The sequence below is a fragment of the Ranitomeya imitator genome, chromosome 10, assembly GCF_032444005.1.
Source record: "Ranitomeya imitator isolate aRanImi1 chromosome 10, aRanImi1.pri, whole genome shotgun sequence".
NCBI classification, from domain to species: domain Eukaryota; kingdom Metazoa; phylum Chordata; class Amphibia; order Anura; family Dendrobatidae; genus Ranitomeya; species Ranitomeya imitator.
Genome location: NC_091291.1, coordinates 22993009 through 23065097, shown reverse-complemented (window position 1 = coordinate 23065097; position 72089 = coordinate 22993009). Strand labels below are relative to the sequence as shown.

Here is a 72089-nt window from a genome sequence, read left to right as displayed (position 1 = left end):
TTCTTTATCTAAATAAAAAAAAACAATAAAATTACACATATTTAGTGTCGCCGCGTCCGTAACGACCCGACCTATAAAACTGTCCCACTAGTTAACCCCTTCAGTGAACACCATAAAAAAAGAGACAAAAAACAACGCTTTATTATCATACCGCCGAACAAAAAGTGGAATAACACGCGATCAAAAGGACAGATATAAATAACCATGGTACCGCTGAAAACGACATCTTGTCCCGCAAAAAACGAGCCACCATACAGCATCATCAGCAAAAAAATAAAAAAGTTATAGTCCTTTGAATAAAGCGATGCAAAAATAATTATTTTTTCTATAAAATAGTTTTAATCGTCTAAAAGCGCCAAAACATAAAAAAATGATATAAATGAGGTGTCACTGTAATCATACTGACCGGAAGAATAAAACTGCTTTATCAATTTTACCAAACGCGGAACGGTATAAACGCCTCCCCCAATAGAAATTCATGAATAGCTGTTTTTTGGTCATACTGCCTCACAAAAATCAGAATAAAAAGCGAACAAAAAATGTCACATGTTCGAAAATGTTACCAATAAAAACGTCAACTCGTCCCGCAAAAAACAAGACCTCACATGACTCTGTGGACTAAATATAGAAAAATTATAGCTCTCAAAATATGGTAACGCAAAAAAAATATTTTTTGCAATAAAAAGCGTCTTTCAGTGTGTAACGGCTGCCAATCATAAAAATCCGCTAAAAAACCCGCTATAAAAGTAAATCAGACCCCCCTTCATCACCCCCTTAGTTAGGGAAACATACATTTTTTTTAAAAAAATGTATTTATTTCCATTTTCCCATTAGGGCTAGGGTTAGGGTTAGGGCTAGGGTTAGGGCTAGGGTTAGGGCTAGGGTTAGGGTTAGGGCTAGAGTTAGGGTTGGGGCTAGGGTTAGGGCTAGGGTTAGAGTTAGGGCTAGGGTTATGGCTAGGGCTAGAGTTAGGGCTAGGGTTAGGGCTAGGGTTAGGGCTAGGGCTAGAGTTAGGGTTAGGGCTAGGGTTAGGGTTAGGGTTTGGATTACATTTACGGTTGGGATTAGGGTTAGGGGTGTGTCAGGGATAGGGGTGTGGTTAGGGTTATGGTTGGGATTAGGGTTAGGGGTGTGTTTGGGTTAGGGTTAGGGTTGGGGCTAAAGTTAGGGTTAGGGTTTAGATTACATTTACAGTTGGGAATAAGGTTGGCATTAGGGTTAGGGGTGTGTCAGGGTTAGAGGTGTGGTTAGGGTTACCGTTGGGATTAGGGTTAGGGGTGTGTTTGGATTAGGGTTTCAGTTATAATTGGGGGGTTTCCACTGTTTCGGCACATCAGGGGCTCTCCAAACACGACATGGTGTCCGATCTCAATTCCAGCGAATTCTGCGTTGAAAAATTAAAACAGTGCTCCTTCCCTTCCGAGCTCTCCCGTGTGCCCAAACAGGAGTTTACCCCAACATATGGGGTATCAGCGTACTCAGGACAAATTGGACAACAACTTTTGGGGTCCAATTTCTCTTGTTACCCATGGGAAAATAAAAATTTGGGGGGCTAAAAAAAACATTTTTGTAGGAAAAAATTATTTTATATTTTCAAGGCTCTGCATTATAAACTGTAGTGAAACACTTGGGGGTTCAAAGTTCTCACAACACATCTAGATAAGTTCCTTGGGGGGTCTAGTTTCCAATATGGGGTCACTTATGGGGGGTTTCTATTGTTTGGGTACATCAGGGGCTCTGCAAATGCAATGTGACGCCTGCAGACCATTCCATCTAAGTCTGCATTCCAAATGGCGCTCCTTTCCTTCCGAGCTCTGCCATGCGCCCAAACAGTGGTTCCCCCCACATATGGGGTATCAGCGCACTCAGGATAAATTTCACAACAACATATAGGGTCCACTTTCTCTTGTTACCCTCGGGAAAATACAAAACTGGGGGCTAAAAAATAATTTTTGTGGAAATTTTTTTTCATTTTCACGGCTCTGCGTCATAAACAGTAGTGAAACACTTGGGTGTTTAAAGCTCTCATAACACATCTAGATAAGTTCCTTAGGGGGTCTACTTTCCAAAATGGTGTCACTTGTGGGGGGTTTCAATGTTTAGGCACATCAGGGGCTCTCCAAACGCAACATGGCGTCCGATCTCAATTCAAGCAAATTTTGCATTGAAAAGTCAAATGGCACTCCTTCCCTTCCGAGCTGTGCCATGCGCCCAAACAGTGGTTTACCCCCACATATGGGGTATCAGCGTACTCAGGAGATATTGTACAACAACTTTTGGGGTCCATTTTCTCCTGTTACCCTTGGTAAAATAAAACAAATTGGAGCTGAATTAAATTTTTTGTGAAAAAAAAATTAAATGTTCTTTTTTTTTTTAAAAACATTCCAAAAATTCCTGTGAAACACCAGAAGGGTTAATAAACTTCTTGAATGTGGTTTTGAGCACCTTGAGGGGTGCAGTTTTTAGAATGGTGTCACACTTGGGTATTTTCTATCATATAGACCCCTCAAAGTGACTTCAAATGAGATGTGGTCCCTAAAAAAAAAACGGTGTTGTAAAAATGAGAAATTGCTGGTCAACTTTTAATCCTTATAACTCCCTAAGAAAAAAATATTTTAGTTCCAAAACTGTGCTGATGTAAAGTAGACATGTGGGAAATGTTACTTATTAAGTATTTTGTGTGACATATCTCTGTGATATAAGGGCATAAAATTTCAAAGTTGGAAAATTGCGAAAATTTTCAAAGTTTTCGTTTTTTTTCACAAATAAACGCAGGTAATGTCAAGGAAATTTTACCACTAAGTACAATATGTCACGAGAAAACAATGTCAGAATCGCCAAGATCCGTTGAAGCGTTCCAGAGTTATAACCTCATAAAGGGACAGTGGTCAGAGTTGTAAAATTTGGCTCCGGTCATTGACGTGCAAACCACCCTTGGGGCTTAAGGGGTTAAAGGGATATTCCAATTTCATAAAGTGATAGCACATTATAAGGTCGGACCCCCACCTTCTAGCAATCAATAACATTTCTTTATTTAATGGGAATTTACCCTTAAATTTCTATTGTAAAACACGACTTGTCCAAAACTTTATAAATAATCTGATGTTTCATTTACTCACATCAGTAATGAACGTCTCGGATGTTCACTTTTCTCATTTGATTTTGCATCTCTTAAATACTAGGAATTAAAAACAAAGCAGAAAAAAAAACCATAATGCATCTATCAACAGAGAAGGGGACCACGACTCGTAAATGTCCTTCTACAAATGTGTTGTGATCCAACTTTCCCAGAAAAAGATATAATAAAATGGAAACACTATAATATATCTTATGAGAGAAAAATGCTATTTCTCTACTTCTGAGCCACTTCTCTTCCCGCTTCTGGACTTATGAATCACACTGAAAAACTATAAAATCCATCCAGGACTCCCAACTTACTGAGGGGTCAGATTACCGCTTACTGGTAAAGAAGGAGGAAAGTAACCCAGAGGCAGAGAAAAGCACAACTGCCTTTCAGTAAGTGTTTTATCACAGCCAGAGCTGGATTCAAAGCTACACTGCTCAGTACTGTTGTATAATGTCATCCATGCTGCTGCTTTCTAGTAAATGTGATATCACACTCAGAGCTGGATTCGCAACTACACTGCTTGGTGTTTTTGTATAATGTCATCCACGTAGCTGCTTTCTAGCAAGTGTTTTATCAAAGCCAGAGCTGGATTCACAGCTACACTGCTCTGTACAGTTGTATAATATCATCCTTACTGCTTTCTAGTAAGTGCTTTATTACAGCCAGAGCAGGAATCACAGCTACACTGCTTAGTACTGTTGTAAAATGTCATCCATGCTGCTGCTTTCTAGTAAGTGTTTTATCAAAGCAAGATCTGGATTCACAGCTACACTGCTCGGTACTCTTGTATAATATTATTCATGCTGCTGCTTTCTAGTAAATGCTTTATCACAGCCAGAGCAGGATTCACAGCTACACTGCTCAGTATTGTTGTATAATGTCATCAATGCAGCTGCTTTCTAGTAAGTGTTTTATCAAAGCCAGAGCTGGATTCACAGCTACACTGCTCTGTACGGTTGTATCTCATCCATACTGCTGATTTCTACTAAGTGCTTTATCACAGCCAGAGCAGGATTCACAGCTTACACTGCTTAGTACTGTTGTAAAATGTCATTCATGCTGCTTCTTTCTAGGAAGTGTTTTAACACAGAGCTGGATTCACAGCTACACTGTTCGGTACTCTTGTTTAATATCACCCATGCTGCTGCTTTCTAGTAAATGCTTTATCACAGCCAGAGCTGGTTCACAGCTACACTGTTTGGTACTCTTGTATAATATCCATGTTGCTGCTATATAGTAAATGCTTAATCACAGCCAGAGCTGGATTCACAGCTACACTGCTCGATACTGATGTATAATGTCATCCATGCTGCTGCTTTCTAGTACGTGTTTTATCACAGGCAGAGCTGGAATCACAGCTACACTGTTCGGTACTCTTGTATATTGTCATCCATGCTGCTGCTTTCTAGTAAGTGTTTTATCACAGTCAGAGCTGGATTCATAAGTACACTGCTCAGTAGTGTTGTATAACATCCTCCATGCTGCTGCTAATTATGAACATGTGCTACATAGAAGAAGGATAGCAGGAATCATGTTTGTGTGTGCTGTGTATTGGAGACATCATAGCAGATGTAGCACCACCCAGTAGCTCAGAGACAACTGAAATGAGAAATAGAGGGGGAAATTGGTGAAAAATGCAGAATATAGTTTAAAAAATGGCCAGAAATAGTGTCATTCCTCATGGACCCACCACAATTTATTCTGAAAAGTTATGAGAAAGAACAGGTAGACGTGAAGAAAGCACTAAACGCATCTTACCTGTGATCAGAATACCGACTGTCAGACCAAGTATCAGAGCAATTTTAAAAATATTCAGATATTCAACAAGTTGATATTGAGTTACTCCGAACTCCGAAAGATCTAGAAAAATAAATGAATAAAAAATACAATGAAAAAGAAAGAGAATAAAAAAATGACAAGATGATAAAAAAGAAAACAATAAAAATAAACACGAAAAGAAGAAATAAGAACACGAAACGTTTAAAAAGAAAATTAAAAAAAGTGTAAAGAACCAAAGAATTCAGGTAATAAAAAATAAAGAGACTAAAATAGATTAACAAATGAAAAGTAGATACAAGAAAGAGAATATAACAAATATCAAGAATCCAAGAATGAAAGCAATAAAAAAGAATAAAACGAATAAATAAAAGTTAGAGACATTAAAAGAAAAAAACAAGGAAAAAAAAATGTGAGGGGTCAAAGAATCCAGACAATAACAAAATAAAGTCACTAAAGTAAATAAATTTAAAAAAAAAATATTTGATAAAGGAAACAAAAAATAACAACAGTCAAGAATCCAAGAATAAAAGCAATAAATAAATAGTCTAAGATAAATAAATAAAAAAATAGATAAGGTATATTAAAAAGAAAATAAAAGTGTTAAGAATCAAAATATCCAAGTAATAAAAAAATAAAGAGACTTAAAGAAAAAGGAAAATTAGATACAAGAATGCCAAGATAACAAACGCCAAGAATTCAAGAACAAAAGCTACACTGACTATAATAAAAAAAAGGAAAATTAGATACATTGCAAAAAAAATATCTGTCAACAATCCAAGAATAAAAAAATAAAGAGAATAAAAATAAATAAATAAAAACTAGATACATTAAACGATAATATAAAAAGTATGACGAATCAAAGAATAAAAGCAAGAAAAAATAAATAAAATAAATCAATAAAAAATTAAAAACATTAAATAGAAAACAACAAATGTCAAGAAACCAAGAATAAAGCAAAACAAACAGACTAAAATAAATACATAAAAACTATTTACAATGCAAAAAAAAATCGGTCAACAATCCAAGAACAAAAAAAAAAAAATAAAGAGACTAAAAATAAATAAAGACTATATAGTAAAAATGAGTATAAAAAATGTGGAGATTCAGGGAATAAAAGCAATAAAAAAACAATAAAGAAACTAAAATAAAGGGATACAAATAAGACACATAAATAAGAAAATATAAAATGTCAAGAATCCAAGAATAAAAAAATAGACAAAAATAAAATAAATAAAAACTATATATATATATGAGGAAGGATTTACTGCCATCTACAGGTAAAACACAGTTATTACATCCAGAAATCATGGGCTGTCCCAGAGGTTTGACCTTGACTCACCGTGAGAGTAGTTGGCATATAATGGTGCAGCAAGAGATATATGCTGGATAATGCAGGAAACCGTCAGCAAGTTGGTTCTAAAGGTTAAGGGTAAGACAAGGTGGCGAGTAGCTTGATAGTCACCATGTTCTGACTTCCATATTTCCAAAGGTCCAGGATCTGGAAAGTCGCGGTCATTGCTGCGCCAGATAACCGTGATCCCCGGAGGGTAGTAGCCGGAGGTTTGGCAGCTCAGGGCGAGGACATCTTGTGACCTGGTGGCCACTTTCAGGTAAATCTCTGGGTGTGAGGGATGAGCTGAGAATGGAAGGATGCCATGGATCAGATGACAATGGGGGAGAGTGGGAGTTGTAGTTACGGTGGGGCAGATGATGACGTACCGTACACCATGAGGCTGGTGCCGGACCCCTGCTCCTCCGCCTTCTCCCACAGGTGCACCTTGCAGAAGTAAATGCCGACATCTTCCCCGGTGACGTTACTGATGACCAGCGAGGCGTCGCCTTCACTCAGGAAAGTCTTCGGACGGGCGAGAGAGAAGCGGCGTCTCAGGGGGACGACCTGACTGCTGCTCGTGTTCCCCTCCAGTCCGGCTTTGTGCCAGGACACGGCCCCTTTACTATCAGATTGGAAAGAGAAGAAGCACCCGAGCCGGGCATGCTGCCCCCGAGAGACCACCAGAGATGGCGGAGACTGGCGCACTCTCAGGTCAGACGGCTCTGCGGTGAGAAATGTTGGGTTACCAGTTTTCACCAAAAACTTAGTGCAGTACATAAAAAGTGAACACGATTCACAGAGGAGAAAATGTTACTTCTCTCTGCTGCGACCACTGTCTGCTGCGACCGTCTGCTGTGACCACCCTCTGCTATGACCACCCTCTGTTGCGACCACTGTCTGCTGCGACCGTCTGCTGTGACCACCCTCTGCTATGACCACCCTCTGTTGCGACCACCGTCTGCTGCGACCGTCTGCTGTGACCACCCTCTGCTATGACCACCCTCTGTTGCGACCACCGTCTGCTGCGACCGTCTGCTGTGACCACCCTCTGCTATGACCACCCTCTGCTGTGACCACCGTCTGCTGCGATCACCCTCTGCGGTGACCATCTGCTGCGACCACCCTCTGCTGTGACCACCCTCTGCTGCGACCACCCTCTGCTGCGACCACCGTCTGCTGTGACCACCCTCTGCTGCGACAACCCTCTGCTGTGACCACCATCTGCTGTGACCACCCTCTGCTATGACCAACATCTGCTGCGACCACCGTCTGCTGCGATCACCCTCTGCCGTGACCATCTGCTGCGATCACCCTCTGCCGTGACCATCTGCTGCGATCACCCTCTGCTGTGACCACCGTCTGCTGCGATCACCCTCTGCTGTGACCACCATCTGCTGTGACCACCCTCTGCTATGACCAACATCTGCTGCGACCACCGTCTGCTGCGATCACCCTCTGCCGTGACCATCTGCTGCGATCACCCTCTGCCGTGACCATCTGCTGCGATCACCCTCTGCTGTGACCACCGTCTGCTGCGATCACCCTCTGTAGTGACCACCATCTGCTGCGACCATCTGCTGCTGCGACCACCATCTGCTGCTGGGCCCAGTATGCTGTGACCACCCTCTGCTGTGACCACCCTCTGCTGTGACCACCCTCTGCTGCAACCGCCCTCTGCTGTGACAATGGTCTACTGCGACCACACTCTGCTGCGAAAACCATCTGTTATGACCACCCTCTGCTGCAACCATCGTCTGCTGCAACCACCATCTGCTGTGACCACTGTCTGCTGCAACCGCCCTCTGCTGTGACCATTGTCTGCTGCGTCCACCCTCTGCTATGACCAGTGTTGGCTGCAACCACCGTCTGCTGCATCCATCCTCTGCTATGACCAATGTCTGCTGCGACCACTGACTTCTGTGACCACCTCTGCTGTGACCACCCTCTGCTGTGACCATGGTCTACTGCGACCACCCTCTGCTGCGACCACCATCTGTTATGAACGCCCTCTGCTGCAACCATTGTCTGCTGTAACCACCATCTGCTGTGACCACTGTCTGCTATGATCACCATCTGCTGCAACCGCCATCTGCTGCAACCATCATCTGCTGCAACCATCATCTGCTGCGACCACTGTCTGCTGTGACCACCGTCTGCTGTGACCATTGTCTGCTGCGTCCACCATCTGCTGTGACCACCCTCTGCTGTAACCGCCCTCTGCTGTAACCATTGTCTGCTGCAACCACCATCTGCTGCGACCACCGTCTGCTGCGACCACCGTCTGCTGCGACCACTGTCTGCTGTGACCACCGTCTGCTGTGACCATTGTCTGCTGCGTCCACCATCTGCTGTGACCACCCTCTGCTGTGACCACTCTCTGCTGTAACCGCCCTCTGCTGTGACCATTGTCTGCTGCAACCACCATCTGCTGCGACCACCGTCTGCTGCGACCACCGTCTGCTGCGACCACCGTCTGCTGCGACCACCGTCTGCTGTGACCATTGTCTGCTGCGTCCACCATCTGCTGTGACCACCCTCTGCTGTAACCGCCCTCTGCTGTGACCATTGTCTGCTGCAACCACCATCTGCTGCGACCACCGTCTGCTGCGACCACCGTCTGCTGTGACCACCCTCTGCTGCCACCACCATCTCCCTACCCTTCTGCACGGCAGGTTGCAATGATGCATCAGCAATGTCACTCTCTCAGGCGGCATCTAAGCCCTTTGCCCGTCATCACAATCTTCCTGTGAAAAACGGCCCGTGGCCATTTGTGCTACACATAGCAACGTTGCATCCCTGCTATGTATAGCCCCGGCGATCAGATGGTCGCAACATCAAGTTCCCTAAAAAGACTATTGAAAGAAGTAGAAATAAAAAAAAAGTTTTAAAAATATTTAAAAAAAATGTAAAAAAACACAAAAGTTCAAATCACCACTTTTTGCCCTATTAAATATAAAACAATATAAAATAAAATAATAATACACATATTTGATATCGCTGCATTCAGAAATGTCCGATCTATCAAAATATAAGATAAATTAATCTGATCAGTAAACGATGTAATGAGAAAGAAATCAAAGCACCAGAATTACGTTTTTTGGGTCGTCACAATATTGCAATAAAATGCAATAAAAGGCAATCAAAACATTGTATCTACCCAAAAATGGTATCAATAAAAGAGTCAGCTCGGGGTACAAAAAAATAAGCCGTCACACAGCGCCAGATCCCGAAAATAAGAACGTGACGGGTCTCAAAAAATAGCGACAAAAGTGAAAAAAAAATTTGACAAATTTCTAAAAAAATATTTTCACCAGATAAATAAACAGACAAAAACTGTACATGTTTGGTATCTGCGCGCTCGTACTGACCTGGAGAATCATATCGGCAGGTCAGTTTTACCATATAATGGACATAGTAGATAAAAAGCCCCAAAAAACATTGTGGAATTGCACTTTTTTTTGCAATTTCACCACACTTGCAATTTTATTCCTGTTTTCCAGTACATGATATGGTCAAATAAATGGTGTCGTTCAAAAGTCCAACTCATTCCGCAAAAAACAAGCCCTCATACGGTCATGGGGACGGAAAAATTAAAAAAGTTATGGCTCTGGGAAGAAGAGGAGGAAAAAAGAAAAATGAAAAATGACACGGGGGCCTCCGTGTGTGCGGACGTCACCATCGGACCCCCGTTCCTCACAGCACTCACCTGCTGGCAGCCACGGCACCAGGAGCAGGATCCGGATGGTGATCGGCGTCTGATCCATGATGCAAAATATTCTGTAAATGATCCATCAGCGGAAAAAAAAATTTTTTAAGGGGGAGGTGGGTGGGCTACCATCGCTAACAACGTCTACTGTGGTCTGCAACCTGCAGCTCCGTTCTGCTGACGCCGCCATTATCAGACCAAGACCCAATTTCCAAGACACCACAGGAGCTGAAGATTTATGTCAGGTTCTTACACAACCAAAAACCTGACGGGAAATGCAGACATTAAATGGTTAATAAGCTTCTAGCACTTGTGGCTTTGTGCACAGCGGCTCACCTGAACAAGCAACGCCGTCGTGTAAAGTATGGGGGGGGCGGTAAAAGCAGTCAGAATCAGGGAGGTGGGTTTTTGCATAAGATACCAATAGACAAACTGGCGTCAGTTATGCAGTGACCTTGGCGAGATCCCCGCTAGCACCGTGAGAAAAAGTCTCACCTCTGCACAGGCGAGGGATACTGTTATGTTTGTATTTTAGTTTTATTACAGGAGACGAGGGCTTCGCTGCAATTAGGTGTTTGGTGAGTATAACTGTGTTTGTTACTTTTAAATTAAAAAAAACGTGTTTAGTCTTATTCCTAATAAAGGACTTTATTCTGGCCGTGTCTTTATTTACCATGTAACTATAGGATTAGTAATGGATGGGTGTCTTATAGACCCCTCTCCATTAGTAATCCGCGGGCTTGATGTCACCTGACAATACAAAGGTGACAGCAACCCCACAAATATAAACCCCACTTGCCACCGGAAGAGCCGGGCAAAGCACCAGAATTGGCGCATCTAATAGTTGTGCCTTTTCTGGGCAGCTGCGGACTGCTATTTATAGGCTGGTGGGGGGACAATATTCACAGCCATATCAATATCCTGTCTCAATACCAGTCCCCAGCTGTCTGCTTTAGCTTGGCTGGTTGTCAAAAAATGAAAGGGTACCCAACGCCATTTTTTTTGTAATTATTTATTTACAGCGCAGGAGCCGGTAAATGAATACTCCCATCAGCCGCTCCTGCTCTCAGTTATTAGCAGCAGCAGCTGATGGGAGCAGTAGTCCCATTGAGTCGTCCACCAGGGGTACTCGGTACTGGGTCCGGTACTTAAGGGTATGTCACGGTGGCTGCGACCCGGTCCGTGGCTCTGGGGAAAGGTCTTTAAAGGGGATTTGAAATAAAGTTTGTGTTCATGACGCCACCTGTGGTATTCAGTCAGAGATGACTGACGCTGCTTAAAGGGGTCCTCTGGGGTGGTGTTATGGCAGCTATGATGGTATACCTTCCCACAGGTGACGTGTATCCCCAGGCCTCCCGGTGTGTAGATGGAGGATAGTGCTTGGTGCAGTAAAGAACGAGGACACAGTCTCTTTACCTGGTTTACTGATGGTAGCAGGCAGCCACAGTCCAGGGCACCAGATCACAGGGCAGGCAGGGTCCGGCCGGCTTGGAAGCGAATCCAGAGACCCTTTACCAGCAGGCGTTAGAAGCCTTCCTCTAGTGCGGTGTTGTTATAGTCCCTTACTGCCTATGGCTTCTGATAAGGTCCTCACAGTTCTTCTCTGTCCCCCATATAGGATAGGACACAAACCCCATATGACCGGTGACTCGAGCTTTTTTACAGGGTCTGTATCATGACACGGGCTTTATGTGCCACTGTGTCTCCTGGGTATTAGGGCGAACAGGTTACGTGTAGTCCAGCTGTCCTGCCGGTTTCTGCTGTGCCTCCTAGAGTCCGACACAACCTCGGTCTTCCGACTACCGGTATCTGCGCTGGGCCAGGGAGGTAGCCCAACGCTGCTATTCTCCCCTGGTGTCTCACTCCTGTGCTTCGCTCTCCTGCACGCTCACTAACACTGTTCTTCTTTCTCAATTCTCTTTCCCCAGGAGCTGCAGCACCTCTGACTATACGGCCCCTCAGTCCTTCCGACACTCACTGTCTGACTGCCCTCTTCTCTGTCTTCCTGACAGACTACTCACTCACTTACTTCCCTTCCAGCCAGAATATATATCTAGGGGAGTTCCCCAGAAAACCGGGTTCAGAGCTCCCCCTTCTGGCCTGGAGTGTGAACGTGTTGTGCGTATGTGATCACCTGGTGAAAGAGATCCTTCCTCGCTTCCAAGCGTGACATCACTCTCCCCGTGAGGAAAGCAATGCCACCGTGACGACCAGGACCCTGGGGTGCTACACCATCAGCTGACACCAGCGACTGGAGGTAAACTTTATACCTCCCATCACAGCTGCGGACTCGCTGGCTGTCTGACCGGCGGTGATCAGAAGCGACATCTACCAGGGTGAAGTCCGTATTCGGTGTCAATGCCGGAACAGTAGGTGCTCGGTAAAGACGCCGAATTTTTTGGGGGCCATTTTGGTCAAACATGAATATTCATGAGGTGAGATGTCCATTGAAGTTATCTCCACCCACCTATAAGGTCACATGACCCATGTGTCCGCTTATTGGCTGAAAATGTTACCATACCAACGTTACTTAGTTTCTGGCCCCGCCCCTTCCACAACTGACAGGATCGTTTCCATGGAGCCAGGAGGCGGAGTTAATTTCTTCTGGGCCCCAGCTTGGTGTTTTGGGGGTCCCTGTAATCTTTGTGCCTGTAACCAGAGGCTGAGACATTATGCAGCCAAAGCCGACCCCAAATCTCAGCCCTCAGGACCCCAGTAAGTACAGGGAGGGGGCGGGGACAGTTAGATTTGGGGATTTAAGGGGCGGAGTTACAATAACTGTCAGCCAGAAGGTCGGGAATCGGAAAACGGCAACATTGAGGTTTTTTTAGTTTTTTCAACTAAAATATAATAAAAAATACCCAAGTTTGGTATCGCCGTAATCGTAATGACATGGAGAATTACGTTTTCCCATCACTGTTACTGCAGGATGAACGCCACGAAAAGAAAATAAGAAAATTTGTGGCAGAATCGTGTTTTCTCACCATTTCACCGTACTTGGGAGGTTTTCTCCCGTTTTTAGGCACACTATGCGGTCAAATAAATGTCGCCGCTCACAATAAATTTTCCTTAATTTTATTTCTTTTAAATAATGATAAAGAAAAGAAAAGAAAAAGATCAGGGTGATACAAGACAGGCACTAGGACCCGGCAGAGCGCAGGCCCTGCGCCGCTCACCCACGGCCATCACGTGGTAATGACATGTCACATGACGCTGTGCTGACAGCTTCTAGCCCCGCCCCTGCCCATAAAAGCTGATCTGGGCGGAGCCGATACGTTCTTTGTTCAAACTCGTGCGCGCTCCCGCCTATTGGGCGCTGCACGTGGACGCGCCTCAGTCGATTTTCTTCTTTTTCCACATAGACTTTTTTTTTTTTTTTTTTAAATCAGTCGACCACTGCTAAATACGCTACGCTGGAAAACGTAAAATTTGCATCCGTCAGTGAAAGTAGAGAAGACAATCTTGCAGCGTCTTTTCTGCTGCGCATCATTAATAAAACAGAATAAATACCGCAGGATAAAATACCGCAGTCTATAACAGACTGTTCTCTACACATCAAATGGCACACGCCCGACCACTGCTAAATATCAGTAAAACGGAAAGAGAAACACTGTATTTTCGGTCATCTCGCCCGCCTGCCTCTGTGCCTGCGCTACAGTGTACGCTGAATGTCCTAGAACTTGGCGGTGTTTGCGTGTGTCGGGCCCGCCCGCTCTGATTTCGCTGTCTAGAGCTGAGAGTCGCTTTGTGTTTGTCGGGCCCGCCCGCGGTTGAGGCGCAGCTTGTTGTGTGCGGGGCCCGCCCGCTCGTGTCTCTGCCTTCCCGCTCCTGTGCGCTGCGGCTGAGGGACCCGCCCGCTGCTGCTGCTGCTGCTTCCCGTGTGCGCGTCGCTCCCGGCTGCTGCTGCTGTCGGTGCCGGTGTGAGCTGGGCCGCAGCCTGATCTCCCCGCCTCCCTTCTCCTCACGTGTCCCGGCGGCAGTGCAGGAGAGGCAGGGAAGGGAGCTCCTCACATGACCCGTGTGTTTGTCCCCGTGATCAGATCCGTCGGGCCTCCCGCCTCCTCCTCCCCGGGCCGCCCCGGGCCCCGGCCCCGCACAGCCTGACCCCGGGGGGGCCCTCTCCCTGCCCGAGCCCCGACACATGGACATGCTGGATCAGGGCCTCGACTCCTCCGCTGCCGCCAGGTGAGAAATCCAGTCCCAGGCTGCGGCCTACACCCGGAGGCCGAGGGTGGGGGAGGGGCGCGCTGAGTGCTGAGCCCCCTGACACCTCCGACTGCTGACACCCCTGACTGCAGAGCCCCCCGACTGCTGACACGCCTGACTGCAGAGCCCCCCGACTGCTGACACGCCTGACTGCAGAGCCCCCCGACTGCTGACACCCCTGACTGCAGAGCCCCCCGACTGCTGACACCCCTGACTGCAGAGCCCCCCGACTGCTGACACCTCCGACTGCAGAGCCCCCCGACTCCTGACACCCCTGACTGCAGAGCCCCCCGACTGCTGACACGCCTGACTGCAGAGCCCCCCGACTGCTGACACCCCTGACTGCAGAGCCCCCCGACTGCTGACACCCCTGACTGCAGAGCCCCCCGACTGCTGACACCTCCGACTGCAGAGCCCCCCGACTCCTGACACCCCTGACTGCAGAGCCCCCCGACTGCTGACACCCCTGACTGCAGAGCCCCCCGACTGCTGACACCCCTGACTGCAGAGCCCCCCGACTGCTGACACCTCCGACTGCAGAGCCCCCCGACTCCTGACACCCCTGACTGCAGAGCCCCCCGACTGCTGACACGCCTGACTGCAGAGCCCCCCGACTGCTGACACGCCTGACTGCAGAGCCCCCCGACTGCTGACACCCCTGACTGCAGAGCCCCCCGACTGCTGACACCCCTGACTGCAGAGCCCCCCGACTGCTGACACCTCCGACTGCAGAGCCCCCCGACTCCTGACACCCCTGACTGCAGAGCCCCCCGACTGCTGACACGCCTGACTGCAGAGCCCCCCGACTGCTGACACCCCTGACTGCAGAGCCCCCCGACTGCTGACACCCCTGACTGCAGAGCCCCCCGACTGCTGACACCTCCGACTGCAGAGCCCCCCGACTCCTGACACCCCTGACTGCAGAGCCCCCCGACTGCTGACACCCCTGACTGCAGAGCCCCCCGACTGCTGACACCCCTGACTGCAGAGCCCCCCGACTGCTGACACCTCCGACTGCAGAGCCCCCCGACTCCTGACACCCCTGACTGCAGAGCCCCCCGACTGCTGACACGCCTGACTGCAGAGCCCCCCGACTGCTGACACGCCTGACTGCAGAGCCCCCCGACTGCTGACACCCCTGACTGCAGAGCCCCCCGACTGCTGACACCCCTGACTGCAGAGCCCCCCGACTGCTGACACCTCCGACTGCAGAGCCCCCCGACTCCTGACACCCCTGACTGCAGAGCCCCCCGACTGCTGACACGCCTGACTGCAGAGCCCCCCGACTGCTGACACGCCTGACTGCAGAGCCCCCCGACTGCTGACACCCCTGACTGCAGAGCCCCCCGACTCCTGACACCCCTGACTGCAGAGCCCCCCGACTGCTGACACGCCTGACTGCAGAGCCCCCCGACTGCTGACACCCCTGACTGCAGAGCCCCCCGACTGCTGACACCCCTGACTGCAGAGCCCCCCGACTGCTGACACCCCTGACTGCAGAGCCCCCCGACTGCTGACACCCCTGACTGCAGAGCCCCCCGACTGCTGACACCCCTGACTGCAGAGCCCCCCGACTGCTGACACCCCTGACTGCAGAGCCCCCCGACTGCTGACACCTCTGACTGCAGAGCCCCCCGACTGCTGACACGCCTGACTGCAGAGCCCCCCGACTCCTGACACCCCTGACTGCAGAGCCCCCCGACTGCTGACACCCCTGACTGCAGAGCCCCCCGACTGCTGACACCCCTGACTGCAGAGCCCCCCGACTGCTGACACCTCCGACTGCAGAGCCCCCCGACTCCTGACACCCCTGACTGCAGAGCCCCCCGACTGCTGACACGCCTGACTGCAGAGCCCCCCGACTGCTGACACGCCTGACTGCAGAGCCCCCCGACTGCTGACACCCCTGACTGCAGAGCCCCCCGACTGCTGACACCCCTGACTGCAGAGCCCCCCGACTGCTGACACCTCCGACTGCAGAGCCCCCCGACTCCTGACACCCCTGACTGCAGAGCCCCCCGACTGCTGACACGCCTGACTGCAGAGCCCCCCGACTGCTGACACGCCTGACTGCAGAGCCCCCCGACTGCTGACACCCCTGACTGCAGAGCCCCCCGACTCCTGACACCCCTGACTGCAGAGCCCCCCGACTGCTGACACGCCTGACTGCAGAGCCCCCCGACTGCTGACACCCCTGACTGCAGAGCCCCCCGACTGCTGACACCCCTGACTGCAGAGCCCCCCGACTGCTGACACCCCTGACTGCAGAGCCCCCCGACTGCTGACACCCCTGACTGCAGAGCCCCCCGACTGCTGACACCCCTGACTGCAGAGCCCCCCGACTGCTGACACCCCTGACTGCAGAGCCCCCCGACTGCTGACACCTCTGACTGCAGAGCCCCCCGACTGCTGACACGCCTGACTGCAGAGCCCCCCGACTCCTGACACCCCTGACTGCAGAGCCCCCTGACACCCCTGACTGCAGAGCCCCCCGACTCCTGACACCTCCAACTGCAGAGCCCCCCGACTGCTGACACGCCTGACTGCAGAGCCCCCCGACTGCTGACACCCCTGACTGCAGAGCCCCCCAGCTCCTGACACCCCTGACTGCAGAGCCCCCCGACTGCTGACACCCCTGACTGCAGAGCCCCCCGACTCCTGACTCCCCTGACTGCGGAGCCCCCCGACTCCTGACACCCCTGACTGCGGAGCCCCCCGACTCCTGACACCCCTGACTGCGGAGCCCCCCGACTCCTGACACCCCTGACTGCGGAGCCCCCCGACTCCTGACACCCCTGACTGCGGAGCCCCCCGACTCCTGACACCCCTGACTGCGGAGCCCCCCGACTCCTGACACCCCTGACTGCGGAGCCCCCCGACTCCTGACACCCCTGACTGCGGAGCCCCCCGACACCCCCGACTGTGGAGCCCCCCCGACTCCCGACACCCTCGACTGTATCCCCTATATATATATATACTAGATTGTGGCCCGATTCTAACGCATCGGGTATTCTAGAATATGCATGTCCCCGTAGTATATGGACAATGATGATTCTAGAATTCGCGGCAGACTGTGTCCGTCGCTGATTGGTCGAGGCAACCGTTATGACATCATTGTCGCCATGGCAACCATTATGACCTTTACGTCGATACTGTGCCCGTCGCTGAATCAGAAACGTGAGATGTCTACGTCCTTTATGACATCATCGTCGCTGTGCCCGTTGCTGATTGGTCGAGGCCTGGCGGCCTCGACCAATCAGAGACGCGGGATTTCTACGTCGATGCTGTGCCGGTCTCTGATTGGTCGAGGCCAGGCGTCCTCGACCAATCAGAGACGCGGGATTTCCAGGACAGACAGACTGAAAAACCCTTAGACAATTATATATATAGATACCCCCTGCGCCCATCCCCTGTATATAATATATACCCCCTGCGCCCATCCCCTGTATATAATATATACCCCCTGCGCCCATCCCCTGTATATAATATATACCCCCTGCGCCCATCCCCTGTATATAATATACACCCCCTGCGCCCGTCCCCTGTATATAATATACACCCCCTGCGCCCGTCCCCTGTATATAATATACACCCCCTGCGCCCATGTCCTGTATATAATATATACCCCCTGCGCCCGTCCCCTGTATATAATATACACCCCCTGCGCCCATCCCCTGTATATAATATATACCCCCTGCGCCCGTCCCCTGTATATAATATATACCCCCTGCGCCCGTCCCCTGTATATAATATATACCCCCTGCGCCCATGTCCTGTATATAATATATACCCCCTGCGCCCATCCCCTGTATATAATATATACCCCCTGCGCCCATCCCCTGTATATAATATATACCCCCTGCGCCCGTCCCCTGTATATAATATATACCCCCTGCGCCCGTCCCCTGTATATAATATATACCCCCTGCGCCCGTCCCCTGTATATAATATATACCCCCTGCGCCCGTCCCCTGTATATAATATATACCCCCTGCGCCCGTCCCCTGTATATAATATATACCCCCTGCGCCCGTCCCCTGTATATAATATATACCCCCTGCGCCCGTCCCCTGTATATAATATATACCCCCTGCGCCCGTCCCCTGTATATAATATATACCCCCTGCGCCCGTCCCCTGTATATAATATATACCCCCTGCGCCCGTCCCCTGTATATAATATATACCCCCTGCGCCCGTCCCCTGTATATAATATATACCCCCTGCGCCCGTCCCCTGTATATAATATATACCCCCTGCGCCCGTCCCCTGTATATAATATATACCCCCTGCGCCCGTCCCCTGTATATAATATATACCCCCTGCGCCCGTCCCCTGTATATAATATATACCCCCTGCGCCCGTCCCCTGTATATAATATATACCCCCTGCGCCCGTCCCCTGTATATAATATATACCCCCTGCGCCCGTCCCCTGTATATAATATATACCCCCTGCGCCCGTCCCCTGTATATAATATATACCCCCTGCGCCCGTCCCCTGTATATAATATATACCCCCTGCGCCCGTCCCCTGTATATAATATATACCCCCTGCGCCCGTCCCCTGTATATAATATATACCCCCTGCGCCCGTCCCCTGTATATAATATATACCCCCTGCGCCCGTCCCCTGTATATAATATATACCCCCTGCGCCCGTCCCCTGTATATAATATATACCCCCTGCGCCCGTCCCCTGTATATAGTATATACCCCCTGCGCCCGTCCCCTGTATATAGTATATACCCCCTGCGCCCGTCCCCTGTATATAGTATATACCCCCTGCGCCCGTCCCCTGTATATAGTATATACCCCCTGCGCCCGTCCCCTGTATATAGTATATACCCCCTGCGCCCGTCCCCTGTATATAGTATATACCCCCTGCGCCCGTCCCCTGTATATAGTATATACCCCCTGCGCCCGTCCCCTGTATATAGTATATACCCCCTGCGCCCGTCCCCTGTATATAGTATATACCCCCTGCGCCCGTCCCCTGTATATAGTATATACCCCCTGCGCCCGTCCCCTGTATATAGTATATACCCCCTGCGCCCGTCCCCTGTATATAGTATATACCCCCTGCGCCCGTCCCCTGTATATAGTATATACCCCCTGCGCCCGTCCCCTGTATATAGTATATACCCCCTGCGCCCGTCCCCTGTATATAGTATATACCCCCTGCGCCCGTCCCCTGTATATAGTATATACCCCCTGCGCCCGTCCCCTGTATATAGTATATACCCCCTGCGCCCGTCCCCTGTATATAGTATATACCCCCTGCGCCCGTCCCCTGTATATAGTATATACCCCCTGCGCCCGTCCCCTGTATATAGTATATACCCCCTGCGCCCGTCCCCTGTATATAGTATATACCCCCTGCGCCCGTCCCCTGTATATAGTATATACCCCCTGCGCCCGTCCCCTGTATATAGTATATACCCCCTGCGCCCGTCCCCTGTATATAGTATATACCCCCTGCGCCCGTCCCCTGTATATAGTATATACCCCCTGCGCCCGTCCCCTGTATATAGTATATACCCCCTGCGCCCGTCCCCTGTATATAGTATATACCCCCTGCGCCCGTCCCCTGTATATAGTATATACCCCCTGCGCCCGTCCCCTGTATATAGTATATACCCCCTGCGCCCGTCCCCTGTATATAGTATATACCCCCTGCGCCCGTCCCCTGTATATAGTATATACCCCCTGCGCCCGTCCCCTGTATATAGTATATACCCCCTGCGCCCGTCCCCTGTATATAGTATATACCCCCTGCGCCCGTCCCCTGTATATAGTATATACCCCCTGCGCCCGTCCCCTGTATATAGTATATACCCCCTGCGCCCGTCCCCTGTATATAGTATATACCCCCTGCGCCCGTCCCCTGTATATAGTATATACCCCCTGCGCCCGTCCCCTGTATATAGTATATACCCCCTGCGCCCGTCCCCTGTATATAGTATATACCCCCTGCGCCCGTCCCCTGTATATAGTATATACCCCCTGCGCCCGTCCCCTGTATATAGTATATACCCCCTGCGCCCGTCCCCTGTATATAGTATATACCCCCTGCGCCCGTCCCCTGTATATAGTATATACCCCCTGCGCCCGTCCCCTGTATATAGTATATACCCCCTGCGCCCGTCCCCTGTATATAGTATATACCCCCTGCGCCCGTCCCCTGTATATAGTATATACCCCCTGCGCCCGTCCCCTGTATATAGTATATACCCCCTGCGCCCGTCCCCTGTATATAGTATATACCCCCTGCGCCCGTCCCCTGTATATAGTATATACCCCCTGCGCCCGTCCCCTGTATATAGTATATACCCCCCGCGCCAATGCATGTACTACGATTCCAATACAAATGTATGTGGGGCGAATGCGCTTCCATCTTACATAATGGGATAGGTTGTGCCGGCGCAGACTGGCCAGGACACGGCCTTGGAAAAGAGAACATTTCCGAAATCCTCCAGAATTAGAGGGTCACCCGGCGTGGCTCGGTCCTGCTCCGGGATGTAGTCCCATCGACATGGCCGACCGTGACCTGCGCTCGGCTGCAAACTATTCTCCCACGAGTTGTGCGGATCCGCCGGACGTGTGAGCCGAGCCGTGTGCTCTTAATTCTCACCACTCTTGAAAGTGTTAATCCGCTGCCAGAAGCCGATTATAATGCAAGAAGGGCGCCGCTTATTAATAGGAAGCCGCCAGCGGGCACAGCCGAGGAGTGAGACCACTGCAAAGTCTGCGGATGATGGGGTCTAGGGGGGACCCCCATCTGTCTGCCAAGGGTCCAGTAATAAATGTGGGAAAAGCATAAATGGCTCTGTACTGTTCTCACAATAGTTTGTTACAGTGTGTCAGTAAAGATAAAGACCTCACAATAGAGAATTGTAACAAAGGAAAGTCTGACAGCCGTCTGCTTGTTAGTTCTCTATTTGCTTCCACTCAGAGGCAGTAAAGCTGTCCCTCCGGGTGATCCGAAGAAGCCCCCTGCGCAAGGGACAGGGATACCCCTCTGGGTGATCCGAAGAAGCCCCTCCGCAAGGGACAGAGATACCCCTCCGGGTGATCCGAAGAAGCCCCTCCGCAAGGGACAGGGATACCCATCCGGGTGATCCGAAGAAGCCCCTCCGCAAGGGACAGGGATACCCCTCCGGGTGATCCGAAGAAGCCCCCTCTGCAAGGGACAGGGATACCCCTCCGGGTGATCCGAAGAATCCCCCTCCGCAAGGGACAGGGATACCCATCCGGGTGATCTGAAGAAGCCCCTCCACAAGGGACAGGGATACCCCTCCGGGTGATCCGAAGAAGCCCCCTCTGCAAGGGACAGGGATACCCCTCCGGGTGATCCGAAGAATCCCCCTCCGCAAGGGACAGGGATACCCATCCGGGTGATCTGAAGAAGCCCCTCCACAAGGGACAGGGATACCCCTCCGGGTGATCTGAAGAAGCCCCTCCACAAGGGACAGGGATACCCCTCCGGGTGATCCGAAGAAGCCCCTCCACAAGGGACAGGGATACCCATCCGGGTGATCCGAAGAAGCCCCTCCGCAAGGGACAGGGATACCCCTCCGGGTGATCCGAAGAAGCCCCTTCCGCAAGGGACAGGGATACCCCTCCGGGTGATCCGAAGAATCCCCCTCTGCAAGGGACAGGGATACCCCTCCGGGTGATCCGAAGAATCCCCCTCCGCAAGGGACAGGGATACCCATCCGGGTGATCTGAAGAAGCCCCTCCACAAGGGACAGGGATACCCCTCCGGGTGATCTGAAGAAGCCCCTCCACAAGGGACAGGGATACCCCTCCGGGTGATCCGAAGAAGCCCCTCCACAAGGGACAGGGATACCCATCCGGGTGATCCGAAGAAGCCCCTCCGCAAGGGACAGGGATACCCCTCCGGGTGATCCGAAGAAGCCCCTTCCGCAAGGGACAGGGATACCCCTCTGGGTGATCCGAAGAAGCCCCTCCGCAAGGTACAGGGATACCCCTCTGGGTGATCCGAAGAAGCCCCTCCGCAAGGTACAGGGATACCCCTCCGGGTGATCCGAAGAAGCCCCCTCCGCAAGGGACAGGGATACCCATCCGGGTGATCCGAAGAAGCCCCTCCACAAGGGACAGGGATATCCCTCCGGGTGATCCGAAGAAGCCTCCTCCACACCGGGCAGGGATACCCCTCCGGGTGATCCGAAGAAGCCCCTTCCGCAAGGGACAGGGATACCCCTCTGGGTGATCCGAAGAAGCCCCTTCCGCAAGGGACAGGGATACCCCTCTGGGTGATCCGAAGAAGCCCCTTCCGCAAGGGACAGGGATACCCCTCCGGGTGATCCAAAGAAGCCCCCTCCACAAGGGACAGGGATACCCCTCCGGGTGATCCGAAGAAGCCCCTTCCGCAAGGGACAGGGATACCCCTCCGGGTGATCCGCAGAAGCCCCCTTCGCACCGGGCAGGGATACCCCTCCGGGTGCAGTGCGGTTGGACGGCGGTTTTCTTCTCGTCAGGCTGTGCGCTGGCAGAGTAGCGAGGAGCCGCCGTGACAGGACGCAGGGCTTCTCCCTGGAGCTGAGTCATGGGATGTTTCACAACAAGACTGAGTGGCCAGAAAATATAGATATATTTTTTGTAAACAGCGCCCTCCGTTCTGTTATATTCGGGGAGAGGAGACCCTCCATAATCAGAGGGAGCTGAGCGTGCCCCTGTGGCACCACAACTCCCAGCAGGGCAGATCCTAGCAGATGTAGTCGCCCCAATATGTCACTGACTGGGTCTAACATAGGTGTCCAAATTTGAGCGCCAAATGGGAGCGAGGGTCCTGCCGGTAATCACTCACTAATCCGGGTTACCTGGTGCTGTCCTGCGCTGCGGCACCGTTGCAGTGTTTCGCTTTGATTTTCAGATAACTGCACATCATTCGGATCCTCACGTTACATTTTCTTTTGCAGTCACGACAAAGGACAGGAAGCGGACGAAGTGGTAGAGTTACAGGACGGTAAGTGCCCGATCGCCCGTCAGGTCATTTACCCAGCAGAAACTTGAATCTATTATGTAAATAGCTCTATTTAGACCTGATGAGGCCGTTGTACTTACCTTAAAAAATCAGCGCCCTGTTACGAAAATCGGCATTTCATCTTTTTTTAGCTGCTAAAAGTCGAGTTAAAAAAAAAATGAAATTCTCAGTTTCTTATCGGCTGTTCTGACACTGATCTTCAAAGTAAGTACACCAGTTTCCTCAGGTCTTCGATATCTGCATAATCGCGTATGAAGCTCTTTTAATTGGTTACATCAAAATGCAAACGATGTTCGTTACATTGTGCTGGCATCGGTATGTTTCCTGCAGATGACACAAGTGCCGACGAGCACACGGCGGTGGCCATCGCGGCGGTCCAGCAGGCGGCCTTCTCCGACGGGCACAACATCCAGTACCAGTTCCGCACAGAGAACAATGGAGGACAGGTACCGGTCCCGGCGACGCCTCTCCGCGCGGAGCGCTGCTTGCCCTGCACCGACGGAGCATGACGTGTCCTCTCTGTGTTCTCAGGTGACGTACAGAGTGGTCCAGGTGACGGACGGTCAGCTGGACGGACAGGGGGACACGACCGGAGCCGTGAGCGTCGTGTCAACCGCGGCCTTTGCTGGCGCCCAACAGGCTGTGGCCCAGGTGAGAGATGGAGATAAAAAGGGCAGTGAGTGCAGCTCTGGAGTATAATGCAGGATCAGTAATGTAATATATGTACACAGTGACTGCACCAGCAGAATAGTGAGTGCAGCTCTGGAGTATAATGCAGGATATTATACAGGATCAGTAATGTATGTACACAGTGACTGCACCAGCAGAATAGTGAGTGCAGCTCTGGAGTATAATACAGGATGTAACTCAGGATCAGTAATGTAATGTATGTACACAGTGACTGCACCAGCAGAATAGTGAGTGCAGCTCTGGAGTATAATACAGGAGGTAACTCAGGATCAGTAATGTATGTACACGGTGACTGCACCAGCAGAATAGTGAGTGCAGCTCTGGGGTATAATACAGGATGTAACTCAGGATCAGTAATGTAATGTATGTACACAGTGACTGCACCAGCAGAATAGTGAGTGCAGCTCTGGAGTATAATGCAGGATATTATACAGGATCAGTAATGTAATGTATGTACACAGTGACTGCACCAGCAGAATAGTGAGTGCAGCTCTGGAGTATAATACAGGATGTAACTCAGGATCAGTAATGTAATGTATGTACACAGTGACTGCACCAGCAGAATAGTGAGTGCAGCTCTGGAGTATAACACAGGATGTAACTCAGGATCAGTAATGTAATGTATGTACACAGTGACTGCACCAGCAGAATAGTGAGTGCAGCTCTGGGGTATAATATAGGATGTAACTCAGGATCAGTAATGTAATGTATGTACACAGTGACTGCACCAGCAGAATAGTGAGTGCAGCTCTGGAGTATAATACAGGATGTAACTTGGGATCAGTAATGTAATGTATGTACACAGTGACTGCACCAGCAGAATAGTGAGTGCAGCTCTGGAGTATAATACAGGATGTAACTCAGAATCAGTAATGTAATGTATGTACACAGTGACTACACCAGCAGAATAGTGAGTGCAGCTCTGGGGTATAATACAGGATATAACTCAGAATCAGTAATTTAATGTATGTACACAGTGACTGCACCAGCAGAATAGTGAGTGCAGCTCTGGGATATAATACAGGAGGTAACTCAGGATCAGTAATGCAATGTATGTACACAGTGACTGCACCAGCAGAATAGTGAGTGCAGCTCTAGGCTATAATACAGGATGTAACTCAGGATCAGTAATGTACTGTATATACACAGTGACTGCACCAGCAGAATAGTGAGTGCAGCTCTGGAGTATAATACAGGATGTAACCCAGGATCAGTAATGTAATGTATGTACACAGTGACTGCACCAGCAGAATAGTGAGTGCAGCTCTGGGGTATAATACAGGATGTAACTCAGAATCAGTAATGTATGTACACGGTGACTGCACCAGCAGAATAGTGAGTGCAGCTCTGGAGTATAATACAGGATGTAACTCAGGATCAGTAATGTAATGTATGTACACAGTGACTGCACCAGCAGAATAGTGAGTGCTGCTCTGGAGTATAATACATGATGTAACTCAGGATCAGTAATGTAATGTATGTACACAGTGAGTGCACCAACAGAATAGTGAGTGCAGCTCTGGGGTATAATACAGGATGTAACTCAGGATCAGTAATGTAATGTATGTACACAGTGACTGCACCAGCAGAATAGTGAGTGCAGCTCTGGAGTATAATGCAGGATATTATACAGGATCAGTAATGTAATGTATGTACACAGTGACTGCACCAGCAGAATAGTGAGTGCAGCTCTGGAGTATAATACAGGATGTAACTCAGGATCAGTAATGTAATGTATGTACACGGTGACTGCACCAGCAGAATAGTGAGTGCAGCTCTGGAGTATAATACAGGAGGTAACTCAGGATCAGTAATGTAATGTATGTACACGGTGACTGCACCAGCAGAATAGTGAGTGCAGCTCTGGGGTATAATACAGGATGTAACTCAGGATCAGTAATGTAATGTATGTACACAGTGACTGCACCAGCAGAATAGTGAATGCAGCTCTGGGGTATAATACAGGATGTAACTCAGGATCAGTAATGTAATGTATGTACACAGTGACTGCACCAGCAGAATAGTGAATGCAGCTCTGGGGTATAATACAGGATGTAACTCAGGATCATTAATGTAATGTATGTACACAGTGACTGCACCAGCAGAATAGTGAGTGCAGCTCTGGAGTATAATACAGGATGTAACTCAGGATCAGTAATGTAATGTATGTACACAGTGACTGCACCAGCAGAATAGTGAATGCAGCTCTGGGGTATAATACAGGATGTAACTCAGGATCATTAATGTAATGTATGTACACAGTGACTGCACCAGCAGAATAGTGAGTGCAGCTCTGGGGTATAATACAGGATGTAACTCAGGATCATTAATGTAATGTATGTACACAGTGACTGCACCAGCAGAATAGTGAGTGCAGCTCTGGGGTATAATACAGGATGTAACTCAGAATCAGTAATGTACTGTATGTACACAGTGACTGCACCAGCAGAATAGTGAGTGCAGCTCTGGGGTATAATACAGGATGTAACTCAGAATCAGTAATGTAATGTATGTACACAGTGACTGCACCAGCAGAATAGTGAGTGCAGCTCTGGGATATAATACAGGAGGTAACTCAGGATCAGTAATGCAATGTATGTACACAGTGACTGCACCAGCAGAATAGTGAGTGCAGCTCTGGAGTATAATACAGGATGTAACTCAGAATCAGTAATGTAATGTATGTACACAGTGACTACACCAGCAGAATAGTGAGTGCAGCTCTGGGGTATAATACAGGATATAACTCAGAATCAGTAATTTAATGTATGTACACAGTGACTGCACCAGCAGAATAGTGAGTGCAGCTCTGGGATATAATACAGGAGGTAACTCAGGATCAGTAATGCAATGTATGTACACAGTGACTGCACCAGCAGAATAGTGAGTGCAGCTCTAGGCTATAATACAGGATGTAACTCAGGATCAGTAATGTACTGTATATACACAGTGACTGCACCAGCAGAATAGTGAGTGCAGCTCTGGAGTATAATACAGGATGTAACCCAGGATCAGTAATGTAATGTATGTACACAGTGACTGCACCAGCAGAATAGTGAGTGCAGCTCTGGGGTATAATACAGGATGTAACTCAGAATCAGTAATGTATGTACACGGTGACTGCACCAGCAGAATAGTGAGTGCAGCTCTGGAGTATAATACAGGATGTAACTCAGGATCAGTAATGTAATGTATGTACACAGTGACTGCACCAGCAGAATAGTGAGTGCTGCTCTGGAGTATAATACATGATGTAACTCAGGATCAGTAATGTAATGTATGTACACAGTGAGTGCACCAACAGAATAGTGAGTGCAGCTCTGGGGTATAATACAGGATGTAACTCAGGATCAGTAATGTAATGTATGTACACAGTGACTGCACCAGCAGAATAGTGAGTGCAGCTCTGGAGTATAATGCAGGATATTATACAGGATCAGTAATGTAATGTATGTACACAGTGACTGCACCAGCAGAATAGTGAGTGCAGCTCTGGAGTATAATACAGGATGTAACTCAGGATCAGTAATGTAATGTATGTACACGGTGACTGCACCAGCAGAATAGTGAGTGCAGCTCTGGAGTATAATACAGGAGGTAACTCAGGATCAGTAATGTAATGTATGTACACGGTGACTGCACCAGCAGAATAGTGAGTGCAGCTCTGGGGTATAATACAGGATGTAACTCAGGATCAGTAATGTAATGTATGTACACAGTGACTGCACCAGCAGAATAGTGAATGCAGCTCTGGGGTATAATACAGGATGTAACTCAGGATCAGTAATGTATGTACACAGTGACTGCACCAGCAGAATAGTGAATGCAGCTCTGGGGTATAATACAGGATGTAACTCAGGATCATTAATGTAATGTATGTACACAGTGACTGCACCAGCAGAATAGTGAGTGCAGCTCTGGAGTATAATACAGGATGTAACTCAGGATCAGTAATGTAATGTATGTACACAGTGACTGCACCAGCAGAATAGTGAATGCAGCTCTGGGGTATAATACAGGATGTAACTCAGGATCATTAATGTAATGTATGTACACAGTGACTGCACCAGCAGAATAGTGAGTGCAGCTCTGGGGTATAATACAGGATGTAACTCAGGATCATTAATGTAATGTAAGTACACAGTGACTGCACCAGCAGAATAGTGAGTGCAGCTCTGGGGTATAATACAGGATGTAACTCAGAATCAGTAATGTACTGTATGTACACAGTGACTGCACCAGCAGAATAGTGAGTGCAGCTCTGGGGTATAATACAGGATGTAACTCAGAATCAGTAATGTAATGTATGTACACAGTGACTGCACCAGCAGAATAGTGAGTGCAGCTCTGGGATATAATACAGGAGGTAACTCAGGATCAGTAATGCAATGTATGTACACAGTGACTGCACCAGCAGAATAGTGAGTGCAGCTCTGGGCTATAATACAGGATGTAACTCAGGATCAGTAATGTACTGTATATACACAGTGACTGCACCAGCAGAATAGTGAGTGCAGCTCTGGAGTATAATACAGGATGTAACCCAGGATCAGTAATGTAATGTATGTACACAGTGACTGCACCAGCAGAATAGTGAGTGCAGCTCTGGGGTATAATACAGGATGTAACTCAGAATCAGTAATGTAATGTATGTACACGGTGACTGCACCAGCAGAATAGTGAGTGCAGCTCTGGAGTATAATACAGGATGTAACTCAGGATCAGTAATGTAATGTATGTACACAGTGACTGCACCAGCAGAATAGTGAATGCAGCTCTGGGGTATAATACAGGATGTAACTCAGGATCAGTAATGTAATGTATGTACACAGTGACTGCACCAGCAGAATAGTGAATGCAGCTCTGGGGTATAATACAGGATGTAACTCAGGATCATTAATGTAATGTATGTACACAGTGACTGCACCAGCAGAATAGTGAGTGCAGCTCTGGAGTATAATACAGGATGTAACTCAGGATCAGTAATGTAATGTATGTACACAGTGACTGCACCAGCAGAATAGTGAATGCAGCTCTGGGGTATAATACAGGATGTAACTCAGGATCATTAATGTAATGTATGTACACAGTGACTGCACCAGCAGAATAGTGAGTGCAGCTCTGGGGTATAATACAGGATGTAACTCAGGATCATTAATGTAATGTATGTACACAGTGACTGCACCAGCAGAATAGTGAGTGCAGCTCTGGGGTATAATACAGGATGTAACTCAGAATCAGTAATGTACTGTATGTACACAGTGACTGCACCAGCAGAATAGTGAGTGCAGCTCTGGGGTATAATACAGGATGTAACTCAGAATCAGTAATGTAATGTATGTACACAGTGACTGCACCAGCAGAATAGTGAGTGCAGCTCTGGGATATAATACAGGAGGTAACTCAGGATCAGTAATGCAATGTATGTACACAGTGACTGCACCAGCAGAATAGTGAGTGCAGCTCTGGGCTATAATACAGGATGTAACTCAGGATCAGTAATGTACTGTATATACACAGTGACTGCACCAGCAGAATAGTGAGTGCAGCTCTGGAGTATAATACAGGATGTAACCCAGGATCAGTAATGTAATGTATGTACACAGTGACTGCACCAGCAGAATAGTGAGTGCAGCTCTGGGGTATAATACAGGATGTAACTCAGAATCAGTAATGTAATGTATGTACACGGTGACTGCACCAGCAGAATAGTGAGTGCAGCTCTGGAGTATAATACAGGATGTAACTCAGGATCAGTAATGTAATGTATGTACACAGTGACTGCACCAGCAGAATAGTGAATGCAGCTCTGGGGTATAATACAGGATGTAACTCAGGATCATTAATGTAATGTATGTACACAGTGACTGCACCAGCAGAATAGTGAATGCAGCTCTGGGGTATAATACAGGATGTAACTCAGGATCATTAATGTAATGTATGTACACAGTGACTGCACCAGCAGAATAGTGAGTGCAGCTCTGGAGTATAATACAGGATGTAACTCAGGATCAGTAATGTAATGTATGTACACGGTGACTGCACTAGCAGAATAGTGAGTGCAGCTCTGGAGTATAATACAGGAGGTAACTCAGGATCAGTAATGTAATGTATGTACACGGTGACTGCACCAGCAGAATAGTGAGTGCAGCTCTGGGGTATAATATAGGATGTAACTCAGGATCAGTAATGTAATGTATGTACACAGTGACTGCACCAGCAGAATAGGGAGTGCAGCTCTGGGGTATAATACAGGATGTAACTCGGGATCAGTAATGTAATGTATGTACACAGTGACTGCACCAGCAGAATAGTGAGTGCAGCTCTGGGGTACAATACATGATGTAACTCAGGATCAGTAATGTAATGTATGTACACAGTGACTGCACCAGCAGAATAGTGAGTGCAGCTCTGGGGTATAATACATGATGTAACTCAGGATCAGTAATGTATGTACACAGTGACTGCACCAGCAGAATAGTGAGTGCAGCTCTGGGGTATAATACATGATGTAACTCAGGATCAGTAATGTAATGTATGTACACAGTGACTGCACCAGCAGAATAGTGAGTGCAGCTCTGGAGTATAATACATGATGTAACTCAGGATCAGTAATGTAATGTATGTACACAGTGAGTGCACCAACAGAATAGTGAGTGCAGCTCTGGGGTATAATACAGGATGTAACTCAGGATCAGTAATGTAATGTATGTACACAGTGACTGCACCAGCAGAATAGTGAGTGCAGCTCTGGAGTATAATGCAGGATATTATACAGGATCAGTAATGTAATGTATGTACACAGTGACTGCACCAGCAGAATAGTGAGTGCAGCTCTGGAGTATAATACAGGATGTAACTCAGGATCAGTAATGTAATGTATGTACACGGTGACTGCACTAGCAGAATAGTGAGTGCAGCTCTGGAGTATAATACAGGAGGTAACTCAGGATCAGTAATGTAATGTATGTACACGGTGACTGCACCAGCAGAATAGTGAGTGCAGCTCTGGGGTATAATATAGGATGTAACTCAGGATCAGTAATGTAATGTATGTACACAGTGACTGCACCAGCAGAATAGTGAATGCAGCTCTGGGGTATAATACAGGATGTAACTCAGGATCATTAATGTAATGTATGTACACAGTGACTGCACCAGCAGAATAGTGAGTGCAGCTCTGGGGTATAATACAGGATGTAACTCAGGATCAGTAATGTAATGTATGTACACAGTGACTGCACCAGCAGAATAGGGAGTGCAGCTCTGGGGTATAATACAGGATGTAACTCGGGATCAGTAATGTAATGTATGTACACAGTGACTGCACCAGCAGAATAGTGAGTGCAGCTCTGGGGTACAATACATGATGTAACTCAGGATCAGTAATGTAATGTATGTACACAGTGACTGCACCAGCAGAATAGTGAGTGCAGCTCTGGGGTATAATACATGATGTAACTCAGGATCAGTAATGTATGTACACAGTGACTGCACCAGCAGAATAGTGAGTGCAGCTCTGGGGTATAATACATGATGTAACTCAGGATCAGTAATGTAATGTATGTACACAGTGACTGCACCAGCAGAATAGTGAGTGCAGCTCTGGAGTATAATACAGGATGTAACTCAGGATCAGTAATGTAATGTATGTACACAGTGACTGCACCAGCAGAATAGTGAGTGCTGCTCTGGAGTATAATACATGATGTAACTCAGGATCAGTAATGTAATGTATGTACACAGTGACTGCACCAGCAGAATAGTGAGTGCAGCTCTGGGGTATAATACAGGATGTAACTCAGAATCAGTAATGTAATGTATGTACACAGTGACTGCACCAGCAGAATAGTGAGTGCAGCTCTGGGATATAATACAGGAGGTAACTCAGGATCAGTAATGCAATGTATGTACACAGTGACTGCACCAGCAGAATAGTGAGTGCAGCTCTGGGCTATAATACAGGATGTAACTCAGGATCAGTAATGTAATGTATGTACACAGTGACTGCACCAGCAGAATAGTGAGTGCAGCTCTGGGATATAATACAGGAGGTAACTCAGGATCAGTAATGCAATGTATGTACACAGTGACTGCACCAGCAGAATAGTGAGTGCAGCTCTGGGATATAATACAGGAGGTAACTCAGGATCAGTAATGCAATGTATGTACACAGTGACTGCACCAGCAGAATAGTGAGTGCAGCTCTAGGCTATAATACAGGATGTAACTCAGGATCAGTAATGTACTGTATATACACAGTGACTGCACCAGCAGAATAGTGAGTGCAGCTCTGGAGTATAATACAGGATGTAACCCAGGATCAGTAATGTAATGTATGTACACAGTGACTGCACCAGCAGAATAGTGAGTGCAGCTCTGGGGTATAATACAGGATGTAACTCAGAATCAGTAATGTATGTACACGGTGACTGCACCAGCAGAATAGTGAGTGCAGCTCTGGAGTATAATACAGGATGTAACTCAGGATCAGTAATGTAATGTATGTACACAGTGACTGCACCAGCAGAATAGTGAGTGCTGCTCTGGAGTATAATACATGATGTAACTCAGGATCAGTAATGTAATGTATGTACACAGTGAGTGCACCAACAGAATAGTGAGTGCAGCTCTGGGGTATAATACAGGATGTAACTCAGGATCAGTAATGTATGTACACAGTGACTGCACCAGCAGAATAGTGAGTGCAGCTCTGGAGTATAATGCAGGATATTATACAGGATCAGTAATGTAATGTATGTACACAGTGACTGCACCAGCAGAATAGTGAGTGCAGCTCTGGAGTATAATACAGGATGTAACTCAGGATCAGTAATGTAATGTATGTACACGGTGACTGCACCAGCAGAATAGTGAGTGCAGCTCTGGAGTATAATACAGGAGGTAACTCAGGATCAGTAATGTAATGTATGTACACGGTGACTGCACCAGCAGAATAGTGAGTGCAGCTCTGGGGTATAATACAGGATGTAACTCAGGATCAGTAATGTAATGTATGTACACAGTGACTGCACCAGCAGAATAGTGAATGCAGCTCTGGGGTATAATACAGGATGTAACTCAGGATCAGTAATGTATGTACACAGTGACTGCACCAGCAGAATAGTGAATGCAGCTCTGGGGTATAATACAGGATGTAACTCAGGATCATTAATGTAATGTATGTACACAGTGACTGCACCAGCAGAATAGTGAGTGCAGCTCTGGAGTATAATACAGGATGTAACTCAGGATCAGTAATGTAATGTATGTACACAGTGACTGCACCAGCAGAATAGTGAATGCAGCTCTGGGGTATAATACAGGATGTAACTCAGGATCATTAATGTAATGTATGTACACAGTGACTGCACCAGCAGAATAGTGAGTGCAGCTCTGGGGTATAATACAGGATGTAACTCAGGATCATTAATGTAATGTATGTACACAGTGACTGCACCAGCAGAATAGTGAGTGCAGCTCTGGGGTATAATACAGGATGTAACTCAGAATCAGTAATGTACTGTATGTACACAGTGACTGCACCAGCAGAATAGTGAGTGCAGCTCTGGGGTATAATACAGGATGTAACTCAGAATCAGTAATGTAATGTATGTACACAGTGACTGCACCAGCAGAATAGTGAGTGCAGCTCTGGGATATAATACAGGAGGTAACTCAGGATCAGTAATGCAATGTATGTACACAGTGACTGCACCAGCAGAATAGTGAGTGCAGCTCTGGGCTATAATTCAGGATGTAACTCAGGATCAGTAATGTACTGTATATACACAGTGACTGCACCAGCAGAATAGTGAGTGCAGCTCTGGAGTATAATACAGGGTGTAACCCAGGATCAGTAATGTAATGTATGTACACAGTGACTGCACCAGCAGAATAGTGAGTGCAGCTCTGGGGTATAATACAGGATGTAACTCAGAATCAGTAATGTAATGTATGTACACGGTGACTGCACCAGCAGAATAGTGAGTGCAGCTCTGGAGTATAATACAGGATGTAACTCAGGATCAGTAATGTAATGTATGTACACAGTGACTGCACCAGCAGAATAGTGAATGCAGCTCTGGGGTATAATACAGGATGTAACTCAGGATCAGTAATGTAATGTATGTACACAGTGACTGCACCAGCAGAATAGTGAATGCAGCTCTGGGGTATAATACAGGATGTAACTCAGGATCATTAATGTAATGTATGTACACAGTGACTGCACCAGCAGAATAGTGAGTGCAGCTCTGGAGTATAATACAGGATGTAACTCAGGATCAGTAATGTAATGTATGTACACAGTGACTGCACCAGCAGAATAGTGAATGCAGCTCTGGGGTATAATACAGGATGTAACTCAGGATCATTAATGTAATGTATGTACACAGTGACTGCACCAGCAGAATAGTGAGTGCAGCTCTGGGGTATAATACAGGATGTAACTCAGGATCATTAATGTAATGTATGTACACAGTGACTGCACCAGCAGAATAGTGAGTGCAGCTCTGGGGTATAATACAGGATGTAACTCAGAATCAGTAATGTACTGTATGTACACAGTGACTGCACCAGCAGAATAGTGAGTGCAGCTCTGGGGTATAATACAGGATGTAACTCAGAATCAGTAATGTAATGTATGTACACAGTGACTGCACCAGCAGAATAGTGAGTGCAGCTCTGGGATATAATACAGGAGGTAACTCAGGATCAGTAATGCAATGTATGTACACAGTGACTGCACCAGCAGAATAGTGAGTGCAGCTCTGGGCTATAATACAGGATGTAACTCAGGATCAGTAATGTACTGTATATACACAGTGACTGCACCAGCAGAATAGTGAGTGCAGCTCTGGAGTATAATACAGGATGTAACCCAGGATCAGTAATGTAATGTATGTACACAGTGACTGCACCAGCAGAATAGTGAGTGCAGCTCTGGAGTATAATGCAGGATATTATACAGGATCAGTAATGTAATGTATGTACACAGTGACTGCACCAGCAGAATAGTGAGTGCAGCTCTGGAGTATAATACAGGATGTAACTCAGGATCAGTAATGTAATGTATGTACACGGTGACTGCACTAGCAGAATAGTGAGTGCAGCTCTGGAGTATAATACAGGAGGTAACTCAGGATCAGTAATGTAATGTATGTACACGGTGACTGCACCAGCAGAATAGTGAGTGCAGCTCTGGGGTATAATACAGGATGTAACTCAGGATCAGTAATGTAATGTATGTACACAGTGACTGCACCAGCAGAATAGTGAATGCAGCTCTGGGGTATAATACAGGATGTAACTCAGGATCATTAATGTAATGTATGTACACAGTGACTGCACCAGCAGAATAGTGAGTGCAGCTCTGGGGTATAATACAGGATGTAACTCAGGATCAGTAATGTAATGTATGTACACAGTGACTGCACCAGCAGAATAGTGAGTACAGCTCTGGAGTATAATACAGGATGTAACTCAGGATCAGTAATGTAATGTATGTACACAGTGACTGCACCAGCAGAATAGTGAGTGCAGCTCTGGGGTACAATACATGATGTAACTCAGGATCAGTAATGTAATGTATGTACACAGTGACTGCACCAGCAGAATAGTGAGTGCAGCTCTGGGGTATAATACATGATGTAACTCAGGATCAGTAATGTATGTACACAGTGACTGCACCAGCAGAATAGTGAGTGCAGCTCTGGGGTATAATACATGATGTAACTCAGGATCAGTAATGTAATGTATGTACACAGTGACTGCACCAGCAGAATAGTGAGTGCAGCTCTGGAGTATAATACAGGATGTAACTCAGGATCAGTAATGTAATGTATGTACACAGTGACTGCACCAGCAGAATAGTGAGTGCTGCTCTGGAGTATAATACATGATGTAACTCAGGATCAGTAATGTAATGTATGTACACAGTGAGTGCACCAACAGAATAGTGAGTGCAGCTCTGGGGTATAATACAGGATGTAACTCAGGATCAGTAATGTAATGTATGTACACAATGACTGCACCAGCAGAATAGTGAGTGCAGCTCTGGGGTATAATACAGGATGTAACTCAGGATCAGTAATGTAATGTATGTACACAGTGACTGCACCAGCAGAATAGTGAGTGCAGCTCTGGAGTATAATGCAGCACCTTATTGTTGGTGTTTGGTGTGCTATAGTTTTACGCTTTCCATCGCTCCATAAGTCACAATGTGATAGTTTTCATATGTTCTGACTTTGGTCCCTGGTGTTGCAGGCGGTCATCCAGAACCCCTTCAGTAATGGCGGCAGTCCTTCTACAGACGCGGTCAGTGGCGAGGCTCGCTTTGCATACTTCCCCGCTTCCACTGTGGGCGACACAACGGCGGTGTCCGTTCAGACTACTGACCCTGCGCTGACACAAGCCGGTGGTAAGTGCCTTCCCCTTTATAATTGGTGGGGTCAGAGATGGGAGATTTGATGCCAAGTTCTGCGGCCATTCAGCACGTCCGTAATCTGTGAGCGCTAGGCATGGTGATCCGGGGGGCTGCTGATCGGGGGGCTGCTGATCTCCTCTCACTTGTCGCACCACAATGATGTCTTGGCCGCCTGGTTAGTCAGGAGAGGAGCCGAGGATGGCTGGATGTGAGCAGAGGTTCTCAGGTTCCCCTCCAGCTATTAAGTGACAGCAAGCAGAGCTCCTGAACCTGCTCGGGGTCTCATGCACATTGCAGAATTGACGTACCCCGCTACATACTGTAATAATCTGCTCCTTTCTATCCTCAGGACAGTTCTACGTCATGATGACCCCTCAAGATGTGATTCCTGCCGGTACACAGAGGACGATCGCTCCGCGCACGCACCCCTACTCTCCGTACGTATCAGGCCGCCACCTGCTGGATGATGGCGTCAGTGCACGTCCTACAGCTCAGACCCCACTGAATCTGGGGGACCCCAATATTTTATGTATCCTCCTCAGTTGGACTTTTTGCTTCCTTCACTATCTAGAAAAATGGATGGAAACAGAACTCCTCGGGACGAGCGGCGCCGAGCACAACACAACGAAGGTACGCGGGCGGCTCCGCAGACTCGGCACCGTTACTTGTTGTATTCGCATTTCCAATATTTTTCCCCTTTTTTCCTTGCAGTGGAGAGAAGAAGAAGAGACAAGATTAACAACTGGATCGTCCAGCTATCGAAAATCATTCCAGACTGCAACACGGAGAGCAGCAAAACCGGAGCAGTAAGAGCCGCACATTCACCTTTCTTCTGCCATTGTGGATTAAAGGGGCAAAACCCCCCCAGGGTCTGACCTGTGGGACCACCACAACCAGTCCTAAGAGTTAGGAGCCGCAGCAACAATTAAGAGCTGCAGTTTCTTCACTGATTTTATCTTGCATATCTGGGTATGAAGGGGCAGGAGTGCTGGGTCGGTGTCCTCACCCACCGGGGGGTTGGCAGCCCCTCGCTGTCTGGGGGTCGGCAGCCCCTCGCTCTTTGGGGGTTGGGCGCCCCTCGCTCTTTGGGGGTTGGGCGTCCCTCGCTCTTTGGGGGTCGGGCGCCCCTCGCCCTCTGGGGGTCGGGCACCCCTTGCCCTCTGGGGGTCAGGCGGCCCTCGCTTTCTGGGGGTCGGCAGCCCCTCGCTCTTTGGGGGTCGGGCGCCCCTCGCTCTTTGGGGGTCGGGCGCCCCTCGCTCTTTGGGGGTCAGGCGGCCCTCGCTCTCTGGGGGTCGGGCGCCCCTCGCCCTCTGGGGGTCGGGCGCCCCTCGCTCTTTGGGGGTCGGGCGCCCCTCGCCCTCTGGGGGTCAGGCGGCCCTCGCTCTCTGGGGGTCGGGCGCCCCTCGCCCTCTGGGGGTCGGGCGCCCCTCGCCCTCTGGGGGTCAGGCGGCCCTCGCTCTCTGGGGGTCGGCAGCCCCTCGCTCTTTGGGGGTCGGGCGCCCCTCGCTCTTTGGGGGTTGGGCGTCCCTCGCTCTTTGGGGGTCGGGCGCCCCTCGCCCTCTGGGGGTCGGGCGCCCCTTGCCCTCTGGGGGTCAGGCGGCCCTCGCTCTCTGGGGGTCGGCAGCCCCTCGCTCTTTGGGGGTCGGGCGCCCCTCGCTCTTTGGGGGTCGGGCGCCCCTCGCCCTCTGGGGGTCGGGCGCCCCTCGCTCTTTAGGGGTCGGGCGCCCCTCGCCCTCTGGGGGTCGGGCGCCCCTCGCCCTCTGGGGGTCGGGCGCCCCTCGCCCTCTGGGGGTTGGCGTCCCTCGCTCTCTGAGGGTCGGCAGCCCCTCGCCTTCTGGGGGTCTGTGCTCCTCGCTTTCCGGGGGTCGGCATCTCCTCCGTAAGGCTAGGTTCACATTGCGTTAATGGGTTAACGCTAACGGACAGCGTTGCATGGCGAAAAAGTCGCAATCAACGCCATGCAACGGGTCCATTAGCGCACCCATTGACAGCAATGTTATTTCTTCCTGTAGCGCATCGCTAGCGCGTGCCATTTTCGGCACGTACTAGCGATGTGCCGTTCTTTTGTGATGGCACATCACGCGTCCGAGGTCCGGTCCTCACTAGCGCAGATCGGGGATCTGCGCTAGCGGGGACAGCGAATGCGGCCCCAAAATGAACATTGCGTTAGCGCAATCCGCTAGCGTTATGCGCTTAACGGATTGCCCTAACGCAATGTGACCCTAGCCTTAGTAATGGCTGCTTAGAGGGGCGCTCCAGGCAGAAGTGATCGCTGCTTAGTGCCGGGCTGAGGGTGATGGAGAATGATAGAGTAAATCTAACAAAGCTGATTGTGACACTCGTGCTATGACAACCCTCATTATATTCAGATTTCCCGTTTTGCCTCTAGGGTGTAATAGATCCCTTGTTTTCCGGTTCACAGCAGAGTAAAGGCGGGATCCTGTCCAAAGCCTGCGACTACATCCGCGAGCTGCGGCAGACCAACCAGCGCATGCAGGAGACCTTCAAAGAAGCCGAGCGGCTGCAGATGGACAACGAGATGCTGCGCCAGCAGGTCTGTCCTACTCCGGCCTCCTACATATGTAAACGCCATTTTTAAGATGACAGCGGCAAAAGAAGCCGCGTCCCCCGTTACTACTGACCTCGGCATCTAAGAGGTTAAACGAGCCGGATCGGCGCGGCTCCTGCGGGCACAGTTCCACACCCCGCTCTGGCACGGCGCAGGAAGACTTGGCAGACGGATCTGCAATGTAAACGTCTCCGTCTTCTGTTTCCTTTACAGATAGAAGAGCAGAAGAACGAGAACACCCTCCTGCGGGCGCAGCTGGCGCAGCACGGCATCGAGGTGGTGGAAGAGGCGCCGAGGCAGTAGGTCGGGGCGCCCGCGCTCCTCGTGTGAAAGCAGCGAGTCAAAAAAAATGCCACGAGAAAAGAAAAAAAACTTGTGTATCAGCTTCCCCCCTCTCCCTTCGTTTTACCCTTTCTGCCCCGCGCACCTACCCCTGCCCCGAGACCCCAACTCCTCTTACAATAACCTTGTCAAAGATCTTTCTCCATCCTGGCGAACTGCGTGGCACAAAAAGCTGGCGGGCGAGGGGCTGACCGGAGAAGATCTACCCCCCCATCAACTTGGACTATGCTCACCTTGGAAAACGTCTTCACCGCCAGGGACTTGCATGGGGCTGACGGAAGGGGCTGCCCACGCGGCAGCGGGTCTTATTACATTTGCATTGCTCTTTATTTTTTTTTTTTATGATGAATCTATAAATATGAACATACGTAGACTTTTAGCAATGACGATAGACGGAGTCCTTGGTTTTTTTGTTTTTCTTTTTAATCCCCTCTGTGGTAATTGTCTGCACTGGATTTACACGTTGCAGCATTAAACCGAACACGGAGATTGGCACGTTGATATTCTATGCGGCCCTGGGAGGCGCCGTTCACACATGTTACCAACTGGCTTCATTCTGCACTCTCTGGCCTCTAAACAGTGATGGAGAGCTATGTACCAAGCTGTCCGCCCTTCGTATCCTGGCCACTAGATGGCGACAGAAAGCTATGTACCAAGCTGTCCGCCCTTCGCATCCTGGCCACTAGATGGCGACAGAAAGCTATGTACCAAGCTGTCCGCCCTTCGCATCCTGGCCACTAGATGGCGACAGAGAGCTATGTACCAAGCTGTCCGCCCTTCGTATCCTGGCCACTAGATGGCGACAGAGAGCTATTTACTGAGCAGCTTTTGGCATTCAATCTCACTTTACTGCACTGGTGTAAACAGTCACCGCTCACCTCCAGAGCTGCATTTATTATCTGACACATGATTTAGAAAGGCATGGCACAGGTTAGGGCTGCCAGTTTGTCAGAGATTCTTGCATCTTTTTTTTTGTTGCTAAGATCCCACCTGAAAATAAACATTTTATGTATATATTTCCTGACTAGTCAGTTGTACGGAACAGGAAAGGGGCGCTGTGCAAGGAAAGTCTGCGGTGCACTGAAAGCGTGTGCCACAGCGCTTCCCCTCCTCCATTGTTGCACAGCTTCTGCGATCTGGAACGCACCACGTTTCGTTTTATGGTTGGTCACGTGATAACAAGACGTCCCAAGAAAAACATTCTTTTTATTGTACTTTACCTCCTGTCATTTTTGGTGACTTTTATCGCTACCATTAATAAAAAGAAAAATCCTAACGTCGCCCCCTGCTCCACCGCTGAGACCGATCACGTGTCTGATTCGCTGCATCATATGGTGTCTACCAGGGGAAGAAGCAAAGAAAAATCCTAACGTCGCCCCCTGCTCCACCGCTGAGACCGATCGCGTGTCTGATCCGCTGCCTCATATGGTGTTCACCAGGGAGAGCAGCAAAGAAAAATCCTGGTGTAGCCCCCTGCCACACCACTGAGACCGATTACGTGTCTGATCCGCTGCATCATATGGTGTCTACCAGGGAGATCAGCAAAGAAAAATCCTAACGTCACCCCCTGCTTCACCGCTGAGACCGATCAGGTGTCTGATTCGCTGCATCATGTGGTGTTCACCAGGGAGAGCAGCAAAGAAAAATCCTAACGTCGCCCCCTGCTTCACCGCTGAGACCGATCACGTGTCTGATCCGCTGCATCATATGGTGTCCACCAGGGGAAGAAGCAAAGAAAAATCCTAACGTCGCCCCCTGCTCCACCGCTGAGACCGATCGCGTGTCTGATTCGCTGCATCATATGGTGTCTACCAGGGGAAGAAGCAAAGAAAAATCCTAACGTCGCCCCCTGCTTCACCGCTGAGACCAATCGCATGTCTGATTCGCTGCTTCATATGGTGTCCACCAGGGAGAGCAGCAAAGAAAAATCCTAACGTCGCGCACTGCTGAGACCCATCACGTGTTTGATCCGCTGCATCATATGGTGTCTACCAGGGGAAGAAGCAAAGAAAAATCCTGGCGTAACCCCTGCTGCACCACTGAGACCGATCACATGTCTCGTCTGCTGCGTCATATCGTGTCCACCAGGGGGAGCAGCAAAGAAAAATCCTAACGTCGCCCCCTGCTGCACCGCTGAAATTCCCATAATCTGATCATCCAGAATCAAAAAGTAAGGTGGAGTTGACGAGATAATTTCAGATTTCTGGACCTTGGTGCGTATATATATATATATATATATATATATATATATAAATTTTATTGTAAGAATATCTGATAATTCAGCACCAGATTATAGGAATTTCTTCTGCCCCATTTGCTGGATACAGTGAACGGGTTAACGGTCTGCAGCCGTCCGGCGCCGCTGTCGTATTTGCAATGTGTGAACTTGACCTCCGCGGCACCAGTCTGTCACAGAGGAGGGAACAACCACAGGGGTCTCGTGCTGTCACCCAAGTGCAGCCCCCGGTATGGTGTGGCAAGAGCTGTGACCCTGTGTCACAGGACTCGGCCCCCGATGGTTCGGGCTCCGGTGGCGATGTGATCATTTCCTAGGTGGGGTCATCTGGGTCGCAGCCCCCCCATCTGTAGTTTTCCTCTGGACTGTGTTTTCTGGAGGATTCAAGATGTAACCGCTGCAGCCAATCCACCCCCCCCCCCCCCCCCGTTTTTTTTGTTGACTTAATTTCTGTTTGCTAATGCTAGAGCCGAAGTCACATCTCTACAGCCTCCAGAGCTGAAATCTCCCAAGGTTCCCAGCTTGTTCTGTTAGTCTCGAAGGGGTTAGTTTTACATCATGTTTTTGTACTTCAGGAGATGAGTCTGTCAACCAGCTTGCTGACTGTTTCCACTGACAGAAATGTGTAGAAACCTCCCGTCTCCCCATGATCCCTACTTTATATCATATCTCCAGGGACTGGGACCCTCCAAGGCATAAACCAGAGGGTGAAATAAATATTGAACACATCACCAATTTTCTAAGTAAATCTATTTCTAAAGGTGCTATTCACATGAAATTCTCACCAGATGTCAGTAACAACCCATCCAATCCACACAGGCAAATAAACCATACATGTCCATAAATTATGTGTAATAATCAGAAATGACAGGCAAAGAGATGTCTGATTACCAAGGTGCCATACAGGAAGCATCTTATATGAGTTGTCTCAAGACCATTGCAACCTTATTGTTGTTAAACATGCTGATGGCATTGGTTACAGAAGAATTTCTAAACTACTGAAGGTTCCAGTGAGGACTGTTGGGGCCATAATCTGTAAGTGGAAAGAACATTTCACCATATAAATGCCATGACCAGGTCCTCACTTCAAGACAGAGGAGTGAAAAAAACTTACCAGAAGAGTTGTCCACGAGCCAAGTACCACCTGTGGAGAGCTACAGAAAGAGCTGGAATCTGCAGGTACAGTTGTTTCAAAGAAAACAGTAAGTAATGCATTCAACTCCCATGGTCTGTGTGCATGCTCACCACACAAGACCCCATGGTCTATACGCACGCTCACCACGCAAGACTCCATGGTCTATATGCACGCTCACCACGCAAGACTCCATGTCCTGTATGCACGCTCACCACGCAAGACTCCATGGTCTATATGCACGCTCACCACGCAAGACTCCATGGTCTATATGCACGCTCACCACACAAGACCCCATGATCTATATGCACGCTCACCACGCAAGACTCCATGGCCTGTATGCACGCTCCCGTGCAATACTCCATGTCCTGTATGCACGCTCACACGCAAGACTCCATGGCCTGTATGCACGCTCACCACGCAAGACTCCATGGCCTGTATGCACGCTCACCACACAAGACTCCATGGTCTATATGCACACTCACCACGCAAGACTCCATGGCCTGTATGCACACTCACCAGGCAAGACTCCATGGCTTGTATGCACGCTCACCACGCAAGACTCCATGGCCTGTATGCACGCTCACCACGCAAGACTCCATGGTCTATATGCACGCTCACCACGCAAGACTCCATGGCCTGTACGCACGCTCACTACGCAAGACTCCATTGCCTGTATGCACGCTCACCATGCATAACTCCATGTCCTGTATGCACGCTCCCACGCAAGACTCCATGGCCTGTACGCATGCTCACCATGCAAGACTCCATGGTCTGTAGGCACGCTCACCACGCAAGACTCGATTGCCTGTATGCACGCGCACCACACAAGACTCCATGGCCTGTATGCACACTCACCACGCAAGACTCCATGGCCTGTATGCACACTCACCAGGCAAGACTCCATGGCCTGTATGCACGCTCACCACGCAAAACTCCATGGCCTGTATGCACACTCACCAGGCAAGACTCCATGGCCTGTATGCACGCTCACCATGCAAGACTCCATGGCCTGTATGCACACTCACCACGCAAGACTCTATGGCCTGTACGCACGCTCACCACGCAAGACTCCATGTCCCGTATGCACGCTCACCACGCAAGACTCTATGGCCTGTACGCACGCTCACCACGCAAGACTCCATGACCTGTACGCACGCTCACCACGCAAGACTCTATGGCCTGTATGCACGCTCACCACGCAAGACTCCATGTCCTGTATGCACGCTCACCACGCAAGACTCCATGTCCTGTACGCACGCTCCTACGCAAGACTCCATGTCCTGTATGCACGCTCACCACGCAAGACTCCATGTCATGTATGCACACTCCCATGCAAGACTCCATGTCCTGTATGCACGCTCACCATGCAAGTTTCCATGTCCTGTATGCACGCTCACCAAAAAAGACTCCATGGCCTTTATGCACGCTCACCATGCAAGACTCCATGGCTTGTATGCACGCTCATACGCAAGACTCCATGGCCTGTATGCACACTCACCAGGCAAGACTCCATGGCATTTATGTACGCTCACCAAGCAAGACTCCATGTCCTGTATGCACGCTCACCATGCAAGACTCCATGGCCTTTATGCACGCTCCTACGCAAGACTCCATGTCCTGTATGCACGCTCACCATGCAAGACTCCATGTCCTGTATGCACGCTCCCACCCAAGATTCCATGGCCTGTACGCACGCTCACCACGCAAGACTCCATGTCCTGTATGCACGCTCCCACGCAAGACTCCATGTCTTGTATGCACGCTTACCACGAAAGACTCCATGGCCTGTATGCCCCCTCCTACGCAAGACTCCATGTCCTGTATGCACGCTCCTACGCAAGACTCCATGTCCTGTATGCACGCTCACCATGCAAGACTCCATGTCCTGTATGCACGCTCCCACCCAAGATTCCATGGCCTGTACGCACGCTCACCACGCAAGACTCCATGTCCTGTATGCACGCTCCCACGCAAGACTCCATGTCTTGTATGCACGCTTACCACGCAAGACTCCATGTCCTGTATGCCCCCTCCTACGCAAGACTCCATGTCCTGTATGCACGCTCACCACGCAAGACGCCATGTCCTGTGCGCACGCTCACCACGCAAGACTCCATGGCCTGTATGCACACTCCCATGCAAGACGCCATGTCCTGTACGCACGCTCACCACGCAAGACTCCATGACTTGTATGCACGCTCACCACAAAATACTCCATGTCCTGTATGCACACTCCCATGCAAGACGCCATGTCCTGTACGCACGCTCACCACGCAAGACTCCATGGCCTGTATGCACGCTCACCACGCAAGACTCCATGGCCTGTATGCACACTCCCATGCAAGACGCCATGTCCTGTACGCACGCTCACCATGCAAGAGTCCATGACTTGTATGCACGCTCACCATGCAAGACTCCATGGCCTGTATGCACGCTCACCACGAAAGACACCATGGCCTGCATGCACGGTCACCACGCAAGACTCCATGGCCTGTATGCACGCTCACCACGCAAGACTCCATGTCCTGTATGCACGCTCCTACGCAAGACTCCATGTCCTGTATGCACGCTCACCACGCAAGACTCCATGTCATGTATGCACACTCCCACGCAAGACTCCATGACTTGTATGCACGCTCACCACGAAAGACTCCATGACCTGTATGCACGCTCACCATGCAAGACTCCATGTCCTGTATGCACACTCCCATGCAAGACGTCATGTCCTGTATGCACGCTCACACGCAAGACTCCATGGCCTGTATGCACACTCACCAGGCAAGACTCCATGGCATTTATGTACGCTCACCAAGCAAGACTCCATGTCCTGTATGCACGCTTACCATGCAAGACTCCATGGCCTGTATGCACGCTTACCATGCAAGACTGCATGGCCTGTATGCACGCTTACCATGCAAGACTCCATGGCCTGTATGCACACTCACCAGGCAAGACTCCATGGCATTTATGTACGCTCACCAAGCAAGACTCCATGTCCTGTATGCACGCTTACCATGCAAGACTCCATGGCCTGTATGCACGCTTACCATGCAAGACTCCATGGCCTGTATGCACGCTTACCATGCAAGACTCCATGGCCTGTATGCACGCTTACCATGCAAGACTCCATGGCCTGTATGCACGCTCCTACGCAAGACTCCATGGCCTGTATGCACGCTCACCACGAAAGACACCATGGCCTGTACGCACGGTCACCACGCAAGACTCCATGTCCTGTATGCACGCTCCCACGCAAGACTCCATGGCCTGTATGCACGCTCACCACGAAAGACACCATGGCCTGTACGCACGGTCACCACGCAAGACTCCATGTCCTGTATGCACGCTCCCACGCAAGACTCCATGGCCTGTATGCACGCTCACCACGCAAGACTCCATGTCATGTATGCACACTCCCACGCAAGACTCCATGACTTGTATGCACGCTCACCACGAAAGACTCCATGACCTGTATGCACGCTCACCACGCAAGACTCCATGTCCTGTATGCACACTCCCATGCAAGACGCCATGTCCTGTACGCACGCTCACCACGCAAGACTCCATGGCCTGTATGCACGCTCACACGCAAGACTCCATGGCCTGTATGCACACTCACCAGGCAAGACTCCATGGCATTTATGTACGCTCACCAAGCAAGACTCCATGTCCTGTATGCACGCTTACCATGCAAGACTCCATGGCCTGTATGCACGCTCCTACGCAAGACTCCATGGCCTGTATGCACGCTCACCACGAAAGACACCATGGCCTGTACGCACGGTCACCACGCAAGACTCCATGTCCTGTATGCACGCTCCCACGCAAGACTCCATGGCCTGTATGCACGCTCACCACGCAAGACTCCATTGCTAAACAAAAAGCATGTCTGGAGTTTGCACAACAATATTCAGACAAGCCTGTGAAATACTGGGAGAATATACTCTTTGGATGCCATAATACACACCATGTGTTAGGCACCGGGATTCTACCACTGCACGGGGTAGATCCCAAGCCTTATCTGCCTCTCTGCATGTCACCCCAAAAACACCATACCAACAGTGACGTTTGGAGGTGGCAACATCATGGTGTGGGGCTGTTTTGCAGCATACGGCACTGGCAAAATTCATGTAATTGAAGGAAGGATGGAACAAATGCACCGAGACAATCTTGATATAAATCTGCTGCCATCTACCAGGATGATGAAGAGGAAACGAGGGTGGACATTTCAGCAAGACAATGATCCCAAACACACAGCCAAGGAAACTCTACATGGCCGAGCCGATCCCCGGACCTGAATCTAATAAAAAATGTATGTAAGGAATTAAAGCTCAGAGATCATAGAAGAAACCGATGGAATCTTCAGGATGTGAAGTGTGTGAGGAAGAATGGGCCAAAATCACAGCTGAGCAATGCCTGCGACTAGTTTCTCCATACAGGAAACATCTTGAAGCTTCATCACCAACAAAGGCTTTTGTTCAAAGTCTTAACTAAATTTCAGTAATGAGTTTGATACTTTTCCCAGTGTCATTTCTCATAATTTCACACAATTTCTGGACATCTACGGTGATTTCTCTGCCTGTGTGGATTGGACGGGTTGTTACCGACATCTGGTGACGTGTTCAATCCTTATTCCACCCGCTGTCTGTCATCATTGCCTCTTCTTAACGCTCTGCTGTGTTAGACGCTGCTGGCCCTTTAAGAAGAGGAGACGTCCAGATCCCCCGAATTACGTGTTTTGTACATATTTTCGTGTATTTGCCGCTTTGGCAGGAGCGCCCCGAGAACCGATGTCGGACATTGCAGGTGTCTGCGTGTTCCTGACGCCCCCCAGGGCCGACAGTGCAACAGCTGATGTTGTGTCACCCGCATCCTCCACCTTCTGTCACCAGTGGCCGAGGTCAGCGCCGCGCCTGCCGCCTCTGGCGCCCCTGGGTCTGGGTGCAGCCGACGCTCAGGAGCCGGGTCCATGTGGACTTCAGCCCAGGACAGGGAGTGAGGGGGGCGCCGAAGCCTGGAGTATCCACACAGCACCGCGTATCCGAGCAATGATGGGGCTGTAGTGCAGAGCGGCTCTCAGATATTACATAGGATTAGATACACGGCTGAGCAGTCAGTATCACACAGGATAGGATTGGATACACGGCTCAGCAGTCAGTATCACACAGGAGAGGATTAGATACACAGCTCAGCAGACAGTATCACACAGGAGAGGATTAGATACACAGCTCAGCAGACAGTATCACACAGGAGAGGATTAGATACACAGCTCAGCAGACAGTATCACACAGGAGAGGATTAGATACACAGCTCAGCAGACAGTATCACACAGGAGAGGATTAGATACACAGCTCAGCAGTCAGTATCACACAGGAGAGGATTAGATACACAGCTCAGCAGTCAGTATCACACAGGAGAGGATTAGATACACAGCTCAGCAGACAGTATCACACAGGAGAGGATTAGATACACAGCTCAGCAGACAGTATCACACAGGAGAGGATTAGATACACAGCTCAGCAGACAGTATCACACAGGAGAGGATTAGATACACAGCTCAGCAGACAGTATCACACAGGAGAGGATTAGATACACAGCTCAGCAGTCAGTATCACACAGGAGAGGATTAGATACACAGCTCAGCAGACAGTATCACACAGGAGAGGATTAGATACACAGCTCAGCAGTCAGTATCACACAGGAGAGGATTAGATACACAGCTCAGCAGTCAGTATCACACAGGAGAGGATTAGATACACGGCTCAGCAGACAGTATCACACAGGAGAGGATTAGATACACAGCTCAGCAGACAGTATCACACAGGAGAGGATTAGATACACAGCTCAGCAGACAGTATCACACAGGATAGGATTAGATACACGGCTCAGCAGACAGTATCACACAGGAGAGGATTAGATACACAGCTCAGCAGACAGTATCACACAGGAGAGGATTAGATACACGGCTCAGCAGACAGTATCATACAGGATAGGATTAGATACACAGCTCAGCAGACAGTATCACACAGGAGAGGATTAGATACACGGCTCAGCAGTCAGTATCACACAGGAGAGGATTAGATACACGGCTCAGCAGACAGTATCACACAGGATAGGATTAGATACACAGCTCAGCAGACAGTATCACACAGGAGAGGATTAGATACACGGCTCAGCAGTCAGTATCACACAGGAGAGGATTAGATACACAGCTCAGCAGACAGTATCACACAGGAGAGGATTAGATACACGGCTCAGCAGACAGTATCACACAGGAGAGGATTAGATACACGGCTCAGCAGATAGTATCACACAGGAGAGGATTAGATACACGGCTCAGCAGACAGTATCACACAGGAGAGGATTAGATACACAGCTCAGCAGACAGTATCACACAGGAGAGGATTAGATACACGGCTCAGCAGACAGTATCACACAGGAGAGGATTAGATACACGGCTCAGCAGACAGTATCACACAGGATAGGATTAGATACACGGCTCAGCAGTCAGTATCACACAGGAGAGGATTAGATACACAGCTCAGCAGTCAGTATCACACAGGAGAGGATTAGATACACGGCTCAGCAGACAGTATCACACAGGATAGGATTAGATACACGGCTCAGCAGTCAGTATCACACAGGAGAGGATTAGATACACAGCTCAGCAGTCAGTATCACACAGGAGAGGATTAGATACACGGCTCAGCAGTCAGTATCACACAGGATAGGATTAGATACACGGCTCAGCAGTCAGTATCACACAGGAGAGGATTAGATACACGGCTCAGCAGTCAGTATCACACAGGAGAGGATTAGATACACGGCTCAGCAGACAGTATCACACAGGATAGGATTAGATACACAGCTCAGCAGTCAGTATCACACAGGAGAGGATAAGATACACAGCTCAGCAGACAGTATCACACAGGAGAGGATTAGATACACAGCTCAGCAGTCAGTATCACACAGGAGAGGATTAGATACACAGCTCAGCAGACAGTATCACACAGGAGAGGATTAGATACACGGCTCAGCAGACAGTATCACACAGGAGAGGATTAGATACACAGCTCAGCAGACAGTATCACACAGGAGAGGATTAGATACACAGCTCAGCAGACAGTATCACACAGGAGAGGATTAGATACACGGCTCAGCAGACAGTATCACACAGTATAGGATTAGATACACGGCTCAGCAGACAGTATCACACAGGAGAGGATTAGATACACGGCTCAGCAGACAGTATCACACAGGATAGGATTAGATACACGGCTCAGCAGTCAGTATCACACAGGATAGGATTAGATACACGGCTCAGCAGACAGTATCACACAGGAGAGGATTAGATACACGGCTCAGCAGACAGTATCACACAGGATAGGATTAGATACACAGCTCAGCAGTCAGTATCACACAGGATAGGATTAGATACACGGCTCAGCAGACAGTATCACACAGGAGAGGATTAGATACACAGCTCAGCAGTCAGTATCACACAGGAGAGGATTAGATACACGGCTCAGCAGTCAGTATCACACAGGATAGGATTAGATACACGGCTCAGCAGACAGTATCACACAGGAGAGGATTAGATACACGGCTCAGCTGTCAGTATCACACAGGATAGGATTAGATACACGGCTCAGCAGTCAGTATCACACAGGATAGGATTAGATACACGGCTCAGCAGACAGTATCACACAGGAGAGGATTAGATACACAGCTCAGCAGACAGTATCACACAGGAGAGGATTAGATACACGGCTCAGCAGACAGTATCACACAGGAGAGGATTAGATACACGGCTCAGCAGTCAGTATCACACAGGATAGGATTAGATACACGGCTCAGCAGACAGTATCACACAGGAGAGGATTAGATACACGGCTCAGCAGTCAGTATCACACAGGAGAGGATTAGATACACAGCTCAGCAGTCAGTATCACACAGGAGAGGATTAGATACACGGCTCAGCAGTCAGTATCACACAGGATAGGATTAGATACACGGTTCAGCAGACAGTATCACACAGGATAGGATTAGATACACGGCTCAGCAGACAGTATCACACAGGAGAGGATTAGATACACGGCTCAGCAGTCAGTATCACACAGGATAGGATTAGATACACGGCTCAGCAGACAGTATCACATAGGAGAGGATTAGATACACGGCTCAGCAGTCAGTATCACACAGGATAGGATTAGATACACGGCTCAGCTGTCAGTATCACACAGGATAAGATTAGATACACAGCTCAGCAGACAGTATCACACAGGAGAGGATTAGATACACAGCTCAGCAGACAGTATCACCCAAGAGAGGATTAGATACACAGCTCAGCAGACAGTCACACAGGAGAGGATTAGATACACGGCTCAGCAGACAGTATCACACAGGAGAGGATTAGATACACGGCTCAGCAGACAGTCACACAGGAGAGGATTAGATACACGGCTCAGCAGACAGTATCACACAGGATAGGATTAGATACACGGCTCAGCAGTCAGTATCACACAGGATAGGATTAGATACACAGCTCAGCAGACAGTATCACCCAGGAGAGGATTAGATACACAGCTCAGCAGACAGTCACACAGGAGAGGATTAGATACACGGCTCAGCAGACAGTATCACACAGGAGAGGATTAGATACACGGCTCAGCAGTCAGTATCACACAGGATAGGATTAGATACACGGTTCAGCAGACAGTATCACACAGGATAGGATTAGATACACAGCTCAGCAGACAGTATCATACAGGATAGGATTAGATACACGGCTCAGCAGACAGTATCACACAGGAGAGGATTAGATACACAGCTCAGCAGTCACTATCACACAGGAGAGGATTAGATACATGGCTCAGCAGACAGTATCACACAGGAGAGGATTAGATACACGGCTCAGCAGTCACTATCACACAGGAGAGGATTAGATACACGGTTCAGCATTCAGTATCACACAGGAGAGGATTAGATACACAGCTCAGCAGTCAGTATCACACAGGATAGGATTAGATACACAGCTCAGCAGACAGTATCACACAGGATAGGATTAGATACACGGCTCGGCAGACAGTATCACACAGGAGAGGATTAGATACACAGCTCAGCAGTCACTATCACACAGGAGAGGATTAGATACACGGCTCAGCAGTCACTATCACACAGGAGAGGATTAGATACACGGCTCAGCAGTCAGTATCACACAGGAGAGGATTATATACACGGCTCAGCAGTCAGTATCACACGGGAGAGGATTAGATACACGGCTCAGCAGACAGTATCATACAGGATAGGATTAGATACACGGCTCAGCAGTCAGTATCACACAGGAGAGGATTAGATACACGGCTCAGCAGTCAGTATCACACAGGAGAGGATTAGATACACGGCTCAGCAGTCAGTATCACACGGGAGAGGATTAGATACACGGCTCAGCAGACAGTATCACACAGGAGAGGATTAGATACACGGCTCAGCAGACAGTATCACACAGGATAGGATTAGATACACGGCTCAGCAGACAGTATCACACAGGATAGGATTAGATAAACGGCTCAGCAGACAGTATCACACAGGAGAGGATTAGATACACGGCTCAGCAGACAGTATCACAAAGGAGAGGATTAGATACACGGCTCAGCAGACAGTATCACACAGGATAGGATTAGATACACAGCTCAGCAGTCAGTATCACACAGGAGAGGATTAGATACACGGCTCAGCAGACAGTATCACACAGGATAGGATTAGATACACGGCTCAGCAGACAGTATCACACAGGATAGGATTAGATACACAGCTCAGCAGTCAGTATCACACAGGAGAGGATTAGATACACGGCTCAGCAGACAGTATCACAAAGGAGAGGATTAGATACACGGCTCAGCAGACAGTATCACACAGGATAGGATTAGATACACGGCTCAGCAGACAGTATCACACAGGATAGGATTAGATACACAGCTCAGCAGTCAGTATCACACAGGAGAGGATTAGATACACGGCTCAGCAGACAGTATCACAAAGGAGAGGATTAGATACACGGCTCAGCAGACAGTATCACACAGGAGAGGATTAGATACACAGCTCAGCAGTCACTATCACACAGGAGAGGATTAGATACACGGCTCAGCAGTCAGTATCACACAGGAGAGGATTAGATACACGGCTCAGCAGTCAGTATCACACAGGAGAGGATTAGATACACGGCTCAGCAGTCAGTATCACACGGGAGAGGATTAGATACACGGCTTAGCAGACAGTATCACACAGGAGAGGATTAGATACACAGCTCAGCAGTCAGTATCACACAGGAGAGGATTAGATACACAGCTCAGCAGACAGTATCACACAGGATAGGATTAGATACACGGTTCAGCATTCAGTATCACACAGGAGAGGATTAGATACACTGTTCAGTATTCAGTATCACACAGGAGAGGATTAGATACACAGCTCAGCAGACAGTATCACACAGGATAGGATTAGATACATGGCTCAGCAGACAATATCACACAGGATAGGATTAGATACACGGCTCAGCAGACAGTATCACACAGGAGAGGATTAGATACACAGCTCAGCAGTCAGTATCACACAGGAGAGGATTAGATACACGGCTCAGCAGACAGTATCACAAAGGAGAGGATTAGATACACGGCTCAGCAGACAGTATCACACAGGAGAGGATTAGATACACAGCTCAGCAGTCACTATCACACAGGAGAGGATTAGATACACGGCTCAGCAGTCAGTATCACACAGGAGAGGATTAGATACACGGCTCAGCAGTCAGTATCACACAGGAGAGGATTAGATACACGGCTCAGCAGTCAGTATCACACGGGAGAGGATTAGATACACGGCTTAGCAGACAGTATCACACAGGAGAGGATTAGATACACAGCTCAGCAGTCAGTATCACACAGGAGAGGATTAGATACACAGCTCAGCAGACAGTATCACACAGGATAGGATTAGATACACGGTTCAGCATTCAGTATCACACAGGAGAGGATTAGATACACTGTTCAGTATTCAGTATCACACAGGAGAGGATTAGATACACAGCTCAGCAGACAGTATCACACAGGATAGGATTAGATACATGGCTCAGCAGACAATATCACACAGGATAGGATTAGATACACGGCTCAGCAGACAGTATCACACAGGAGAGGATTAGATACACGGATCAGCAGACAACATGACACGGGATAGGATTAGATACACAGCTCAGCAGTCAGCATCACACAGGATAGGATTAGATACACGGCTCAGCAGTCAGTATCACACAGGATAGGATTAGATACACGGCTCAGCAGAAAGGATAGAATTAGATACACAGCTCAGCAGATAGTATCACACAAAAGAGGATTATATACACGGCTCAGCAGACAGTAACACACAGGAGAGGATTAGATACACGGCTCAGCAGACAGTATCACACAGGATTGGATTAGATACACGGCTCAGCAGTCAGTATCACACAGGAGAGGATTATATACACAGCTCAGCAGACAGTATCACACAGAATAGGATTAGATACACGGCTCAGCAGACAGTATCACACAGGATTGTATTAGATACACGGCTCAGCAGTCAGTATCACACAGGAGAGGATTATATACACGGCTCAGCAGACAGTATCACACAGGATAGGATTAGATACACGGCTCAGCAGACAGTATCACACAGGATTGGATTAGATACACGGCTCAGCAGTCAGTATCACACAGGAGAGGATTAGATACACAGCTCAGCAGTCAGTATCACACAGGAGAGGATTAGATACACAGCTCAGCAGACAGTATCACATAGGAGAGGATTAGATACACGGCTCAGCAGACAGTATCACATAGGAGAGGATTAGATTCACAGCTCAGCAGTCAGTATCACACAGCCGTGTATCTAATCCTCCCCGTGTGATACTGTCTGCTGAGCCATGTATCTAATCCTATCCTGTGTGATACTGTCTGCTGAGCCGTGTATCTAATCCTATCCTATGTGATACTGTCTGCTGAGCCGTGTATCTAATCCAATCCTGTGTGATACTGTCTGCTGAGCCGTTTATCTAATCCTCTCCTGTGTGATACTGTCTGCTCAGCCGTGTATCTAATTCTATCCTGTGTGATACTGACTGCTGAGCCGTGTATCTAATCCTTCTCTGTGTGATATTGACTGCTGAGCTGTGTATCTAATCCTATCCTATGTGATACTGTCTGCTGAGCCGTGTATCTAATCCAATCCTGTGTGATACTGTCTGCTGAGCCGTGTATCTAATCCTATCCTGTGTGATACTGTCTGCTGAGCCGTGTATCTAATCCAATCCTGTGTGATACTGTCTGCTGAGCCATGTATCTAATCCTATCCTGTGTGATACTGTCTGCTGAGCCGTGTATCTAATCCTCTCTTGTGTGATACTGACTGCTGGGCTGTGTATCTAATCCTATCCGGTGTGATACTGTCTGCTGAGCCGTGTATCTAATCCTCTCCTGTGTGATACTGTCTGCTGAGCCGTGTATCTAATCCTCTCTTGTGTGATACTGACTGCTGGGCTGTGTATCTAATCCTATCCGGTGTGATACTGTCTGCTGAGCTGTGTATCTAATCCTCTCCTGTGTGATACTGTCTGCTGAGCTGTGTATCTAATCCTATCCTGTGTGATACTGACTGCTGAGCCGTGTATCTAATCCTATCCTGTGTGAGGCCAGCCTCACACGACCAGATAATTCCGGTACCGGAAAAATCGGTACTGGAATTATCCGTGTCCATGTGTCCGTGTGCTTACCGTGAACATCAGTGTGGCACACGTGCAGCAGCCGTCTGCCGCCCGTGTGCCGACTGAGGACCACACGGACCGTGCAGGAGACAGCGCTACAAGTAAGCGCTGTCCCCCCCACTGGTGCTGAAGCCGCCATTCATATCTTCTCTCCAGCAGCGTTCGCTAGAGAGAAGATATGAAAAATCCTTTTTTTTTTTTTTCGTGTTTAAAATAAAGATCCCTGTCCCCTCCCCCCTCCCACCCCCTGTGCGCCCGGCCGCTGTTAATAAAATACTCACCCGGCTCCCTCGCAGCGTCCTCTCCGCGCCGTACCTTCTCCTGTATGCGGTCACGTGGGGCCGCTTATTTCAGTGATGAATATGCGGCTCCACCCCTATTTTATTAACAGCGGCCGGGCGCACAGGTGGGAGGGGGGAGGGGACAGGGATCTTTATTTTAAACACGAAAAAAAAAAAAAAGGATATTTCATATCTTCTCTTTAGCGAACGCTGCTGGAGAGAAGATATGAATGGCGGCTTCAGCACCAGTGGGGGGGACAGCGCTTACTGTAGCGCTGTCTCCTGCACTGCACACGGACTGCACACGGACAGCGTCCGTGTACGGTATGTGTTTTACACGGACCCATTGACTTTAATGGGTCCGTGTAATCCGTGCGCTCCCACGATTACTGACATGTCTCCGTCTTTTGCACACGGACACACGGTCCGTGAAAACACGCTGACATGTGCAGAGACACATTGATTTCAATGTATCTACGTGAGACAGTGTCTCCGGTATGTGAGGAAACTGTCACCTCATGTACCGGAGCCACTGACGTGTGAAACCGGCCTGATAGTCTGCTGAGCCGTGTATCTAATCCTACCCTGTGTGATACTGTCTGCTGAGCCGTGTATCTAATCCTATCCTGTGTGATACTGACTGCTGAGCCGTGTATCTAATCCTATTCTGTGTGATACTGTCGGCTGAGCTGTGTATCTAATCTTCTCCTGTGTGATACTGTCTGCTGATCCGTGTATCTAATCCTCTCCTGTGTGATACTGTCTGCTGAGCCGTGTATCTAATCCTATCCTGTGTGATACTGACTGCTGAGCCGTGTATCTAATCCTCTCCTGTGTGATACTGTCTGCTGAGCCGTGTATCTAATCCAATCCTATGTGATACTGTTTGCTGAGCCGTGTATCTAATCCTCTCCTGTGTGATACTGACTGCTGAGCCGTGTATCTAATCCTCTCCTGTGTGATACTGACTGCTGAGCCGTGTATCTAATCCTCTCCTGTGTGATACTGACTGCTGAGCCGTGTATCTAATCCTCTCCTGTGTGATACTGTCTGCTGAGCTGTGTATCTAATCTTCTCCTGTGTGATACTGTCTGCTGATCCGTGTATCTAATCCTCTCCTGTGTGATACTGTCTGCTGATCCGTGTATCTAATCCTCTCCTGTGTGATACTGTCTGCTGAGCCGTGTATCTAATCCTATCCTGTGTGATACTGACTGCTGAGCCGTGTATCTAATCCAATCCTATGTGATACTGTTTGCTGAGCCGTGTATCTAATCCTCTCCTGTGTGATACTGTCTGCTGAGCCGTGTATCTAATTCTATCCTGTCTGATACTGTCTGCTGAGCCGTGTATCTAATCCTCTCCTGTGTGATACTGACTGCTGAGCTGTGTATCTAATCCTATCCTGTGTGATACATAGTAACATAGTAACATAGTTAGTAAGGCCGAAAAAAGACATTTGTCCATCCAGTTCAGCCTATATTCCATCATAATAAATTCCCAGATCTACGTCCTTCTACAGAACCTAATAATTGTATGATACAATATTGTTCTGCTCCAGGAAGACATCCAGGTCTCTCTTGAACCCCTCGACTGAGTTCGCCATCACCACCTCCTCAGGCAAGCAATTCCAGATTCTCACTGCCCTAACAGTAAAGAATCCTCTTCTATGTTGGTGGAAAAACCTTCTCTCCTCCAGACGCAAAGAATGCCCCCTTGTGCCCGTCACCTTCCTTGGTATAAACAGATCCTCAGCGAGATATTTGTATTGTCCCCTTATATACTTATACATGGTTATTAGATCGCCCCTCAGTCGTCTTTTTTCTAGACTAAATAATCCTAATTTCGCTAATCTATCTGGGTATTGTAGTTCTCCCATCCCCTTTATTAATTTTGTTGCCCTCCTTTGTACTCTCTCTAGTTCCATTATATCCTTCCTGAGCACCGGTGCCCAAAACTGGACACAGTACTCCATGTGCGGTCTAACTAGGGATTTGTACAGAGGCAGTATAATGCTCTCATCATGTGTATCCAGACCTCTTTTAATGCACCCCATGATCCTGTTTGCCTTGGCAGCTGCTGCCTGGCACTGGCTGCTCCAGGTAAGTTTATCATTAACTAGGATCCCCAAGTCCTTCTCCCTGTCAGATTTACCCAGTGGTTTCCCGTTCAGTGTGTAATGGTGATATTGATTCCCTCTTCCCATGTGTATAACCTTACATTTATCATTGTTAAACCTCATCTGCCACCTTTCAGCCCAAGTTTCCAACTTATCCAGATCCATCTGTAGCAGAATACTATCTTCTCTTGTATTAACTGCTTTACATAGTTTTGTATCATCTGCAAATATCGATATTTTACTGTGTAAACCTTCTACCAGATCATTAATGAATATGTTGAAGAGAACAGGTCCCAATACTGACCCCTGCGGTACCCCACTGGTCACAGCGACCCAGTTAGAGACTATACCATTTATAACCACCCTCTGCTTTCTATCACTAAGCCAGTTACTAACCCATTTACACACATTTTCTCCCAGACCAAGCATTCTCATTTTGTGTACCAACCTCTTGTGCGGCACGGTATCAAACGCTTTGGAAAAATCGAGATATACCACGTCCAATGACTCACCGTGGTCCAGTCTATAGCTTACCTCTTCATAAAAACTGATTAGATTGGTTTGACAGGAGCGATTTCTCATAAACCCATGCTGATATGGAGTTAAACAGTTATTCTCATTGAGATAATCCAGAATAACATCCCTCAGAAACCCTTCAAATATTTTACCAACAATAGAGGTTAGACTTACTGGCCTATAATTTCCAGGTTCACTTTTAGAGCCCTTTTTGAATATTGGCACCACATTTGCTATGCGCCAGTCCTGCGGAACAGACCCTGTCGCTATAGAGTCCCTAAAAATAAGAAATAATGGTTTATCTATTACATTACTTAGTTCTCTTAGTACTCGTGGGTGTATGCCATCCGGACCCGGAGATTTATCTATTTTAATCTTATTTAGCCGGTTTCGCACCTCTTCTTGGGTTAGGCCGCCGTCACACATGCGAGTTTTACGGACGTAAGAGCGCAGAATCTACGTCCGTAAAACTCGCAAAAAATACGGCACAATTATTCTCTATGCCCCTGCTCCTATCTGCCGTATTTTACTGATCAGTATTATACGGCTTTCTACGGCCGTACAAAATCGCAGCATGCTGCGTTTGTCACCGTACTGCGCAAGAAATACGCCAATGAAAGTCTATGGAAGCGTGAAAAATACGGATTACACACGGACAAGCAGTGTGACTTGCGAGAAATACGCAGCGCTGTTAGAGAGAAAAGCCGGTAATTCAGTGCGGTGTACAGTAAAATCACACTGACAGCTTACAGTAGAATAGGTAGAATAAATGTGTACACATAGAATAGGTATATATATATATATATATATATATATATATATATATATATGTCAGTGAGACACATATATGTATATATATTAAGCCAGGGAGCTTTCTAGGTAATTTCCCACGATCTATGAACAGCCAGCAGAGGGCGCCTCACCGCAAATGAAGCTAAATATAGCTCATTGATCTATATTTAGCCTCATTCCCCGGGGTTTTGCAGCGAGGAGCAGCATTGCATTAGCACAGCTCCTTGCTGCAAAATGTTTTAACCCCTTCAGAAGGATTTACATCGTTGGACGTTACAGATCTGCGGAGGGTAAGTATATTGTTGGTTTATTATGTTTTTTTACTCACAGAACGAGGGTCTTCAGTGACTGGATTGGGCGTTGAATAAAATACTCCAACAACCATTGTTTTTATTTCATTAAAATAATTTTAAAAAATGTGTTTGTGTTTTATTTAACCCTTTACTAGTATTGGATTAATAATGGATAGGTGTCATAATTGACGCCTCTCCATTATTAATTAGGCTTAATGTCACCTTACAATAGCAAGGTGGCATTAACCCTTCATTACCCCATATCCCACCGCTACACGGGAATGGGAAGAGAGTGGCCAAGTGCCAGAATAGGCGCATCTTACAGATGTGCCTGTTCTGGGGTGGCTGGGGGCAGATATTTTTAGCCAGGGGGGGGCCAATAACCGTGGACCCTCTCCAGGCTATTAATATCTGCCCTCAGTCACTGGCTTTACTACTCTGGCGGAGAAAATTGCGCAGGAGCCCACGCCAATTTTTTCCGCCATTTAACCCTTTATTTTAAGAGCTAGAACGGCCAAATTTTGCAGATACACACTACTGACATTAGTAGTGTGGAATCTGCAAAAAAAATGGAGAGAAGACATGGTTTACTGTATGTAAACCATGTCTCAAATCATGTCGGGTTTTAGGAAGGAGAAGGAAAAAGCCGGTAATTGAATTACCGGCTTTCAAGCTGTATAGCGCTGGAAAAAATATTAATATATATACATATATGTGTCTACTGACATATATATATATATATATATACCTATTCTATGTGTACACATTTATTCTACCTATTGGACTGTAAGCTGTCAGTGTGATTTTACTGTACACCGCACTGAATTGCCGGCTTTTCTCTCTAATATATGTGTCTACTGACATATATATATATATATATATATATATACATATATATATATATATATATATATATATATATAGACAGTATACATATATTTTCTTTTCTTTTTGGGACACATGGATCACTTCTATAGCGGTATGTTGGTTTTGCTAGCCTGCGAGAAAACCACGCAGTACGGATGCCATACAGATTACATACGGAGGATGCCATGCGCAAAAAACGCTGACACACCCTGCCTACGGAGGAGCTACGGACCACTTTTTTCGGGACTTTTCAGCGTATTACGGCCGTAATATACGGACCGTATTGTTTTACGCTGTGTGTGACGCCGGCCTTAGATTGGTGACCCTTAATATAGGGTTTTCATTGTTTCTTGGGATTTCACTGCTGAGCCGTGTATCTAATCCTATCCTGTGTGATACTGTCTGCTGCGCCGTGTATCTAATCCTCTCCTGTGTGATACTGTCTGCTGAGCCGTGTATCTAATCCTCTCCTGTGTGATACTGTCTGCTGAGCCGTGTATCTAATTCTATCCTGTGTGATACTGTCTGCTGAGCCGTGTATCTAATCCTCTCCTGTGTGATACTGTCTGCTGAGCCGTGTATCTAATTCTATCCTGTGTGATACTGTCTGCTGAGCCGTGTATCTAATCCTCTCCTGTGTGATACTGACTGCTGAGCCGTGTATCTAATCCTCTCCTGTGTGATACTGTCTGCTGAGCCGTGTATCTAATCCTATCCTGTCTGATACTGTCTGCTGAGCCGTGTATCTAATCCTCTCCTGTGTGATACTGACTGCTGAGCCGTGTATCTAATCCTCTCCTGTGTGATACTGTTTGCTGAGCCGTGAATCTAGTCCTCTCCTGTGTGATACTGACTGCTGAGCCGTGTATCTAATCCTCTCCTGTGTGATACTGTCTGCTGAGCTGTGTATCTAATCCTCTCCTGTGTGATACTGTCTGCTGAGCTGTGTATCTAATCCTCTCCTGTGTGATACTGTCTGCTGAGCCGTGTATCTAATTCTATCCTGTCTGATACTGTCTGCTGAGCCGTGTATCTAATCCTCTCCTGTGTGATACTGACTGCTGAGCCGTGTATCTAATCCTCTCCTGTGTGATACTGTCTGCTGAGCCGTGTATCTAATCCTATCCTGTCTGATACTGTCTGCTGAGCCGTGTATCTAATCCTCTCCTGTGTGATACTGACTGCTGAGCCGTGTATCTAATCCTCTCCTGTGTGATACTGTTTGCTGAGCCGTGAATCTAGTCCTCTCCTGTGTGATACTGACTGCTGAGCCGTGTATCTAATCCTCTCCTGTGTGATACTGTCTGCTGAGCTGTGTATCTAATCCTCTCCTGTGTGATACTGTCTGCTGAGCCGTGTATCTAATTCTATCCTGTCTGATACTGTCTGCTGAGCCGTGTATCTAATCCTCTCCTGTGTGATACTGACTGCTGAGCCGTGTATCTAATCCTCTCCTGTGTGATACTGACTGCTGAGCCGTGTATCTAATCCTCTCCTGTGTGATACTGACTGCTGAGCCGTGTATCTAATCCTCTCCTGTGTGATACTGACTGCTGAGCTGTGTATCTAATCCTCTCCTGTGTGATACTGTCTGCTGAGCCGTGTATCTAATCCTCTCCTGTGTGATACTGTCTGCTGAGCTGTGTATCTAATCCTCTCCTGTGTGATACTGACTGCTGAGCCGTGTATCTAATCCTCTCCTGTGTGATACTGACTGCTGAGCCGTGTATCTAATCCTCTCCTGTGTGATACTGACTGCTGAGCCGTGTATCTAATCCTCTCCTGTGTGATACTGTCTGCTGAGCTGTGTATCTAATCCTCTCCTGTGTGATACTGTCTGCTGAGCTGTGTATCTAATCCTCTCCTGTGTGATACTGTCTGCTGAGCCGTGTATCTAATTCTATCCTGTCTGATACTGTCTGCTGAGCCGTGTATCTAATCCTCTCCTGTGTGATACTGACTGCTGAGCCGTGTATCTAATCCTCTCCTGTGTGATACTGACTGCTGAGCCGTGTATCTAATCCTCTCCTGTGTGATACTGACTGCTGAGCCGTGTATCTAATCCTCTCCTGTGTGATACTGACTGCTGAGCTGTGTATCTAATCCTCTCCTGTGTGATACTGTCTGCTGAGCCGTGTATCTAATCCTCTCCTGTGTGATACTGTCTGGTGAGCTGTGTATCTAATCCTCTCCTGTGTGATACTGACTGCTGAGCCGTGTATCTAATCCTCTCCTGTGTGATACTGTCTGCTGAGCCGTGTATCTAATCCTCTCCTGTGTGATACTGACTGCTGAGCTGTGTATCTAATCCTCTCCTGTGTGATACTGACTGCTGAGCCGTGTATCTAATCCTCTCCTGTGTGATACTGACTGCTGAGCTGTGTATCTAATCCTCTCCTGTGTGATACTGTCTGCTGAGCCGTGTATCTATTCCTATCCTGTGTGATACTGACTGCTGAGCTGTGTATCCAATCCTCTCCTGTGTGATACTGACTGCTGAGCCGTGTATCTAATCCTATCCTGTGTGATACTGTCTGCTGATCCGTGTATCTAATCCTCTCCTGTGTGATACTGTCTGCTGAGCTGTGTATCCAATCCTCTCCTGTGTGATACTGTCTGCTGAGCCGTGTATCTATTCCTATCCTGTGTGATACTGACTGCTGAGCTGTGTATCCAATCCTCTCCTGTGTGATACTGTCTGCTGAGCTGTGTATCTAATCCTCTCCTGTGTGATACTAACTGCTGAGCTGTGTATCTAATCCTATCCGGTGTGATACTGACTGCTGAGCTGTGTATCCAATCCTCTCCTGTGTGATACTGACTGCTGAGCCGTGTATCTAATCCTATCCTGTGTGATACTGTCTGCTGATCCGTGTATCTAATCCTCTCCTGTGTGATACTGTCTGCTGAGCTGTGTATCCAATCCTCTCCTGTGTGATACTGTCTGCTGAGCCGTGTATCTATTCCTATCCTGTGTGATACTGACTGCTGAGCTGTGTATCCAATCCTCTCCTGTGTGATACTGTCTGCTGAGCTGTGTATCTAATCCTCTCCTGTGTGATACTAACTGCTGAGCTGTGTATCTAATCCTCTCCTGTGTGATACCATCTGCTGAGCTGTGTATCCAATCCTCTCCTGTGTGATACTGTCTGCTGAGCTGTGTATCTAATCCTCTCCTGTGTGATACTAACTGCTGAGCTGTGTATCTAATCCTATCCTGTGTGATACTGACTGCTGAGCTGTGTATCCAATCCTATCCTGTGTGATACTGACTGCTGAGCTGTGTATCCAATCCTCTCCTGTGTGATACTAACTGCTGAGCTGTGTATCTAATCCTATCCTGTGTGATACTGACTGCTGAGCTGTGTATCCAATCCTATCCTGTGTGATACTGACTGCTGAGCTGTGTATCCAATCCTCTCCTGTGTGATACTAACTGCTGAGCTGTGTATCTATTCCTATCCTGTGTGATACTGTCTGCTGATCCGTGTATCTAATCCTCTCCTGTGTGATACTGTCTGCTGATCCGTGTATCTAATCCTGTCCTGTGTGATACTGTCTGCTGAGCCGTGTATCTAATCCTCTCCTGTGTGATACTGTCTGCTGAGCTGTGTATCCAATCCTCTCCTGTGTGATACTGACTGCTGAGCCGTGAGGATTAGATACACGGTTCAGCAGTCAGTATCACACAGGGGAGGATTAGATACACGGCTCAGCAGACTGCTAGATAGGACTTAGGTACAATGACCTAACATACAGTATTATACATGAGAGAATTAGATACATGGTAGGCTTAGATATGATCGCATAGATACAGCAGCTTATCAAACTGTGTCTTACATGATTGGCTGAGAAACACTATGTAAGGATACAGTATCACACATGATAAGCTTAGATACTGCAGCACAGTTTTGCATGTAATAGGCTTAGATACAGTAGCTTGGCACTGAATGTCACCAGATAGGCTTAGATACATGATGTGCTTACATACAGCTAGGCAGGTACAGCAGCTCAGCAGGCTGTATCACACCTGGCAGGCTTGGATACACAGCTCAGCCGCACGCTCTTGTAGATGATTCGAATGTTGGCATTTTTCCAGTATTGTGCTATCCTGGTTCTGGTATAAAAAGGGGCACAATGGCCAATCAGAAGGGGAGCGTCATGTGACCCTCCGCGCAGGCTTCCTCGCTCCCGCAGGGTCCGCACGCCCGGACCCCGAGTTCCCACATCGCCCTCTCGTCTAGACAATAATCTTCATCCGCTGAACCAAACAAATCTTACACATTTTCAATTTATTCTTTTTTTATTTTTAATTTTTTTTTTTTTACATTTTTTCTCTTTTTTTCCGTTTTTTTGCAACGTTTTTATTATTTGTCCCCAAAATTCTTAATTTTCTGTCAAAAACGATACGAAAAAAAAAAATGACAACATAGAAGTGTGAGATAAGGACGGAGAGACTCTGAGGCCAGGGATTACTGGCCGGGTGACCTTGTGTACGAGCTGCGGGCGGGCTGGGCGCTGCCCATAAATACGGATCTGCCCGCTCGCCTGCAGAGCGCACGACGCCATCATCTCCGGACACACAGAACATGAAGACCCTCGCTGTCTGCCTCATCCTCGTCCTCTCCCTGCTCGTCCACCGGGGGCTCGGCGCCTCCATCGTTGGGGTGAGTCCGTTCGGAATCATTAAATACATTATCGGAAAATTGCTTAAAGAGCAATTCCCTGTCATCCTTGTGCAAGATAGCCCCCAAAATATGGTCCCCCATCATCCGTGTGGATGGAGGTACCGGTAAATGCCGTTATTCACTGACAGCAAGCATCGCTGTTTACATGCATCCATGCCGGTAAGGTCAGGCTGACAGGTGCAGGGCGCGTCACAGCGGGTAGGAGCTTTGTCGCTGAGTGAGCAGGATCAGGAGTGAGGATTGTCAACCTTCGGATGGGTCAGAAGACTAATCCTGAATAATATATAGAGGATCTGAAAATGCTCTAAATCTACTGAGAATTTGGCTAATTTTTGGACACATTTCTCTTTTTTTTTTTTGGGGGGGGGGGTTATTTTTAGACCTGAAGTTTTCCGCACTGTGGCGCATTTCAAGCCAGTCCCTTTTTCAGCAAAACACAAACCCTTTTCTATCAATCTGCACCCACCCCGTGTAGCGTAGGTCACAAAAATAGTGTCTAAAAATTATCACTCTAGAATTCTGGCACGCTTTAAATGGTATATCTACCCCAATATTTTCAATCACAGACAGCAAGCAGAGGGTTTAAAAAAAAAAAAAAATATATATATATATATATATATATATATGTATATATTAGGATCTGTTTACACCTGCGCTGGGGGCTCAGATTGTGTGACATTTCAGAAAGTGTCTAAAAATTATCACTCAAAAACACTGGCACGCTTTAAATAGTAAATCTGCCCCAATATTTTCAATCGCTGACAGCAAGCGGAGGGTTTAAAACAAAAAATTATATATATATATATATATATATGTATATTATGATCTGTTTACACCTGCACTGGAGGCTCAGATTGTGTGACATTTCAAAAAGTGTCTAAAAATTATCAATCTGGAATTCTGCCACACTTTAAACAGTAAATCTGCCCCAATATTTTTATTTTTAATCACTGACAGCAAGCAGAGGTTTTTTTTTTTTTTAAATTATATATATATATATTAGGATCTGTTTGCTCCTGCACTGGAGGCTCAGATTGTGTGACATTTCAAAACAGTGTCTAAAAATTATCAATCTAGACTTCTGACACACTAAATCTGCCCCAGTATTTTCAATCACTGACAGCAAGCAGAGGGTTTTTAAAAAAAAAAATATATATATATATATGTATATATATTCGCCATCCCCCTGTCATTACGTGAGCTCTTCACCCAGGTCAGGATTTAAAGGGAACATTCCCAATAATGATATCTTTATTTATATGTTATCTGTTCCTGGGAAAGCCTCATTGTCACCCAGCTTTCCAAAGGTCCTGAATGGCAGCTCTGGGTCAGAGAGGAGGGATCATGTTACGTCCCCTCAGAGCAGACTCAAGGCATACCCCATTGTATCTGCTTATTGTGCACGGTCCCTTTAAGAAGCTCTCATTGTAATGTATCATGTTAAACAAAGGAAACAATGTATCAAGTTCTCTGTTATTTGTTACTTTGTCTGTTAATTAAAGTGACAGTCTCCATAAATACCCCCGAGCCTCCGCTCGGCTCTTTCCCCTTGTAAGCAACGTTTCATATTTGTGTTTTCCGGAGAACGTATTTCCAGCTGACTCCATGTCGGATTCCTCGGAGAAGCGGAATAATTACTCCTGGAAATGTTGTCATTAGCTGCTGGTAATGTCCCAGCATTCATCTGAGCAGAAGTAATATCTGCCCAAATAGTAACTTACAAGTGCATCCCTTAAAGGGGTTTTTCAGGTGATTTAAAGGGGTTTTCAGAGACTTTAAATAGTTACGCCCATCTTCCTAAAAGGGCGTCGTTGGACTTTTTGCAATTTACTGCTTATTAAAATACGCAGCCGTTCTCGAGATATTAGCAATTTTCCATTGTTGCCTAGGAAACCGACCACCACTGGTAACTATAAAAACGGCGACAGCTAATCATCTGCATTGTCTATATTTACAGCGCAATGAAGTGGCGGATTCTGCGGAGCATCACATGGAGGAGCCGCGTCTGGAGGTGAGCGCGTAGATACGTTTCTTCTAGGAAAGGAAATAAAAGGGAAGGTTACAAGACAGGCGCCAGGTGCGTGCTTAAAGGGACGTGTCATTTCAACGGTTTCTTCTCGTTACAGGGGGCTCGTCATAGAACAAAGCGTTATTCCCACCTCTCCTTCTGTTATTACTGCTGCGACTGCTGTAAAATGAACGGCTGCGGACTCTGCTGCGTGACCTAAAGTCCTCGAAACGCTTCACGTTGGAGCATGGCCAGAAAACAACCAACCGACCTCAATTACCTTAAATTCTATAATTTCTAGGAATATTTGGAGGGTAAAAAAACATAACATTTTATTTTTCAGCATAAAAAAAAAAAACTCCATTAAGCTCTATGGACCATTTAAAGGGGTCATTGCCCGTGTTCTGTAGATGGAACAATGATGTACATTTCTCCTTGCTGATTGCAATAATCTGCTTCTTGTGTACGAACAATATTTCCTTCCAGAGTTATCACATTTTTAAGATAAAATATATTTTATTGTTTATGAGATGCTCCCTCCGGTGGTGAAAAAGAGAACTGCAAGCTGAAAAAAAAAATGACTAAAATGTTAACAGAAAAAAAGCTCTTCGACGTGGTCCCTTTAAGAAAAAAAAGAGCTTTAATTTTGGCGATTTATAACAGATTAACAATAAGCGAAATGTAAAATGTCAGATGGATTCTGTTATCATTGTTTATCATGCAAACATTTTAGCACATTTTAATAATATTATTCAGTTTGATTTTTTTTATTCTGAAAATTAAAATTTCATTTTTTTTTAATACTTTTAATTTTTTTTATTATTATAATTTTTACCCCTTTTTAAACCAGACTCCTGCTCAGCCCCACAGCCAACACCCATGAGGAGCAGAGTGATATTTCGGCATTGATCCTTCTTACCCTTCCTGCTGCCTCCTCTCCACCCTCCTCCTTCCCTCCCTGTATTTATATCTGCTGTAATATAAGCTGTTTTACCAATACTATATTTTTGTACATATTTTTTTTTTTTCATTTTTATCTAATATTTTTATTGTACTGTAAACCACATTTATAGACTGATTTTTTTTTCCCTAATTAAATGGATTGCTTACGATTACAAGATCATGGCTGCTTTTATTTTTCAAAAAATAGCGCCTCTCCTGTCTATTTGTTGTGTCTGATACTGTAACTCGGCTCTATTCACTTGAATGGGAGAGAGCTGCAATACTTCATACAACCTCAGAGTGGTGCTGTATTTAGTTTTTCTACTTTCTGGCGCCACCTTGTGGCAGCTGAAGGAACTGCCCTATCACAATAAATGGGATTATTATTATTATTATTATTATTATTATTATTATTATTATTGTTATACATTTTTATAGCACCATTTATTCCATGGCGCTTTACATGTGAACGGAGCAAATAATACATTTTTTTTGCAATTTCTAACCAAAAATCCACAGTAGAATCATCTTTTCATGTGTTTAATTATGGCTTTTAGGTGGAATACTTCTGTATGCAAGACAATATGGATGCACGATTTTGCCATTTCTACGTCAGTATCAGACTTTATTCCAGCAGTAAGGTTTTTTTCTGATCTCACTCCCTATTTGCTCACATTCACTGTATTAAGCTTATCAATATATTCACACACACAGGTTTTTACATGGGACTGCTGAATAAAGTTGGAACCTAAAGAATAAACGAGTTGTCCATTTTTTTTTAAACATGTGATAGAATGTTCCTTTACTTTTCATGCCATTTCATCTCTACTATCCTATATAATATGACAACAAATATAATTATATTCCAGATAAAAGAACATTATGATTAATAATCCTGAACCGTAGATTAGGTTTTTCAATCTTCTGACATTTCCTGGAGAGATTATTGCTTTATTCTGCATGAAAATATAAAACATTCAGGAAGAATCGTCCTCGTCATATTGTATCAGAGGAGTCATCACATAAGGAAATCACTGCAGCTGCCCGATACCTGCAGGTGAAGATACAACTCTGTATACAAACAGCCGAATGCACACAAATACTGAGACAATGGTGAAAACAGCATGTTATCACCGATACCTTATATTACCGGGAAGGAAAAGAAGCCGTGTCACTCATCAACCCTGACACTGACAAACAGGCATTATAGACTCAGGTGAACAAACAGAAAGGACAACAAATCCCCTCCGACACCTGAGACTCCACTTCAACTGGAAAAAAGATTATCTGCTCTCAGTCAAAAAAGGAAAATACTGAGGTATCCAAAAAAAGTAACGAAAAGATAACTACTGTAATACTGCCCCTATGTACAAGAATATAACTACTATAATACTGCCCCTATGTACAAGAATATAACTACTATAATACTGCCCCTATGTACAAGAATATAACTACTATAATACTGCCCCTATGTACAAGAATATAACTACTATAATACTGCCCGTATGTACAAGAATATAACTAATATAATACTGCCCCTATGTACAAGAATATAACTACTATAATACTGCCCCTATGTACAAGAATATAACTATTATAATACTGCTCCCTATGTACAAGAATATAACTACTATAATACTGCCCCTATGTACAAGAATATAACTACTATAATAATGCTCCTATGTACAAGAATATAACTACTATAATACTGCCCCTATGTACAAGAATATAACTACTATAATACTGCTCCTATGTACAAGAATATAACTACTATAATACTGCTCCTATGTACAAGAATATAACTACTATAATACTGCTCCTATGTACAAGAATATAACTACTATAATACTGTCCCTATGTACAAGAATATAACTACTATAATACTGCCCCTATGTACAAGAATATAACTACTATAATACTGCTCCTATGTACAAGAATATAACTACTATAATACTGTCCCTATGTACAAGAATATAACTACTATAATACTGCCCCTATGTACAAGAATATAACTACTATAATACTGCTCCTATGTACAAGAATATAACTACTATAATACTGTCCCTATGTACAAGAATATAACTACTATAATACTGCCCCTATGTACAAGAATATAGCTACTATAATACTGCCCCTATGTACAAGAATATAACTACTATAATACTGCCCCTATGTACAAGAATATAACTACTATAATACTGCTCCTATGTACAAGAATATAACTACTATAATACTGTCCCTATGTACAAGAATATAACTACTATAATACTGCCCCTATGTACAAGAATATAACTACTATAATAATGCTCCTATGTACAAGAATATAACTACTATAATACTGCCCCTATGTACAAGAATATAACTACTATAATACTGCTCCTATGTACAAGAATATAACTACTATAATACTGCCCCTATGTACAAGAATATAACTACTATAATACTGCTCCTATGTACAAGAATATAACTACTATAATACTGCTCCTATGTACAAGAATATAACTACTATAATACTGCTCCTATGTACAAGAATATAACTACTATAATACTGCCCCTATGTGCAAGAATATAAGTACTAAAATACTGCCCCTATGTACAAGAATATAACTACTATAATACTGCTCCTATATACAAGAATATAACTACTATAATACTGCTCCTATGTACAAGAATATAACTACTATAATACTGCTCCTATGTACAAGAATATAACTACTATAATACTGCCCCTATGTACAAGAATATAACTACTATAATACTGCTCCTATATACAAGAATATAACTACTATAATACTGCTCCTATGTACAAGAATATAACTACTATAATACTGCTCCTATGTACAAGAATATAAGTACTATAATACTGCCCCTATGTACAAGGATATAACTACTATAATACTGCTCCTATGTACAAGAATATAACTACTATAATACTGCCCCTATGTGCAAGAATATAAGTACTATAATACTGCCCCTATGTACAAGAATATAACTACTATAATACTGCTCCTATATACAAGAATATAACTACTATAATACTGCTCCCATGTACAAGAATATAACTACTATAATACTGCTCCTATGTACAAGAATATAACTACTATAATACTGCTCCTATGTACAAGAATATAACTACTATAATACTGCTCCTATGTACAAGAATATAACTACTATAATACTGCTCCTATGTACAAAAATATAACTACTATAATACTGCCCCTATGTACAAGAATATAACTACTATAATACTGCCCCTATGTACAAGAATATAACTACTATAATACTGCCCCTATGTACAAGAATATAACTACTATAATACTGCCCCTATGTACAAGAATATAACTACTATAATATTGCTCCTATGTACAAGAATATAACTACTATAATACTGCTCCTATGTACAAGAATATAACTACCATAATACTGCCCCCTATGTACAAGAATATAACTACTATAATACTGCCCCTATGTACAAGAATATAACTACTATAATACTGCTCCTATGTACAAGAATATAACTACTATAATACTGCTCCTATGTACAAGAATATAACTACTATAATACTGCCCCTATGTACACGAATATAACTACTATAATACTGCCCCTATGTACACGAATATAACTACTATAATACTGCTCCTATGTACAAGAATATAACTACTATAATACTGCCCCTATGTACAAGAATATAACTACTATAATACTGCCCCTATGTACAAGAATATAACTACTATAATACTGCTCCTATGTACAAGAATAAAACTACTATAATAATGCTCCTATGTACAAGAATATAACTACTATAATACTGCTCCTATGTACAAGAATATAACTACTATAATACTGCCCCTATGTACATGAATATAACTACTATAATACTGCTCCTATGTACAAGAATAAAACTACTATAATAATGCTCCTATGTACAAGAATATAACTACTATAATACTGTCCCTATGTACAAGAATATAACTACTATAATACTGCTCCTATATACAAGAATATAACTACTATAATACTGCCCCTATGTACAAGAATAAAACTACTATAATAATGCTCCTATGTACTAGAATATAACTACTATAATACTGCCCCCCTATGTACAAGAACATAACTACTATAATACTGCTCCTATGTGCAAGAATATAACTACTATAATACTGCTCCCTATGTACAAGAACATAGCTACTATAATACTGCTCCTATGTACTAGAATATAACTACTATA

The 72089-nt window shown here is 47.0% G+C and overlaps 3 protein-coding genes across 4 annotated transcripts in view; 2 read left to right on the top strand and 1 right to left on the bottom strand.

Moving 5' to 3' along the window:
• Nucleotides 1-10003, bottom strand: part of LOC138652175 (natural cytotoxicity triggering receptor 3-like) — a 10575-nt gene extending 572 nt beyond the window's left edge. The window contains exons 1-5 of the mRNA XM_069742942.1: nt 9946-10003; nt 6626-6961; nt 6246-6542; nt 4886-4987; nt 3120-3178 (exon numbers count right to left, since the gene is read on the bottom strand). Coding sequence (XP_069599043.1) covers nt 3153-3178; nt 4886-4987; nt 6246-6542; nt 6626-6961; nt 9946-10003 — 819 coding nt within the window. The 3' untranslated portion in view covers nt 3120-3152. The remainder of the gene's footprint in view (nt 1-3119; nt 3179-4885; nt 4988-6245; nt 6543-6625; nt 6962-9945) is intronic.
• A 3664-nt stretch (nt 10004-13667) lies between these two features.
• Nucleotides 13668-40203, top strand: USF2 (upstream transcription factor 2, c-fos interacting). 2 transcript variants are annotated; one of them, XM_069742270.1, is made up of 10 exons: nt 13668-14130; nt 23095-23141; nt 23490-23605; nt 23691-23810; nt 36117-36270; nt 36626-36713; nt 36848-36906; nt 36988-37082; nt 38699-38830; nt 39059-40203. In XM_069742270.1, the coding sequence occupies exons 1-10, from the start codon at nt 14087-14089 to the stop codon at nt 39146-39148; spliced, it is 945 nt and encodes a 314-aa protein (XP_069598371.1). In that variant the 5' UTR covers nt 13668-14086; the 3' UTR covers nt 39149-40203. The 2 variants fall into 2 exon arrangements, with proteins under 2 accessions (XP_069598371.1, XP_069598370.1); XM_069742269.1 differs by having other exon boundaries at nt 13783-14130; nt 38666-38830.
• Nucleotides 40204-64372: 24169 nt separating this feature from the next.
• Nucleotides 64373-68034, top strand: LOC138651056 (hepcidin-2-like). Its single transcript, XM_069740997.1, has 3 exons — nt 64373-64889; nt 66868-66921; nt 67037-68034. The coding sequence occupies exons 1-3, from the start codon at nt 64812-64814 to the stop codon at nt 67136-67138; spliced, it is 234 nt and encodes a 77-aa protein (XP_069597098.1). The 5' UTR covers nt 64373-64811; the 3' UTR covers nt 67139-68034.
• Nucleotides 68035-72089: the final 4055 nt, after the last annotated feature.

Excerpts from the sequence above, each read along its gene's own strand:
- USF2 (XM_069742269.1), top strand. The coding sequence starts at position 14,087 with ATGGACATGCTGGATCAGGGCCTCGACTCCTCCGCTGCCGCCAG. Across the intron at positions 23,142-23,489 it reads AGTGGTAGAGTTACAGGACG|ATGACACAAGTGCCGACGAG; the intron begins GTAAGTGCCCGA and ends TGTTTCCTGCAG. Across the intron at positions 23,606-23,690 it reads CAGAGAACAATGGAGGACAG|GTGACGTACAGAGTGGTCCA; the intron begins GTACCGGTCCCG and ends CTGTGTTCTCAG.
- LOC138651056 (XM_069740997.1), top strand. The coding sequence starts at position 64,812 with ATGAAGACCCTCGCTGTCTGCCTCATCCTCGTCCTCTCCCTGCTCGTC. Across the intron at positions 64,890-66,867 it reads TCGGCGCCTCCATCGTTGGG|CGCAATGAAGTGGCGGATTC; the intron begins GTGAGTCCGTTC and ends CTATATTTACAG. Across the intron at positions 66,922-67,036 it reads TGGAGGAGCCGCGTCTGGAG|GGGGCTCGTCATAGAACAAA; the intron begins GTGAGCGCGTAG and ends TTCTCGTTACAG.